This window comes from Thermobia domestica, chromosome 7, assembly GCF_964235325.1.
Source record: "Thermobia domestica chromosome 7, izTheDome1.hap1.1, whole genome shotgun sequence".
In the NCBI taxonomy this organism is placed as follows: domain Eukaryota; kingdom Metazoa; phylum Arthropoda; class Insecta; order Zygentoma; family Lepismatidae; genus Thermobia; species Thermobia domestica.
Window position 1 is genome coordinate 298,722,282 of NC_137460.1, and position 72,089 is coordinate 298,794,370.

Below are 72,089 nucleotides of genomic sequence, written 5' to 3' on the forward strand. Positions count from 1 at the left end.
CTTAAACGAATGAAACAGGCATTTCCTTGTTGGTTAGTAGTATGTACAGGAATGATGCCATGTTTACCGTATATCTTCCGAACGAAAGCAGTAATCTTTTATTTTAGAAATAACTATATGAACTGATACTACGATGGTGAACGGTCGTCTTTCTCCCATATTGATATGCATTTGGAAATATGCTTAATTATTATATTTTCTTTTGATTTCTGATTAACTTTCATTTCGTCTTCTTTAAACCACTAAACGACCGTAGGGTAACTTCTTCGAGTAGGATATTTCATGGGGATAAATATATTTTTTACAGGGAGGTAATATTTCCTGGAATTGCAGTTCTTTGAACGTGGCTAATCCATTGGATATTCCGTAGCTAACTGTATTTTTACCATCAATCGCAAAATATAGTTTTTCTTTTCTTTTCTTCCTTTATAGTGACCCGAAGCTAAGCATGTGTATTCTTAGGTTAAGTTTTTTCAGTATATTTTATTGTCTAGTAATACGTCAGTGAATTTTTTAGTGTTTATGAACCGCAATTATCTTATGTGTATGGTAGTATGTTGTAATGTTTTTCATAGTAATTTTGAGAGAGCTATCTTTTCTGTCACAGTATGTCCCAAACTTATTTGAAATTTATTAGCTAAATTACTATCTTTGGCTATGGAGATTTTTAGAAATCAACATGGCCAAAAGTCCCTTAATACGAATCTTTAGGTTTCAGCCATAGCAAATGGTTTGCAGGATTTCCTTGAGAAATCAATATGGCCAAAGATTTTGAATATAAACGTTTATGTTTCAGCCATACTACCAGTGACGGATGCCTTTTTTTAAAAAAAAATATATCGACATGGCCCATCAATTATTTATGAGGTTTCAGTTTTCTCAGAAATATCGATAAACATCAAGAAAAATAACCTTTTTTTCTTTCATTCCAACAACATGAAGCATTAACGATTTATGAAAATTACTTTATGTAAATTATTTCATATGATCGATGACTGAATTTTAATGTGTTAATAAGACCATTTTAAATATTTTGTAGAGAAGATGTAATTTAAGTTTAATTGTCCTGGAATGACATAACTTTTTTGTAGGGAATTTAATTTTGATGATTCAGGCCGACCAGAAAGTTGTAATGTCGTTGACTATATTTTTGTTTTTGTATCCCATGTTTTTCTTTAAATAGGTTTCATGTATTTTGTCTTAGAGAGACGTATCTTTACGATGCTACGAGAGCATTTGTATTTTGTGTGTTTACACATGTTTTTCTAGGTGGAAGACGTACATTATATTCGAGGGAACATACATATATTTTACTGAATATTAGTGTTTATATTTCAGTTATGTATAGAAACATTTTGTAAGTACCTATGGTTGCATCCCTTTTACGTTTCTAGTTTTGTATCGTAGAAAACGATGGCATATTTTGTAAGTGCGTGTAGTATTACACATTTTTCCTACCTATGGTTTTGGTATACTTTTCAACGCTTTATTAATAATTTTGCAGACAATTTCCACATGCTCTGGTAACCCTAAAATAATTACGTCTTTGGAAATGAATGACGATTATTATTCTAGGCCAAAGCCAATAATAACTTTGTTCCAGAATGAGTCATTTGTTATATTGTGCATTATTGAATTAGTCTCGATTTTCACATGGCGAGCAGATGTCACTTAGATTTTATGGCGTACCGAATTTTCTTCATACATGTCGACGAAATCACAATCTTTTCCTTGATATACAGAATCATGCTTGTTTGTTGAAATCACTATGAACGTCAGTTTTGACACTTAAGTTTATTTTTTTATTCTTGGAATAACGATTTTTCGTTCTTTTCTTTAAACAACACAACGCTCTCTCAAAAAAGGAAATACAGGTGTTTACATTTTTATTTATTTTATTTTTTTAACGATCTTCATATTTTTTCGAATATATTTCAGTAATATTCAAATTTTGATAATCATGTTCATATTTCAACATGTTTCAGATTTTTACGATTTGTCTATTCACATTTTAATGTTTTTAATTCAGATATCAGTATATTTTACAAGAAGACATTTACTAATTTTTATTGAGGTGTTTGATAATCCTTTAAGTCAATATTTTCATGAATAGTTATTGAGTATGCATATTTACTCATATAAGTGATCGAAACGGAACACTTAAAACATTTTACGAAAAGTATTTATGATTTTTTTTTAAAAAAAGTAAGAATTTAAATATCCCTATAAACGCTTACTGCGCATTTTCAGTGAAGTTATCGTACAGGTGTTTTAACCATACCTCGTTTCACACACCAGTGTATTAAAATAGAAATAAAAGAGAAAAAATCATCCCTCCGCTCCTTATCAACTCAACGTTGGAAAGCAACGTGGGATGTTCTCCACGGGAAGATAGAATGGACTTCTATTTACGAAAAGACAGGACATAAGGAAACTCAACTACAGCACACATGTAAGAGGATCTTATTACTTCATGGAACATTTCGACTGGACACTGCTCATGCAGGAACCTCATCATGTTGTAGTGACTGAACAAGTCACTTAACTATTTTAAATCGTCCTGATTCAGGTGAAAAACTATTGAACGTTTATGCACGTAAATCTCACACCGTATTACAATGTTTTCAACTAAATACAAATTTTTGGTAAAAAACTATAATTTTATTCAAATCTCATTTATCTGCCAGGAGTTCTCAAACTACGCAGACACTTGACGGGTCGTTCATCACGCGAGACACCAAGGTTATAGAAGTAGTTTTTGTGGACGCTCTGTATATTTCGTAAAGACAGTTTTTATTTTTTCGATTTATACTTTATTCTGCGACGCAAATAAGTTCTTTCTTCGGTGGGAATTGCTTCTCTTCCACGCAATTGAACAATAATTCTTTTATTGTTTTTTTCTTATATATTTTTTAAACATTCCTTTGTAGTGAGAACATTTCAGTAAGCGACGAACCTTCTCAGTATTTCTCCCTGACTTATTACTATGCACCGTATATATTCTACAGTTATTTGGAACTGAATTAAGTGCTTTCTTTAATTGTTTATGGACAAATTGCAGTAGGTTAGAGCATATCAGAATAGACCAGATGTTCGCACAAAAGTGTGACGCGAGCCACATCGCTTTACCAGTTCGTTATCTGTACTTTCACACGCCCGAGTTATCGCAATGTCTCGTGCGTCGTGGCCAGTGGTCTAATATTAACGTCAACTCTTTTTTATGTTTTATTTGTATGTACATACAGGTGATTTAACCTGACTGCTTTTAAGAATGAACTGCCAACATTGATTATGCACCAATGCAGTTCGTATCACGAACCTCTTGGTTCCGGGAGTGTTACTCCGTGTTTCGAGGCAGCCACCACGCACGTCGCGTCAATCATCAAGTATGATATTGTGCTAAGGGACATATGCTATTAGCCGGTGAAGGATGTTTCATTACGGCTAGCCCAAATCAATAAGTCCCAGGTTCATAGATCTAGTGCGATGAAATTATAAACGCGCAGTCCAGCATTAGCATTCCACTTTGGAAACTATGTAATTTCGCTGAAGACTCGTGTCAACTTTTCAGGACTGTTAGGAGTATCAACTACATTACTACGAGGGATTATCCCGGCAACACTTCTCCCAGTGCTAATCCCCCAAGTGCGTTAATGGTGTGAGAAAAGCATTTATATTGACATCACATTTATAATATTCTATATATAAATCAAAGTGATAAAGGGCTAAAGTATAGTGAAAAGTAAAGTGTGATTTTGATAATGGAAATGATTATACATAGTCAGTGTTAAGTATTGTGATTGTTTCTCTTCGTTATTTTCTTTTGAATAGTATTCTATAAATAAGTATAGTGTCATTTAACCCATTGTGTTTCCATTGTCTCTCTGAGTGAAGTTTGTATGCGTTATGGACTGACCGTCAGTTTGTATGACCGTCTGATCTCTGTGGGGTTTTCGACACGAGACATCCGAACCTCTCGGTACTTAATGCTCATTTCATCATTGTGACCGACGAGTAATTTGGGAACAATTTTGTAATCTCTTTTTGGAGAGGTCCTTCATCGTCCTACCCAGGTAAGTTCAGGTCTTAGGGGAATACTCATTGTCAGAACCACGGAGGACAGACCACGCCAAGGCGATTACAAATAAATGGTACACGAACAGTAACCCAATACACTTGACGGTTACACTAATACGAAGACTGCATACGTGCTGTTACCTTACCCATGACAGGAGGAGGTAATTTCAGAACGATATCTTGCAACTGAACAAAGCTAATTTCTTTTTGTACAGGACAAACAAACTTAAAACATTCGACACTTTTACGCATAAAATTCACTTCGCATTCATTGCTCTAGACTTTTTGGACAATTCCTACATAATACACAACACACTTTTTGTTGTAAAATTTAAGAAGTATAATATCATCGTATAATATTATCAACAGTAACATCAGTGTTTTTTCGTTCATGGATAGACCAACATCACTAGTATAACTACTAAAAGATACATCAATACACAGTCCTGGACAGAAAGTACTATGTCTTCGATTGAGGACTCTCGGTTTGTATGAACCTTTCCATTACTTGTTGGAAATGAATTTCTGTACCGACATTTCTTTCACTTTGCAAAGATTCCTTCTTTTGGTTTCATCTTTTCCGGAGTAGCGGTTAATATTCTTGTTCGACCACTCTTTTGCGACCACTGCGAGCATTTTCTTCAAGTTGGGTGGGATTCTTGTGAAACACAGATGTAAGAAAGTACTAAATAAACACAGCGTTAGCGAAGCAGGTACACGGGGATTATAAGAAAGCTACCTATTATTTTTACACTTTTGATTAAGGAGGAGTGGGGCAGTGTCCTATTCTTCTCCATTTCATGTCCTAATGCTCCCTGTATACCAATTTTTTACTACTGATATTATATAAAGCCGCGAATTTTGGTATTAGAGTGATACAAAAATGCTATAAATATATCTTCAATACCTAATTCTCTACTCTGATATTAAACCATCTACTATCTCACATAATAGTTACCTACGATGAAGGAAAATGTGTTTCTGCTTTTATAACTTTGTGCACGTTCACAATCTGGCAGACAAATCCCTATGTGATTGAACTGTTGCCAGCACATCTGCTAGAGCCACTATGGCACAACACAAATCATCAGGAAAATATTATCACTGTGCTACTTCTCCAACTGTCTCACAACTCACTCTTTTCCCCTATATTTGTGTTGACTCCCTGATACGAAATTTTATAAATATTTCATTATCTGAAAGTGACAACGGGGTACATATTTGGGCTAAAATTTACTTTGGGTCGCACAGCGACTTCAGCCTTGTGACAAAGTTACAAAACAACGACCTCTACGGGTCTTCAACACATAAATTACCTACAAACGCTCCCTTTGAAAATAACATTATAAATGAAATTATAACGTAACGGAATAGCGCAAGTTTGTTTTAGGTAGCCGGGGCTAGCCACCCATTCGAGGGTTACGCTCTCCATGGGGGAAAGATAAGTAAAGGGTAGTGTGAAAACAATTGAGAGATTGTCTAGGGGATTTTCAACATTTTTTAAATAACTTTATGTCATAAAATAACGTAAGCAAATATTACATTGCGATCGTAATCATAATCAGGGTCGACAAAGGAAAGTGTGAAATGAATCAGAGACATCATGGTGAAAGCATTTGGATTTATATTTCATTATATTGCGGAAATGAGTGAAATATCGGTGAGATGCGAATTTGGACGAGGCAAACTACAAGATATTGTAAAATGATGGATGTAGGTTAATCTCCGTTGAGGCTGCTCCAAGAATTAATCAGACAAAATGGGAAGGTCTTTAAGTGACAGAGGAATTATTGCGTATAATATGTGGGTATGATATTGGGCGGAGAATGATAGAGAAGAAACTTTCTGGTGAGCGAAAGATCTGGATGATTCAATGGTAAGGAATAATGATACATTGTAAAGAGAAGGAAGAGGTAGAATGACTGATGGGGTGAACGATATGAAAACAGAATTGGGCGTTGATGGAATCGGCGAGATGCAGATAATCGGCGAGATGCAGGGAGCGTTCCGGAAGTATTTGACGCGAAGTTTTTCTATATGTAACCAAATGTAGGGAAACGTCATGCAAAAATAGAGCCCTGGAGCAGAGCTCGGGAGTTTGATGCGGTATAGAATCCTGAGTGTGTTACGTTGGAGAGCCTTAAGTTTTTGATGAAATGAGAGGGCTACCGAGACCTAACAGTAATGCCGTAACCAAGCACAGGTCGAAGAAAGACTATATAAGTGTTAAAGTAGGTCTTGCTATCACTTGATGAAGGAGGTCGTGTGAATTAGCCTTGCACTTCTGATTTACGTTAACCACAAAGTAAAACTCTCCCAATCATCTCCTTCGTGAGGATGCATAAACATGCTTTGCCAACCTCCATCCAACCTTGTTAAGACTTGAATGATAAGATTGGTCACAACGTGGTCGGTTACGTATGAACTATCCTGATTTAAGAAACAAAAGAAAAAAACAATGAATATTAACTCTACCTCCTTTCTTTATCTGCAATTGTATACCGCGAGGGATAGTTCACTACTTCCATATCAAAGCGAAGTACATACCGTAACCTAAACTCTCGCGTAGAAATTAGGTTTTACATTTAAAGCCTAATTAAATAACAACTCGAACACCGAGAATTCGTTTAAAATACTAATATTTGCCCATAAAATATTCCCTATTACACGTAAGAATTGACATAATGAATTTGGTCTCTCGATATTAACTAAACGTGTACAAACATTAAACATATACACAATGAAATAACACTTACGCTATTGTTATTAAATATACGGTCATGAGAAAAAAGAGATTACATGTATAAGATTGTAAGTTATTCTTTTCGTAATAGCTTCCCTATCTAGCTAATTATATTATTTTATTTTTGGATAATAACCTTTCGTTCAAGTTATAAGTGGTTGCTTTCGCTGCCTCTGTTTTTCTGTATAACTAACCACGCACGAGCAACCGCGTGTAACGAATTGCGTGTTCACTTTTTCTTTCTACTTCTGAGGTGATGGTAAAACTTGCGCATTGATCAAACAATTCACTTTATCTTGTCACTACGATTTTCTTCTATTAATAATGTCCTCTGGACGATCCTAATGCTAGCTTCTTGTATCTGTATCATGTATACGCTTTCAAAATTACTTACGAATCTCTCTCCTGGGTCAGGATCTTCCCTTCTGTGCTGTCCTATAGTTGCTGCATACGAACGAAAAAGGGTTGTCTTTACAACTGGTCTAGCGTCACTAATAAAAATAATTTCTGACAAACATGAGTTTGGATTCACTTCGGGCTTAACATAAAGTGGAAAATTCTTCCAATGTTCACTTAAACTGCAACCTATGGACAGACAATAATGTACATTGAAATATCTGGTCACACGCGTGATGCGTGATCCCTTCTCTGATGGTCCAAGCCCGATTCCTTGGCGCACTTTTTGACACCCCAAAAGCAAATGGCCAGCAGGTAAGAACTGGACATAACACTGTTTCCTATTCGTTCCAGGTCAATAATTGTCCAATCAGAATTTAGCTTGTAAGTAATTTTGAAAAATGAGAAACGACGCAAAAAGAGTTTTCCAGTACTTTCGAAACAAAGTTGTTGTTGTTCGATGCACACACACATACACAGAAGAAGTTAGTTTTGGCGTCTTGAACACGAGTTGGACGATAAAAGCACTTGCATAGTTGCCAATTAATGATTTTATTACCAAAGATTAGTTATAAAAATTAATAAAAATATGCACATTAATTTTCTTGCTTCGACGAGCATCTAATAGTCAATAGCAGTCTGCAGAAATACCCCAGGTTGTGAGAGTAAGTCGTTTTAATAAATTGTGTCGATTATATGCCTTATTGATGAGTCCTGGACATAAGTCTTCCATCTGAGTTGTCTCTCTGAGGCGAGTCCTCAGCATTAAAGGTTCCGGAAATTGTAAAACGGGTGTCGTTAACAGTAATGGAAGTGTGAATTACGGTGAAATATGGAGCGTTTCTTAGAAGGCAGAAATAGTGTAGTTTGTGTTTTAGCAGCATTGGACTTTAGTCGCCGTCTATTGTACCACAGAACAAAAGTGTGTTTTGTCGGTCGTAAGACGTTATTGACTTAGTGCATAGCTGGGCAAAACAGCAAGATAAGCTGTATCATCAGCGTATTGAAACAAGTGAATATTTTCGGGAGAAGAAGCATGTCCACAGCATAAAGTAGATGTAATAAGGGTGATAGTAAAGAGCCTTAGATATACCTGATTGCATAAATATGGAACGAAATGACTATGATTAATGTATTTGTAAGGTAGCGAAACAAGAAATTGTAAATAAAACGGATGTATGATAGAAAGGCGAAAATTTAGCAGTTTTGAAAGGAAACTCTAATGCCACACGTCATCAAATGCCTTCTCTAAATCAAAGAGTACCAGACAGTATGGCTTGGTGGTATTATACTGCTTATGAAAGTAGTTGGGGAGATGATCAGCTTTATGTCGTCGTAAAGGGTGGTACTGTGAAAAATGAACTTGAAGTTGTTTGAATATATTTTATCTAGGGTCTTGGTCAAGATTATGTTGAGCTGTATCGGACGGTAGGATGTAAACTTGTCAGTAGGTTTATTGAGTTTAAGGAACAAGAAATTTGAATTATTTCTAATGAGATGATTCATAGTCGGTATAGGGAATAAATGAGCAAATGTGACAGAGAAGATTAAGCAATATTGGTGGACTTTCTCTTACATGTCGATAGATGTTGTCGATTCCAGGGTAGTTATAACGTTTATGATTAATAACATTAGTGATTTCTGTGATAGAAGGTTTCGGCTTGAATTCTTCTCGAGCAAGCCGAGATTTACACTGGCAGCTGTACGTAGCATGCGGGCGTTGATGCCAAGCGTTGTAGCTAGAAGCTTGTTGCAGATTCGAACAACTTTTCATAGTATGAAAACAAGTGCCGTAGCCACATTTGATTTGATTAATTACCTGTAAGTAGGATGTGAGTTTTATTATTGACAGCGCCCACCACGGAAAGGAAGTGATCGTAATGAGTGGGATGGTTCAACTCGGTGTCTCTTCTTCAATGTGAAGATTCGTTTATGCAAAAGGTCATTAACAGTATTCTATGATGTTCTCAGATTTGGAACTATGTAGGTAGGTCCCTGTTTGTTCCGAACCCGGGTGCATTTTTTAAAGGTGTAGCCTACTTCAGTTAGGTCAGCTTATATTTTGTCATCTGTTATAGACGGAGGAATTCCTCGTAGCACTGCGGACATAGTAGGTGGATGAGGTTACTTGTTGAATTGACTTGATTTTGAGTTTGATGTCTTTCTCAGCAGCGAGGCTATAAGAGACGTGACCTACTGATTTGCGTGGAATCCGAACTTGAGCTCCCGCCGGGAATCGGAAAGGGTCTCTCACTCCAAACTTGCGTACGCTAACCGCTTAGCCACGGTGCTCGCTAAGGTTGCTTGTGTTGAGAGAAGTTGTTGTTGAGAGAAGTTGAAGTTGCAGTTTTCCCGACGGTTTCAAAATTGTGTTTGTGACGGATTGTTTTTGCGAAGTTAGCAAATTGTGATTTGATGATGTGTCGATTTCTTGTTTCTACCACTTGCGAAATAACTTAGTGTGGGCGATCCTGGAGAAATTGGAGAAGTAAAAGCTTATAATTCATGTACGCTGGTTGGAGTCAGAGCAAGAGGTTGAGATATGTGCGTCTGTATGCATCTTAAATAGGGATGGCCAAAATATCCGGATAACGGATATCCGGATAAGAAATTATCCGGTATCCGTTTTTGAGGAAACGGATAATCCGGATAACGGATAATATCCGGATGACGGATAATATCCGGATAACGGATAATATCCAAATGACGGATAACGGATAATATCCGGATGACGGATAACGGATAATATCCGGATGACGGATATCGGATAATATCCGGATGACGGATAACGGATAATATCCGGATGACGGATAATATCCGGATAACGGATAATATCCGGATGACGGATAACGGATAATATCCGGATGACGGATAATATCCGGATAACGGATAATATCCGGATGACGGATAACGGATAATATCCGGATGACGGATAATATCCGGATGACGGATATCCGGATAACGGATAATATCCGGATGACGGATAATATTCGGATAACGGATAATATCCGAATGAAGGATAACGGATAATATCCGGATAACGGATAATATTCGAATTACGGATAATATTCGGATAATGGATAAAAAATAATATCCGGATAAAGGATAATGTCCAGATGATATATAATATTCGGATAACGGATAATATTCGGATGTCAAATAACGAATTATGTCCCGATAATGAATTATATCTAACTTACGGATAACGGAGAATATTTGCGTGAAGAATATCAAGACAATTATTGAGTATCTGGAAATTAATTATTGCTGACTATAAAATAATTGTGAGATTGCCTTGTTCGGGTTTTTTACAATTGGTTTTAAATAAAATACAATTTGTTTATTACAAAAAAAATATAGGATAATAAGTTTCAGAATATTATATATATATTGTGCGTGTTTGCATTTTAAACGCTTAAAATAGGGATGGGCACGAGTCGAGCCAAAGGTAATTTTCTCGAGTCGAGTTCCGAACCGAGTCGCTGTTTTGAGATCGAGTTTCGAGTCGAGTTGAGTTTGATAAATGGCCCGCTGGTTCAGCTCGTTTTAGCTCGTTTAGAAATCATTACCTCATTAGACTAGGAAGCAAAGCCATGAGATTTGTAAGCAGTAATGTGGAATATTTTTAGTGCTGCTCGCGAGATGGGACACTGCTCGTATCGTCTCGATAACGAGACGACTATAGATATTTATAACGAGACAGCTTCAAATATGGTAAGCATCAATATAAGTATATACTGTACTTCTCACCATCAAGGCTCAGACCTGCACGGTCTAAGTTTTAAGGCCAAGAAGAAGCCCACTCCGGGAAGTGATGTTAACCGGCTCAACTCGGTTCAACTGAGTGAACAGCTCGAGCCGGCTCGTTGGGATAAGACATCGGCTCGGCTCAACTTAACGGACGGCTTGAGCTGGTTCGTTGCGATGAGCCATCGACTTGACTCAAGTAAGCAGGTAGCTGAAGCCGGCTCGGTTGAGATAAGCCATTGACTCTGCTCAGGTGAGCCTTCGGTTCGTTGGGCTCGGTTGAAATGAGTCCATCGGCTCAGCTCGACTCAGTTCAACTAAGCCAATGGCTCCAGTGGGCTCGGTTAGGGTAAGCCATCAACTTGGTTCGGTTCCGCTCTGGTGAGCCACCGGCTCAAGCCGACTCGATTGGGAGGAGCCATCGGCTCGAGCCGGCTTAATTCGGATGAGCTGTTGTCTCGGCTCAGTTGTCGGTAGGGATGCGCACGAGACGAGTCGAGATTTAAAACTGTTTCGACTCGTCTCGAGAAAACGCTGTTCAAGGTTATATATATATATATATATATATATATATATATATATATATATATATATATATATATATATATATTTAAAACATTTACATGCCGTACATATAAGCGTTTTTTTTAAAGAATTTACATATTACGTAGCAAATTGCGATACAAATTTCAATTTTTACGCAAATTTGTAAATTTTGTAGGGCATTTTATGCACTATAATGAGTAATTATATATTCATAAAGGAAGTCCAATAAATACGAAAGTACTTGACAATTGCATTCATTATGAAGGAAATTGTGAATTACTTTCGTATTTATTGGATTTCTTCTATGAATTTATTATTATTATTATTATTATTATTATTATTATTATTATTATTATTATTATTATTATTGTTATTATTTTCTCGACTACGAAGATACAAAGAAGAATAATTCAGTCACTAGTAACCTAGAAGCGAAAATGACTTCTAATTGGAAATAATAATCTAGATCTATGCATTTAATTTCGGGCTGATGCTACAGGGTACTTTAGAATTTACTGCTTTTATTATATTTATATTTTATTATATTATTGGTCAAGTTTAGCGAAATAAGAGTTTTACCACAGAGACAAATTGAACAATTAGGGTCAGAAAAACAACGCATAGACTGTTATTTCTTCAAACATACACACAAAGAGAGAGTCCATTTGGTCAGGATGTTTTTTCAGTTAGCTTTGTGGCGTCTCGCAAGGAGAAATCTTGCAAGTATAGTATTCATGTACAAAGGTAATATGACGCTGTGTCACAAAGATAATAAAATAAATTAATAAATAGCACTATATATATATATATATATATATATATATATATATAGAACTGAGGAATTATTCCCTGGAGAATTCCTTTCTCACAAAACCTGCCTTATTAGCAGCCTAAATTAGCAATTGATTTTTTTAAAAAAATATCCTGTTTAGTATTCACAGAGAATATTTTTTTCAAAATTTAAATTTGATGGGTGCAACAGTAGACTTTTAATACATTCACAATATATTCCACTGAATTGCGAAATAGTCTACCTCCAGACGCACTTAATTTCTTAACCATCCCCAGGTTAATCGAAGAGTTTGATACATTTGAATGTGACTTAAATTTATATTCGTAACTATTCTTATTAACAGTGGCGTAACTAAAGGCTTGGAAGCCTCCCAGCAAACAGCGTGGAGTGGGGCCCCTTCTCTACGTCCCACTTCATGATTTCGGGTCCCTGATGGCTTGAGCCCCCCGGCAATGTGGGGTCTGCGGGGCCCTTATTTACGCCCCTGCTTAGGAGATTATGAAGGAACGGATGTACTGTACAAAATAGAATAAAAGTATCTAATTCGGATTTAAATAATCCCACAATCCAACCCAAGAGTGAACCACAAGAGATTGACTTTCTGATTTTAAACAAGATAATGTGCCTAGCTGAGACTTTACATTGTGAAGATTATATTAGAGAAAATTATGCAAATGCAATTTTACAATTTAATAGATATTACTAAATATTGAGCCTCCCCGTGGCTATGTGGTTAGCGTACGCTTCTTCGGCGTGGGAGCCCGCGGTTTGATTCACGGTAGGGGCTCATATGGTTCAAATTCCACGTTAAGCTGTAGGTTCACGTCTCATACAACTTTGCTCCTAAAAGGGACACTAAACTATAATCTAATTTAATATTACTATTTTTTTAATGACTTACCAAGATGACATGAATTTGACTGCCATCAAATCCGTTTTATATTTTCACCTAATCCAGTGGATATTAATATAACAATTATAACACACGAATGTATATAAATATTCAGAAACAAGTGTATACACACACACGCACGCATACCAAATATCAACACTTCAAGACTATTTTACAAGTGGTAGACTGCGCTGCATCAAGCAGTGTTATCTTCAAACAAAACTTCTTCGTTTTTCCATTAACGTCACATATAGTCTCGCTGCTGAACGGGACGTTAAACTCAAAATCAACTCAACTTATCTTCCCATTTGCTGAGCTGAGCTGATTTTGAGTTTAACATCCTGTTCAGCAGCGAGATTATATGAGACATGGACCTACTTATTAACTTGAAATCCGAACCATATGATCTCCCGCCGGGAATCGAATCCGGGTCTCTTACACCAAAGGCGGGTACGCTAACCGCTTAACCACGAAGGAGCTCAATCATCTTCCCATTTGTCTGCATTATTTGATTCACCCACAGATTTGTCATATATATTTGCACTTGTCATTGGTTTTAGCATTTTCGTGGAGGGTTCAAACTTGTCACAATCTGTAAGCTAAACACACTCAGAAACTAAAAGAATTACGTTCATTGTGTACGATAAAGAACTTCGTGCTTGAAACGATTGTTTCATTTTTCTCTGAACATCTTTCTTCACCAAAAGAGTCGGTTCTCTGTATTGGAAAGAGGGAAGGGCGAATTTATATTTTATGAATGGATAGCATTTTAAGAAGTATATACAAAACATGTTGCTTCCGAGCTTCCGACATAGCCCTGAAGCATTTCTTTAACTGGCTGTCCCCTGACGTTCATACCCCCTACCTTCTCAAGTTGTAAATTGAAAAGGGACAGAAACATTCCAGATAACCACATACTCAGATTTCAGTTGACAGTAATAAAACTATGGGTAGGTAGTAAACAGTCTTTTGTAGAATCACGTTTTGCTTATTTTTGAACATTTCTGTGAATTCGACAATACAACAGCGTAAATACTGACTGGTTTTATTACTCCTACTATCGATTCAACTAAAAAGGATAATTCCCGACGGTCGTTGAACTATTTAATTTTTTTTTCTGTTCTCCAGAAGTGAGAATCAAGATGCTAGATGCTAAATGCGTGTAAATTATGCAGGGTGGAAAAAATCATTTTGTTAATTTTTTTTATTTAAACCAAATCTTTCTCCTCTTATACTACAAATCGCGAACTGAAGAAAAAAACATTAGGAATTAGTATTAAATATTAATTATACAATTTAAGTGAAAGTACCGGAGTTGAATTTTCAATTAATCCCCAATCGTTAACCTATTTCAATCTCAAACAAAGTTTCTTAAGCATTACGGAAAAAGTACAACAACGTTTATCAACATTGCATTTTTTCCCAAACGTTATTGATATTTGGTAGGGCATATTTTAAAAAAATCAGAACTAGCTTGCGGCACGAAATACATATGAAATCTATAAATTTCCCCTAAAGTTATAAAATCTTAAAATAAATAAATAAAATAAAATAAAATCTGGGAACAAACAGACATGCACATAAAAGAATTTTCTTCTTAAATTCGAATGGTGATTTCCTCGTTGGAATAGTTTATGATTTACAAACCCTATGTTACGAAGAGAAGAAAGCAGGATTGCCTTGTTACCCGTTCAAAATGGGATTTTCCCTATTCATTCTCTGCATAACACTCATTTTCATACTGTGCTGTACATACATTTGAGTCTCATCGTATTATGATTATTATCCTCCATAACTGAAATAACAGAACAGAAAAGGGATTTTACTTATTTTCAATTCAAATTAATTTATTTCGGAATTTGATTTTAATAATCACTTGATTGTTTAAAAAATCAAATGATTTAAATCTTGATTTAAATCATAATGATTTATCAGAATTAATCCAATGCTCCAGATATAGCATTTGACTAAATAACTGAACAGAAAAGGGATTTTACTTATTTTCAATTCAAATTAATTTATTTCGGAATTTGATTTTAATAATCACTTGATTGTTTAAAAAATCAAATGATTTAAATCTTGATTTAAATAATAATGATTTATCAGAATTAATCCAATGCTCCAGATATAGCATTTGACTAAATTTTTACTAAATCCAATAAATTATTATAGACTGCCAATTGCTCACTTAGACAATTTACGAAGTTCACTTCAGCGCAACAGTTTTATACACATTAGATATCTGGATAGTTACTTAAGTGTTGTTAGCATATTTAAAGTCTATCAGATATCATGACATAATTATTAGTTTTAATTAACTGAAATGAGAAGAAAATTAAAGCCCGCTGGCGAAAGGTTAACTATTAACTTTAAAAATACCTGTACCTTTTCGAAGTAATAAATGCTGGTATGGTATTGGTTTCAAAGAAAATACCTGTTTCTGTGTGATTAGTTACTTCGAAATAATTTTAAAAATAAGCAAAGATTTTCGAGACATTCGAGTCGAATCAAGAATTTTACGAGTAGTCTCGACTCGACTCGTGTCTCGACTGAGAAATTCGAGTCGAGAAAGAAGTTTGTCTCGACTCGAAATTCGAGAAATGTCTCGACTCGTGCGCATCCCTACTTCTCGGTTCAGCTCCATAGCGAATGAGCTATGAGCCTAGCCGTTCGAGCCGTTGACAAACCCGGGCCGAGTAGTTTTGAACATGTTTGGCCGGCGCCCTATAACTTTTAACAAATTTTGGCTCGAGCCCGAATACTTGCTAACCCGGGATTCAAATTCCAACCTCATGAACAACGTTCTTGCCTCCTAGACTTCACGACTACCTAAGTTGCAGTCAACTAGTTCTTCGTATTCAGATACAAACTGCCTATCTTTCATGTTTATACACGGTGTTCTAATAATAATAATAATAATAATAATAATAATAATAATAATAATAATAATAATAATAATAATAATTGTAGTAGAAGTAGTAACATTGATAATAATTATATTGTCTATATGGAATAATTCAAGAGAGTACTTGAAACTACATACAGGATTTGGCTCGACTCGACTCGAAACTCGAGCAAAATTCGAGTCGAGTTGAAGGAAATTTTTCGAGCCGAGTTCTCGAGTCGAGGTAAAAGATGTCTGTTTCGAGTCGAGTCGAGTTTCAAAGAAAACTCGCTCGTGCCCATCCCTAGCTTAAAAGTTGTAGGAAAAAAGGAAACAAAACATGTATTTAATCAATTGTAAGTGAAAAATGAAATATATCTGTTTACAACTCACTGTTATGCCGTGTAGCCTGTACAGTAAAACATTATTAATGAAAGTGAATGATTATGAAGTGACTTAGTAGAATAGATTTTCAAATTTGAGACGAGTCGTAAATTTTCTGTAGTTTCGTGGGCTATAATAGTTCGTCCAAGTTTTAGGTCTCAAACAATGTTCATTGTTACATGATTCGTAATATAGAAACTATAAGTTTATGAGGTGATTATACGAACAAAATGAAGAGCATTAATAAATGTTTGAAGATATGCAAGTCAGTATACAATATACTGTAATAATAAACATATTTAAATGTTGTTACATTTTACTCTTGAGGAGTTCTTGCGCAGCGAAAGGCTATTGATCAATTCTTTATTAAATTAAGAAACCAACAGAGCATACATTTTCTACATAAATTACAAAACGAGACAAGAAAAATCGAGACCAGACGAGAAAAAAATCCGAAAATCGAGACTAGACAACAGTTCTATAATGGGTCTCGAGACGAGAAAATATTTTCTGTCTCGTCTCATTTATGAGCACCATCAATTAACAAACATATTGTCTATTCGTAAATATGTCATCTAATAATACAAATAGCGTTGATACCAAACGCACGTGACCTCAACCTCACGAACTGATCGTGAGTTTATTGAGCGTGATGTCTAGATTATGATGTAAGTATAAAGTCGTGTGAGTAATGTCGAAAGGATGTTCTAAGTGTGAGGTCGAATGTGATAGATGTTAATGTTGTGAGTACTAATTTAAGTGATCGTGTGGTCGAAAAGATGTTGTAAGCGTTATGTCGATTGTCGAATTGATGTGAGTGTAAGCATGAGTAAATGTAAAGTCGCTCGAAAGGGTGTTGTGAGTGTGATTTTCTAGTTATATTGTAATCATGACGCGAGGTAAGCGTAATGTCGAAATGATATTATGACAATGCGTGTAAGATCGAGTAAGTGTAATGGCGGATTAATTAGGTAAGTATAAAATTAGTAGTATTGGCACGATTTTCTCGTCTTGTCTGGTGAAAGTGTCGTATTGTCTCGACTCTCAAACTTTTTTTCTCATCTAGTCTCGATGCTAGATAAACTTTTCTCGTTCTCGTAAACTCATACATAAACTTTATCAAGCTCATTCGTGACTAACGGTTAGCGTACGCACCTTTCGCGTGGGAAATCAGGGTTAGATTCCCGGCGGGAGTTCATGTGGTTCGGATTCCATGTTAATAAGTAGGTTCCATCTCATATACCCTCGCTGGTGAAAGCGACGTTAAACTCAAACTCAACTAAATTCTATGGCCTGATTTTGTTTCTTAATTTCATCTAGAAGTTATCAGAATCTTTCCATGTCAGAGAGGTTCACGTTCAGGAAGAGTACATGTATGTACGTAACAACATTTAAGCCATATTTATTATTAAAGTATATTATATAAGACTTATGAATGTTTATGTACAGCAAATTATGAATACGTTAAAATATTAAATAATACTTTTTGCTAAAGTGGATACTTTCAAATATCTAGGATCAATATTAACAGACAAAAATGATATTCACGAAGAAATTAAATGTCCACTAAAAGCATCAGGGATTTCGTGTTACTATTCAGTTCAAAATCTCTTGTCGTCGCGAATTCTGTCGAGGAATTTGAAGGTTAAAATATATAAAACGATAATCGTGCCCGCTGTTCTGTATGGTTGCGAAACATGGTCGCTTACTCTGAGGGAAGAACATAGACTGAAAGTATTTGAGAACAAGATCCTGAGTCGAATATTCGGACCCAAGAGGAACGGGAATGGGGAATGGCGAAAACTTCATAACGAGGAACTACATAATTTATACGGTTTACCCAGCATTGTTAGGGTCATCAAGTCTAGGAGGCTTAGGTGGGCAGGTTATGTAGCTAGAATGGAAGAAAGTAGAAACGCTTTCAAAGTCTTGTCTCAAAGACCAATCGGAAAACGACCATTAGGAAGACCTAGGCGCAGATGGGAGGACAATATTAAGATGGATTTCGCAGAGACAGGAATACAAAGTAGAAATCGGATCCAATTGGCTAAGGATAAAAGTCAGTGGAGAGCTTTTGTGAATGCGGTTTTGAACCTCCGGGTTCCATAGGCCATAGAGTTAGTTAGTTAATCGTCGAAACAAGCTAGGTTATCACTACTGTTCTATGGCCTACATCTGGCCCACCCAGAGAAACAGTGGAGCGCTGTCCCTGATTGCAGACATGTGTCCCACTTAATCCAACTTGAAATAATCTCAATACTCTCCTGTTCTTATAGTTAGTTAGTTATATAAGACTTGTGCATATTTAAACATTGATAAATGATCTTCATGGTGTTCGTGCAATCACTTTACCAATTTTTAGTTTTATGCTATGAATCATGTAACAATAAAGTAGTGTTTGAGATGTAGGACGTGGGTGAATTCGAGTTCCCCTCGAGATTAATTTTGTTTCTCATCTCGTCTCGAACTTAAAAAATAGGTATCAATCTTCTCGAGACGAGAATCGAAACAAAACATTTCTCGCACTTTGTTGTAAATTGTGAGCGTGATGTTAGCATTGAACGTGATGGCAAATATTTAATATCCATCTGAACAGAACAGCCTGTAGAGTTTGACTTTTATGTGTCTGTATTTAGGCTATAGAGGGTGTTTTATCCTATTGGGTTGGATATTCAGAGCAAATTTTTAAACACATTTTTAAGTAAATATAGATATTTCCTGTCTGAGTATGTTGCTCCAGTGGCGGATCTATCCCGGGGCCGGGAGCCTAGCCCCAGTTTTTGAAAAAATAATCAAGCAAAAATTATCAAGCTATTGTTTATTGTTTATATATTTTTGAAAGTTTATAATAAGCTCATGATATACATGTCATAAGCTGGGTTCTCGCTGCCTCCCCTCCCCAGTTTTTGCCTTTTAGATCCGCCTCTAAGTTGCTCTGAGGTGGGCTCTCTTAAAGTCGTTTGGTGGAGTCACTATCACCGTAGATGAGAGATTGTTGCTAGTTGAACTTTAGCGTGTCTTTTCAGTACCGTGTACAGAGATTATACAGTATTACATTTGGACCTAAAATTTCAGATACGATATGAACCACCGTAATTTGCATTCCAGTTATTTTTTCACAGGAAGTTTTATTCTTCATATGAGGCACACTTTCTAACGACTAGGAAAGAGGGAAGGGCCACAGAGCGTTGATATAGTGGTCAGTTCTTTTCCCACATGTATCTAAAAACTAAAACTAAAAGCAAAAAAACACGTGAAGTACAAATATTCACTTCGAGTTTAACGTTCCACCTTCATGCTCCTATGCAAAGAAAAGGCAGATGGGAATGATAACAAAAGAAATACTGGAATGCAGGAAGTAGGAGCAAACATAATTCATAGACAGTCCACGCACATAGTGCCTGTCGAACACAAAGCTCACTTGATGAGATCTGGGATCGAGTCAGAGACCCCACGCAACACAGGTGAGCTCTCTACCATTGAGCCAACGCGGCCTCCAATAGGTGTTGGATAGATTGGAAATTAGAATTAGGAATACAGGTATATAGTAAAACCAAATTATTATTATTATTATTATTATTATTATTATTATTATTATTATTATTATTACTAGTAGTAGTAGTAGTAGTAGTAGTAGTAGTAGTAGTAGTAGTAGTAGTAGTAGTAGTAGTAGTAGTAGTATTAGATCCTATTAGTTTATTACGTGCATTCCGAATTACATGAGTCCCTACCGGGAATTGAACTGAGCTCTGTTGCGACGAACCGTTTTCGTTCTCCATACATCCGCTGTTGCTACATCCGAAGAAACATTTGAAACCTGTTTGACCTTATGAATCATTTCCAGCTCTATGAGGGGTTGTAAAACTACAAATGCAGAACAAGAGTTTATGTGACTGATCATACCGCCCGGTCCCTTCAACCACTATAGCGAGAGCGAGGGGAGAGCGAGTAATTCCAGCGGGTGGTGGATTTGTGTCATCTTATCGCCAAACAAAATCTTCGCAAATGAAAGAAATGTTATGGGTGGTGCTTAGTTCACAGCTTTTGTATTGAATTGGGACACTTTGATGTCATCTGAGAGTTGGATGGAAGTCGTAGATTTTATCTGGAGTAAATTCCTTTCGTTCGTAAACTTTCTTTTCATAAGTGAGCATATTTATGACTATGGAACACTTTTGTGGAGAAAATGGGACCCCGAGTTGCTAGTCTAGTGCGTGATGGTTCACATAGTCTTGGGTTCGATTCCAGATGGGAAAGCATATGTAAAATTTTAACTGTCTTCGACATTCGTGTATTCGTGTCCCTGTCGCGTGAAATTAGGTACAATAGAGGTAATTACAGAAATAAAGTTACTGAGGAATGTTCGATTAATCAGTTAACTTTTAGAAAGTGATAAAATCCTAATCTTTGGTGCAGTGGTCCGAGGTTCGATTCCAGTGGGGACACTCGATCGAAAAGACGTAACAACTTTTCCCGGCCAGCCATCCTGAGTGGGATTTTCCTCATTCACACCAGGCAAATGCCGGGATGACACCTAACGTACAGGTCCCAGGTCGCTTCCCTCCTTTCCCTGATACATACTATGCTCGCTGAAAGATGTGATCTCTAATATGTTACGGGTTTATAGCCATAGATACCAGTAATGCCCAGAAATATGTATAGATAGAATAAAATAAAATCTTTGGTGCATGAGGACTCTGGTTTGATCCCATCTCGCGCCAAATAGGCTTTATGGTCGACAAACATCGTGTTCTTGAGTGTTCCCTGGGTTGTCCCGTTCCCTCCCACTTTCTTCATTCCACCATTGTATTCATTCTCATCATCATCATATATATTATACACGGTATATGAATGGGACGTAAAACTGAAAAGATTTATTTCAGTTTCTTGAGGTAGAAATGACCTAATTAAAGTCGGAACAAAGTTATTTAGTTTTGTATCCGCCTTTAACAAAAAATCCTAACCTAATCCTAACTATAAACAAAACTACATGAACTGACATAAAATAGAGGGGTACTTCCAGTTGACGTGGAAAGTTGAAATTTTTCATGATTGTAGCTTTTCGGGACTAACTCACAGGAAAATTGCCAAAAACGAATATTTTTAAATTTTAGGGGGTCTAAAAGGGAATGAAGAAATCCCCCATGTTATGTAAATGAGCCCTTTTTGGGATCTATAATCTCATGTTTTAGATACTTGGAATAGATACTTGAAAATCGATATGCTTGTACATTTTCCTTAGCGTTAACTAAGTAAAGCGTCAAAAATACAAATTTCCAACTGTAGAGTTGTTTTATGGGGAACTAAAAAATATTCTCAATGTTATTTCTATGGGACATCTTCTACACCCCAAAATATTTAGACACTTCCAGCAGGATTACAATGATGAAATTTGGCATGATTGTAGCCTTCCAAGACTAACCCACAGGAAAATGCCAAAATTAAATATTTTTAGTTTTTAAGGGGTCTAAATAGGGGCGAAGAAATCCCCATATTATTGAAATGGACTTTTCTTCGGATACAAAATCTTATCTTTTAGATAGTTAAAATATGAAAAGAAATTTGAATTTGATAGAATTGTGGGTTTAACAGGTGCGAGGCTGTAGGCCGAGTCAGTGGGCGAAATCCTCAGGTGGATCAAATTCAGGAAATGTAATTAAAGAGCAAATACACGAAATTCAATCTTGATGCAAAGGCTGATACACAAGAAATTCGGGGCCGTAGGCCGAGCAAACGTGGAGTCTGGGCTCTGGGGGCGGAGCCGCCAGCTAACCAAAGGCTAGTATGAAACTAAAGCTACAGACACCAGAATCCATCTAGACTTTTGTTCTCGGTTTACTCATACAGCTAAAGTTCAGTGAGAACGAATGGTATGTGCTGTATAATGATTCCAGTGAGTCACGTTCTCAGGGTTTGATCATTTCCTTTCAGGTCAAGCGAGATTTTTGTTCATTTATCTCACCTCTGGTGCTAGGGGTCCCGGGTTCGATCCCAGCCCCTGCCAAGTGAACTTCGTGGTGGACAAACACCGTGTGTGGGGGTTTTCTCGGGGTCCTCCCGTTTCCTCCCTCTTTCTTCATTCCACCATTCCATTCATTACTCATCATCACCGTCTCCTTGTGCCTAACCGGCATAACTGTGGGACGTAAAACTCAAAGATTTCGTTTCATTTTTTTCGAATTAGAGTAGTGAGTCATAAAACTATTTACAACTTATTATATCTAGAAGTTATATGATTATCTACATTTTATTGCAAATGTCTGATCATATTAGATTTAATACCAGACGATTTACGTCTGTACCAGATTATTAAATGTAGCACCGTTTTGCTTATTAAAAAAATATGCAATAATTGTAGCAAAGGCTCTCCTTATTTAAACCTTACTGATCCGTCTCTACCTTTTAGGTGCATATTGTTCAAGAAACTCAATTAAAAATCCTTTACCTACAATCATTTTCTCCTTCAGCACAAATCCTCATGCATTGTAGTCCGATGATGAGACTCCAAGTCGTTTTCAGAGTGGTGTTGTTCTGCTGTAAGATCTCTCAGTGGTAGCCGAGCCGTTGATATAGGTACAGTTAATATTTTCACACATACGCTTTCAAATACATCGTAACCTAGAGCTGAACTTCTTAATAGATTACTGTTTCTATACAACATGCATTTGTAGGTTTAGAAACAAATTAGTTTTCTCGGCTTTATCGGAAACTACGGGGTGAGGATTTACACTCACCCATATCATTTTGTTCCGTTTAATGAGATCTGTCGATTAGTAGACTTCTCATCTTTCGACATTTTTTTTTTCGTTAAACGCTAATAATGTAAATTCCTGCATTACATCTTACTCAAGAGGAATTAAACCTCGAACCTTCCTTGCGTGCGCCATTGATTTCAGCTAAATCTTTATTATGGGATCCGATTCAAAGTACTCGATAGATCGGAATTTGGATCTTGTTCTAATGAGAGTCTAATCTCAGACTATATTGCAAAAATAAATGTTGTAGCTATTAGTCCATAGAAATCGTAAACTTGCGAGAAGCCTGTGTTATAAAGTTTTAATTAAATTAGTATTCTTTCTCTCAATCTTTTCGACGTTTCTCTTAACTTTTCTTTATAAAGTCTGTCCCGGAATCCTCCCACCAGAAGTAATTCTTAATCATGTCCATTCATTTCATTCTTAGTGTCTCTTTACCTCTCTTTCTATCCACTTCCATTGCCATCGCTCCTCTAACTACATAGTCGTTTGTTCTTTTCATTAGTTAGCCATTCTAATGCAATCTATTTTCTGGATCTTCTTAGATATGTAATATATAAATTTGGTTGTTCCTCTTACTCTATTATTCATCAGTCTGTCTCTTCTTATTCCATCACATGTTCACCACAACATTTTTATTTCGGTAACATTCTATTTGTTTTCCTGTGGCTTCTTTCTTAATCAAGTTTTTGCTCCGTATATCATTGCTGGCATAACCACTGTTTTATAAACCATTACTTTGTTCCTTAATGTGATTCTGCAGTCACACGAAACGACTTATACTTTCCTCCTATTTCGACATCCCTTTGCATTCTGTGCGTTATTGCCAAGTCTCAATCAAAATTCTTGGAAACAGTTGAACCTAATTAAAAAAAAACTTCATTAAATTGTTCTTCTGGTAACCTTTACTTCCAAATTTCCTTTTCCGTTTAACGAGAATTGTTTTCTTTCTACTAATTTTTAGCCTTCTATCTTAAAAAAGACTTCTTCCTATTCACTTCCCTTTCAACAGTAAGACTTGCTAATCTAAAATTGAGACAAGTTAGTTTATTAGGTTGGTTGGATTTGAGTTTAAAGCTCGTTTCAGCATCAAGGCTATATGAAATGAAATGAAATCTTTGTTTTACGTCCCACGCTTATGCCGGTGAGGCTAAACGAGACGGCGATGATGAAAATGAAGTAAATATTGGAATGAAGAATGTGGGAGGAAACAGGAGAACCCCGAGAAAACCCACGCATACGGTGTTTGTCCACCACAAAGATCACTTGGCGCGAGCGGGAATCGAACCAAGGACTCCATGCACCAAAGGTGAATACCACTGAGCCACCGCGGACTTGGGCTATATGAGACATGGACTTACATTTTAAGGTTGAATCCGAACCGTCATAATGCTTACAATTTCAACACTTTCCACCTGATATTGAACCCCAGATTCCGTGTATCAAAAGTGCGCTATGTCAAACTCACATGCCGTGAAACCACGAAGATTTCTAGCAGGTGTGAACATCCTATCAGCATATTATATTCCTAATGAGGAGATCTTCTCAAAAATTAAATGTAATGGTGTTTTCTAACCAAAATCGGTAGTATGCAGGAAAATTAGCATAATGTATGCAAAACAGATTAAAGTGGCGAGAACAAAATCTTATAGTTATAAAAATCGTCATAATGATAATTGGTTATTTCTACAGTTCCATAATAGACACATAGGTATGCCCTCAGCAAAGAGGATCAAAGGTACAGTCCCTCCCCCAGGAATTTCGAAGGGTGTTAGTTCTTGTAAATACATGTCAAATAATACTAATCTTTTCTCGCATATTATATAATATTTAATATATTTTATATTTAATACTACTGTATTATAGTTTGTTTACTGTAGTTAATGAGGATAATGCTTAATAAATGTTATGTTATATGATGTATTATGTGATGTATGATGTGTTATGTGTGTGTATTATGTGTGTTATATGATGTATGTGTGAGCATTCGTGACTGTGCTTGGGGATCAGTCTTTGCCCCTTCCCTTGGAATCGATCCTTTGCCACCTTTTGGAAAAAACCCTGTAGGCGTTCCTGCGTATAAAAGTAGAAATTTTAAGATTTAGAAATTAAAATTGAGAATGAAAGTGTGAAACAAATAAGTTCTGTAAAGGATGGCATACACAAGATGTGTAGTTGAACATTCAAGGGAATTTCAACCTTATGCATTAAATTTAAAATACTTTCAGTACACCAGTGAAAACGAAAAATAAGTCTATCTACACAGCTAAATAAGCATTTTTTTTAAATAACGGTAAGACTTTATAAACTTTTTCCACCACATAGACCTTCATATTACCAACCACCGGAGCAAGAAGCAGAAAATGGACAAAAAGTGGCTTATTATATTCTGCCATCTTCATATCTTATCTCTATATACAAAGCTGAATATTTGTTTGTTTATTTATATATTTTTCCGCTATAGAAATTCATATCACTGGCTGAGGATAATCCTAGGCAGTGCTTTTATTGACGCAATGAAAGGTGCCGGTAATCATCATAAAAATGTAGTTCTCATTCTGATTGATTGCGACGATAAAATTTAAACAAGTGGGAGGAATTATGGATATTGTCATTTACTGATCGTATTACGTATTTGAATGTTTATAATATATTCTTGTTTCCATCTTCAAATCAATTCAATTTTTTTGAAAAAAATATATAGGTTAGGTAAATACAAAATAAAGAAGGTACTGACGCTCCGCATTGTACAAGCGAGCGGATTTTTGACATTTTCATTGTCTTACCTTTCATCAATTGCGTATTGCATTATTTAGCTTCAATATCTCATCCAGTGTCCAGTCATGACATATAAATGATAAGATTTTAGGGTAAATAGGGATCCCTCTTTTCCCTAATCCTTTTTACACTTAAAACGGCGGACAATAAATGCACGCGGAAATGCGAAAGCACAGAAAAAGAAATCCCTGGTATATAAAGAAAATATAATTTTTATATTATTGATATTGGTATCACATTGTCCTCCCTAGTGAATATATTTTACTTTGATTATTTTAATTTTATGGAAAATTTAACCTTTATCACGTATATTAAAAAAAGTGATGAACCAGATAGGATTTTTTAAAAATGTTAGCTGGTTTGTTGATTGAGGTTACCATCCTACTTTTGCACCGATTCTCTATGAGACGAAAATGCAAGATCTACCAGCTGCGAATCCAACAAACACCAGTAATTCTTTACCTTCCAAATAATAATAATAATAATAATAATAATAATAATAATAATAATAATAATAATAATAATAATTATTATTATTATTATTATTATTATTATTATTATTATTATTATTATTATTATTATTATTTGTAGTAGTATTGATGTGAATTACTATGAATTTATTGTTGGAGTGACTTTGTACCCTTTCCCTTGAGTGATATCAACCATGAGCAGTAAATCTCATTGAGAAGCGTAAAGGAAATAATATGTGATATTTCCTGAAAACCGGGTATTTCTTAAGAAACGTTGTCGTTAAAATGCTTTCATAAAACTGGATGAATTGATTCTCTTCTCTGGGCTGCGGGATTCAGTATTAGAGCTTTGTTCTGTAATGCATAGTGTCCAGTTCAAGAAAAAAAAAAGTTAACGAAGCCTAAAGGGCATAATTGTGGAACGCTAAACTGAAATATTTCATTCCATTTTTTCTTTTTATATTACTTAAATAAAGAAAAACGAAATTGGGGAAATTAACTCTCTCTCTACTCGTTAATCCTTCTCTTATTTCAATCGCAACCCAATAATTATGTGAGTACTAGGTTAAGTATAAGTATCCTTGAAATGAAGTCAGCGTGATGTCGGATTTTTATGAGGTGAAGTTGAGCAAGTGTAATGTCGGACTGAGATATCAATTGTCGACTTAAAGGCGAGTGAGCATTATGTGAATTTTCGAAGTGATACTGTGAATGTGAGGTCCAGTAAGCATTAGAACAGATTGGCATGTAAACGTGAGGTTGAGTGAGGGTGATGCCGAAAGGAAGATGTGAGTGTGAGGTTGAATCAGTGTGAATCCGATTGATGGCATGAGTTTAAGGATGAGTGAAGTTAAGTCAAAGTGGGAACATTTGACCATAGCTACTGAATTTAAAGAGGCTTGGGTGTTGGGTGAACTTCAGAGCCGCATTTTGATGAGGTTAGACTAAATCCTTTTATAATGGACCATTCGTGTTAATAAGCATTAAATCATTAAGCTGCCTCTTTCCAGTTATGACCTCAAACTGTTCTTTGTTATTACCCCGTAAAAAATTTTAAAAAAACTACTGGCAGGTAAAATTAGAAATAGAAATGTTAAATAGAAGATTTCCACTATACTCGCATTTCTACTTAGCCTGCTGTTCGGGAAGTTTCGAACCCTGAATAGAGAAGTTACCAACTTCTACTATTTTATATAAAAATACATAGGTATAGATCGCGGTAAGAAGAAGTACTCTATTATTCTTCACTGATTTTTACAAAAACATTCATTCATTATGAATTTAAAGCCCCAGAAACATAATCCATAGTCCATCAAAATCAAATATTTTACGAAAGTTCTCGTGGAACATGTTTAAGTATAAGATATCCTGTTATTCGTTATTAACTTTATCTTCATGCAATGGAAATCATTAAACAACCTTTGAGACCCTGCGTATTGCATACAATACGTTTTTCGAACACCTGTCATGACTACGAATATTTAAGAACATGCCCGAATCTCGGTTATTGTATTCGGGAAATGTCGAAATTACTGCAGAAAAGGTAGCTGGTTTTTGTTTTTACCTACAGGTGGCTCTATTGTCTGCTGAAGGCAAAAAGAAGACAATTGGGATTATGGACGCATCTGATCCAGATGCATTGATTGAATAATTTCTCAGAAAATAAAACATGGTGAAATAAATTTCAAGTTTAATGATTTACATATTTTATGCTTATATTACGAAGGGAAATATAAAATTTTCCTTGTGTATTGTAAGCAATACATAGCAATTTGAGATCCAAAGTACTGCATACAATTCGACCCATTACCGATCAATAGGAAAGCAGTATGATAAAATTGTTTTTAAAGATGTACTATTGGGTCTATTGATACCTAATACACAAAATTTCATCAAAAGTTCTTGACAAATAAATGGTCAGGTTTCAGGAGGTTAAAAGAAATAGTAGCGCCTATATGTTCCATATTTCTTCAAAGTGGAATTGTATTCTTTTTTAAATGAAAATTATCGTGAAACATATTTTAATTTTAATTTGGGAGTTTACTCTTATATTTTTGAGAGACTTTAACCTCAAATAGTGGGATGACTGATAAGCATTAAAGAAAATATGCGGCATGCTGCATCAGAACAGAATCCTTTATCATTTGTCATAATTAGAAGAATTTGGTGAGAATTATTAGAAATTTTTATCATATTATTTAAATGAGGAAGCTTCCAAATTTGAGGGGATATTACCTACTTTGGACCCTTTTTGTCTTTGCAATAAACTGATGGGAATTATGTTGACGCCCTAAAATACGTGATACAATGTTTTATCAAAAATCAAAATCGAATAATTTTTACATATTTTATTCTGGAGTGGAATTGGCTTTACTGATATTAAAATTCTTGACTGGGAAATGTAGACCCAAAAATGGGGTTGTTACGGAAAGTTGAAGAAAGATTCGAAATTTCGTAACACTTGGATAAGGTTTCCGGGGTTAAACGGCCACACACAAATGTTGATTGAGTTGGAAGTTTTAAAAGTTTACTTAAAATAAAACTATATATAGTCTACTCGTGCGGAACATACCAGGTGCAGGATACTTTCCCATCTTCTTTGTCAAAATCTCAGAACAACATAAGAAAAAATAAATAAAATCTTTGAGTTTAACGTCGCACAATTATGCTCGTTAGGCTAAGGGAGATGATTAGAGCAAGTGAATGATAATAGAAGAACTCGTGGAATGAAAAGTGGGACAAAACGGGAGTACCCTGAGAAAACCCACGGACACGATCTTATCCACCACAAACTTACTTGGCCGGGGATCGAAACAATGAGGACCCCACGCACCAGAGGAAGCGCTCTGCCACTGAGCCACCGTGCCACAACAACAACAACATAAGAAAACTAGAAGTTACTAGGAAACATTTTAAGAAGCAATGCCTTTCAAAGGTAAAACTCACTGCCCGAAGGTTTTAATACCTCCATGAGCAGAATAGACTGATATGTCCCTCTCCCATATCATCTTTTTAAAACCATATACGTTATCCGGATATTATACTTTATCCTTCATCCGTATATTATCCGCTATCCGAATGTTCTACTACCCGGATATTATCCGTTATTTGAATTTTATCCATCATCCGGATAAATCCATTATCCGGATATTATCCGCCATCCGGATATATCGATATCCGGATATTATCCGTCATCCGGATATATCGATATCCGGATATTATCCGTCATCCGGATATATCCGTTATTCGGATATTATCCGTCATCCGGATATATCCGTTATCCGGATATTATCCGTCATCCGTTATCCGGATATTATCCGTCATCCGTTATCCGGATGTTATCCGTCATCCGTTATCCGGATATTATCCGTCATCCGTTATCCGGATATTATCCGTTATCCGGATATTATCCGTTATCCGGTATCCGCTATCCGGATATTATCCGTTATCCGGATATTATCCGTCATCCGGATATTATCCGTTATTCGGATATTATCCGGTATCCGCTATCCGGATATTATCCGTTATCCGTTTTGTTATCCGTCATCCGGATATTGCAAATCCGGATAAGTTTCTATCCGATATCCGGATATGGCCATCCCTAATCTTAAATGGTGGTGAACTTGCTGAGGGTGCTTGGTGGTTGCCACTAATTGAAGAATTAGAACGCTGAATACTTGATTCAGTGTATGCTCTCTCTTGTCGATTTCTCCACTTCTCGATTATTTTCAAAGGATGTGTAAAATATAATCCATGGTCAATGATTATATACGATAAGATAAGCAAACTAAAGCACTATCCGCAACTATGGGATGAGAAGATGAGGATAAAAATGAAAATGATGATAACAGATTGTACTACTTGTGTCCTTCAGTCAGCTTCCACTCGTGAAAACTCTCAATCTCTTGCAACCTGTCGCCTGTTAATGTGTTCGAATTAGCGTGCGCCCACGGGTATGCAATAAACAACATAGACTTGGCAACTATGCCTCACCACAAGGGCCGCAATGCGGCATGCATTATTTTTGGGGTCTGCCAAAATTGCATGCAACCTATGAGAAGGTTACGCCCTCAGTAAGGTGAGAGATGAAAAGGAATTTATCGTGCAAAATATAAATAGTGGTCTGTGCTATATTTAATTTTTATAACAAATAACAAAGAAATCAGAAAGAAAAACAAAATTGACGTAAGGAGCTTTAATAATTAGGATCATGAAGGTAGTAAACATATATAATACACAACTTAATATAGGCAGAATGATTCAATAAATAAATGTAAGACAAAAAGGGAAAATGGAAAAGTGATAGCGACGACGGAGAATCAGGCCAGCACAGGATAACACATGGGTTTTCTAAATCAGACAAATGAACCTGTGTTCTGCGTAGGGTCAGCTCTATGTGATGTTGAGAACAGGGGAAGCCAAATTGGGTAGGTGATTACTGTACAGGATATGATGGATGTAAGAGTGGAACATGCTAATGAACAATATAATCAGATATAATTAAAAACAACGAATCTCACGGGGGTAAAATGTACTGATAGAGCGTAAACAGTAGAGACAAGGGATATGGTAATAGCGATGTGGTGTGGGATGTAAAGCGAGGCATTGGACACTGCATGAAGTAGTAAGTGCTGGATTTGGAATCGTTTGCTGATATAGGTGAGAAGTAGTATTTCGATATACTCTGTAATGTGGAGAAAGTTATGCGTTGGTATAGGTTTTGGGTGGGACTAGGTAAACGGAGAAGGAAAACTATGTAGAAACTTATCGTTCAAGAATTAAAAGCTTTGGACAGAATTTGAAATCATTAAGTTTTACGTCCCACGTTATGCCGGTTAAGCTTAAGGAGACGGTGATTATGAGAAATGAATGAAACGATGGAATGAAGAAAGTGGGAGGAAACGGGAGAACCCCGAGGAAACCCACGCAAACGGTGTTTGTCCACCACAAAGTTCACGTGGCGGGAGCAGGGTTTGAACCCAGGACTCCATGCACCAGAGGTGAACGCTCTACGACTGAGCCACCGCGGCCCCCTGGACAGAATTTGGTTGATGTGGGTATCCACACCATAAATACTTATTTTAAGTTTGACAGTAAGAAAACTTTGTACGTATTTAGGATTGTCTGTGCATTAAGCTAAAACAGATGGCATCAAAACGTAGGAAAGGTGCAGTTCGTGCTCCTGTTTCAGGAAGAATATTTGTGCTTTATCTGTGTTTTATCATTTCCATTATGAGCCCAGTAGTACGGTTATGGCAAGAGTCTGTGTTCGACAACGCAACGCACAATTTTTCGAGCTCGAAATGCAGCGAAAAGCCGTTATTTTTGTTTCTTACTTAATAAAATTTAGAATGCTCAACACAGATGGCAAGAAACCAATGAGACTGACTTTGACAACGTGATTTCACACTTGGAAAAGTGTAACAAATCATATTCTGTATTTAGTGTTGCTGTGTGGCGATGTACAGACGAATGCTTGTCCAAAGTGCAATGAAGAGAAAACCACGTTTGAAGTATACTGCTAAAATATACAAAGGATTAAAATCAAACTTGCGGACTATGGTATTAATATTTATTTGCTTGAATGTGGCTGTTTAGTGGAGAGTGAATCATGGCTGAAAGAATCATTAACCCGAAAACGGTCGACAGGTGAGAGCGGCGCTCAATTACAATAAAATCGTTTCTATAGCTGTTTATGACCTTATACGTATTTATTTTCAACACATATCTAAATGTTGATATTTTGTGATTTATTATTATTACTATTATTAAAATAAAATCGCAAATAAAATTATGATGTGTTTATATAAAACCCCACTAGGGCGGCTTTGAAACGAAAACATTAATCAGAGTGAGCAGTGCGCTCACCTGTCGACCGTTCCCGGGTTAAGGAACAGTGCAACGCCGTTTCTCAAACAATTCTCTTTATACAGAAACAACCGCAAGACCAGGGGTGAAGTGTTAGTATGTATTAAAATAAATGGGGCAGCAGAGCACAAAACGATCTCGTACGTGAGTGTGAAATTACCTGGGCCGTGGTCTCTTCAAAAACACAAACTTTGTCATGTGTTTTTGGAGACCACATAGAACCAGTTCTCGAAGTTTAGCTGAAATATGCCACGAACCACTTCCAGAAGCCGTCACAAGATGAAAATGTTGATTTTGGTGAGTATAACTTGGGCTTAGAATGGATCGCCAGTAAACATGTGATAGCATCAGACATAAATTGAACACCTTTGTCGAATGTTCTATTGAAGGACTCCTTTTGGGTTAGCACAATATGCATAACGCGCATAAAAATAACTTAGGTTTTGCCATTTCTATTTTTTTTTTTTTTTTACAGATTGTGTCCTCTCACATAAAGTTGCTTCTCTCAGACCACGAGTTTCTAGAAGTGACCTTCCGCGTTCCCTATCATGCTCTCATCCTCATGCCAGCAACCCAACTCAAAACGAAAGCTTCTACCTGACTGAAGAAAGGGCCCTCTGGGTGAAATTTTGAAAGTAATATTCGTGTTACCGTGGACACTTTCACTAGAAGGAAGAATAGCTAGGCGCTGGATTCCTTCGCCGATGTTCTTTATGCAACAGACAGAAGATTTTATACCGTCCAAAAGAGCAAAATCAATGGAATTTCCAACATGCACGGCGAAGAGACTCGCCACACATTCCGAAATAAGGAAAAGGCTTGGGAACAATGGCGCGCCTTTCCAAATACTCATGCTCAAAAATTAAGGATAATTACAGATTGTGGTACTACACAACGTGGCACTGCACAAAACTGGCGCTAATAGCATAGGCACATTTTGAACACAATATACGAAGAAACGAAACATATCGGTACCACAGTATTAGTGATATCCACGGAATTGGTGTTAAATTGAGAAACACATGTGCTACACAACGCCACTGTTTTCTGCGCATGTATAGCGGCATCAATATGGGATATGATCAGTATGCACACGTACACAGGGCGCACAACGGGTTGGCATACTCTGGATCAGCTAGTCGAGAAGCTGCTGGGGTATAGCCTCCCATTCTTGCACCAGTGCCTGCCAAAGTTCCTGAAGTGTCTTAGGTGTTTGAAGACGTGCAGTGATACGTCGGCCGAGAGCATCCCAGACATGCTTGATGGGGTTTAGGTCTGGAGAACAAGCAGGCCACTCCATTCGCCTATCTTCTGTTTCACGATACTCCTCCACGATGGCAGCTCGGTAGGGCCGGGCGTTATCATCCATCAGGAGGAATGTGGGACCCACTGCACCCCTGAAAAGGCCAACATACTGATGCAAAATGACTTCCCGGTACACCTGACCTGTCACAGTTCCTCTGTCGAACACATACATGGGTGTATTTGAACCAATCGTAATCCCACTCCACATCATCAAACCACTACCTCAATACAGGTCCCTTTCAAGGACATTATGGGGTTGACATTTGGTTCCTGGTTCACTCCAGAAGATAACCCGGCGAGAATCACTGTTCAGATTATACCTGGACTCGTCCGTGAACAGAACCTGGAACCACTGTTCCATTGACCATGTACTGTGTTCTTGACACCAGGCTTTACGGGATCTCCTGTGAACAGGGGTTAGTGGAATGCGCCTTGCAGGTCTCCGGGCGAATAAACCATATCTGTTCAGTCATCTGTAGACTGTGTGTCGGGAGACAACCGTTCCCGTGGCTGTGGCAAGATCCCGAGCAAGGCTGTCTCCTGTATTCCGTGGCCGTCTGCGGGTACTCATTGTGATATCGGTCTTTTTGTGGTGTTGTACACTGTGGACGTCCCGTACTGTAGCGCCCGTACACGTTTCCTGTTTGCTAGAATCGTTGCCATAATCTTGAGATCACACTTCGATGTACACGGAGGGCCCGTGCTACGACCTGCTGTGTATGACCAGCCTCCAGTCAACCTATTACTCTATACCTCATAACGTCATCAATATGTGTTCTTTGAGCCATTTTCAACACACAATCACCATTAGCACGTCTGACAACATCTGCACACTTACACGCTGCATCGTACTGACATGCATCAACACACATCTGCGTATTTGGACTGCTGCCAGGGCCACCGTGCGATGACCGTACCGCATGCACCGCACCGAATGTTGAAATTCACCGCATGGTCATACTCCGATTTGATTTCCAACCGAAAACAGCCCACCAGAGCGTTGTTTCACCATGTATCCGCATTATTCTTAATTTATGAAAACAAGTATATATATATATATATATATATATATATATATATATATATATATATATATATATATATATATAATTTTCTGATATAAGACATTACACAAAAAAGCTATTCAGATGCAAATATCTACAATATATTTCAAAAAATTCAGATACTAGCATCTACAACCCTAAATGACTTTGGTCTTTTATCAGATCTACGTGTAAAATTTCTACCATATTATAATGTACAATGATGTTTCAAGGTCAGAAGGTGAGGAAGGAACAGAAAATTTAAATGAATACTTTGCAACAAATTCTCAAATGGATAAACATACCTCCCTGTTCAATCCGTTTACTCATCTACGTTATTTCGCTTATCTATCACTCGTCCAGATGATGAGTTTCTCTTATTTTCTGTCCGTCCTCACAAAGCCTCTGGCCCGGAAAATATAAGCTAGACCTTTTTGCGTTCGAAAACATATATTATTTCTTTTCCACTTACGCTCATTTTTAATAGATGCTTCAGGGAAAGCTGTTTTCCCTGTTCTTGAAAAAAAAAAACTCGTCTCTACCATTTATAAATCTTGAATGAACGATCGTGTCATCCTAAAGCAATATCTCGCTCAGTTCAAATATATCAATCGTCTGCGATAAAATTACCAAAGGCAAACTTTTCAAATTCACCTCTCCCTACATTAACACAGCTCAACATGGTTTCGTGTCTCTCTTGCGTCACTAACCTCATTAACATGCTTAATTACGCTTGCATAGTGTTTTCAACAATGCACAACTTGGCGCCACCTATTTTGATTTATCTTGTGCCTTCGATTCCATTAACCATACTTATATAACTTACAAAATCTTCAATAGATTCTGTGTTCATGAGCCACACTTATCTTTGTTGAATAGCTTCTTACAAGGTCGCACCCATAGATTCGTTTTTGTGGGATCGATTTTTAACCCCCTACTTGTAACACCTACAGTAGCACAGGGAAGCGTATTTGGAGCATTCTTATTCATATTGTACATTAATGATTCGACAAGTTGGGTCAACTCAAATATCAGCTTAATACTCTTATTAACAGGAAACTGCAGAATCTTCAGATGAGTGTACAGATTAGAAGTCTCCGAAATACTTCAAAAGGAAATTGATAATATTTTCTCCTGTTGTAACACATGGCCCCTAAAAGTTTAGCCAATAACAGTAAATCCATAACATTCTACATAAAGAAAAATATTATACATACTTCATACCATATAAATAATTTGCCTATTATGAGAATCAATAGTGTCAAAGATTTCGGAGTTTCTTTGCACACAAAACTTTCACAGAACATACAATTTCACCAAGCATTCAATGCGTCTTATAAGACATCTGCACAGATTTTAAAAAATAAGGAATATTTAATCCTTAGCTACTTCCTACAAGACAATAATTTCAAATAAAAAAACTGGAATATTGTTTGTCTATCTCGACAAGGATAGTTCCCACAAACCTATCCCCGATTAACTCAATTCCTCATTTATTCCTCGCAATACTACGCTTTAGAGTTTCGCACACGTACACGACAAAACGCGAATTATTGCGAAAAATAAATACACAATTTTGTAAAATTCGTCATAAAATCATTGACCTCAAATATCTGTATAAACTCAAACATGGCCAACTCTGGTCCGAAACGCTAGTTCGCAATTTTGTTTCCGAATTCTCTCCAGGCAAACATGTAACATATTTTTCCTTCATATAGTACGACCTAGGCATTCAACAGTTCAACGTTCTCTTCGTCACACTTCCTAAAGTATAGAACGAAATGTCGTAGACACTCTTAAAATAACTTCATTTTCGAGCAGGATATAACTCTGCAGTACGACGTAAGTTTAGTTGATAAACTGTTGTTCGTACTTGTTAAGACTTCTTGTTATCACTTACGATATTTTAGTATTATTCTGATTGTTATTATTACTATTACCGTATTATGTTACAATCTCTTAGATTTCTGAACTTCGCGAAAATATTTTACCACACACTGGCAAGTAGAAACTTTGTCCGCTTTAACATTTGTCTTAACTAGCGTAATATCGAGCGAATTTTATAGCACAATTTTACAAATATGATGATTCTAATTTATTGAGGATATAATCAGGTTACACGTGTGACAAATATGATGTTTCGAAGGATATAGTCAGGTTACACACGTGAAATCTGTTATCACGTTTGTACCCTCACCATATCCTTTCATGTACAAACATTATTTTTCAGTAAATCTTTTCACTTGTGTTACAAAGTCTTACCACTAACAAAATATGTAATTTCATTAAACATTTTTCACAATTTTTACACCCATCTTTTTCCGGTATAAAAGATGTTTTCCAGGAATTGAACTATTTGTCATACGTTTCCACACTCTTCGCAGGTAAGAGATTTTTCGACTGAGTGAAATAATTTGTGTTTAGCAAATGTGGACGATCTCTAAATCCCTACTACACGCCTGGTATATATCAGATTTTTCGACTGTGCGGAACCAAAATTTGATAACAATTAAATCCATTTAAGCACTCCTGCCATGTGTAAATTTTTGTCCTATGTGCATTAATATGCGTGTAGCAAAACTTGAACGTACACTGAATCCCTTTAAACATAATTGGCATGTGGAAGGATTTTCGCGTGTGTGCGTCAAAATCTTTTTAAAAAATTTCAGCGTATAGTAAACTTTTCCTCATTCTTCGCAATGGGAAGGATTCTTATGCTTGTGGATGAACGTCTGTCAAAACTTGTAGTTTATGTTAATCTTTTTTCACATTCTTTGAATGTGTAAATGTTTTCTCATTTGCAGGCTTATATGTTTACGCAAATGTCAACGTTCTCTATCCAGTACACAATATTGGCGTATATGAGGTTTTTCGGCTGTGTGGATTAAAATCTAGGTAATCAAATTTGGACGATTATTAAATCCCTCTTCACACTCTCCTCATGTTTGAGATCCCCTCGTTCGTGTATTAACAAATGTTTCGCTAAATTTGAACGAACACTGAATCCTTAACCACATTCTTGGCAAGTATTAGGCTTGTCCGCTCTGTGGATGAACATGTGTCTATACAAATTGGAACGTTCTGTAAACCTCTTACTACACACAAGGCATGTGTAAGGTTTCTCTCCTGTGTGGATTAATATGTGTATTTTCAATTTTGAACGTTCACGAAATCTCTTTCCACACTCTTGGCAAGTATGAGGTTTTTCCCCTTTGTGGATTAAAATGTGTCTATTCAAAGTTGAACGGTCTCTAAACCTCTTACTACACACTATGCATGTGTAAGGTTTCTCTCCTGTGTGGACTAAAAAGTGTTTTATCATACTTGAACGAGCACTGAATCCTTTTTCACACTCTTGGCAAGTGTAAGGTTTTTCCCCTTTGTGGATTAAAATGTGTCTTTTCAAAGATGAACGGTCTCTAAACCTCTTAATACACACTAGGCATGTGTGAGGTTTCTCTCCTGTGTGGATTAAAATGTGTTTTCTCATACTTGAACGATCAATGAAACTTTTTCCACACTCTTGGCAAGTGTGAAGTTTTTCCCCTTTGTGGATTAAAATGTGTCTATTCAAACTTGAACGTGCAGTGAATCCCTTTCCGCACTCTACGCATCTATGGGATTTTGTAGCTTTATCTATTAAATTATGACTTGACAAGGTTAAAGTTTGACTATAGCGTTTATCACTATTTTGGTACGTATGTCGCTTTTTACCTTTGCGTGCAAGCAAATGCCTTAACAAGCTTGACTGATTACATTCTCTGCGAAACTGCTTCGTAGTATCAGATTTCTCGTTTGAATAAGAAACTGTTTCCTTTAGAGCAACGAAGGTATTCGCTTCTCTGTGTAGAGCAAATACGTTATTTCTTCTGCAACAAATTCAATAAACAACAAAATGTGAATTGAGGTAATTAATAAGTATCAGCGAACATATAAAATCATTCATTATATTTAATGATTGAATTACGTTTATATTTGATCTATTACATGGAATCATGTACAAATATGGAACCGTGAACCATCGACGATATTCCATATCTCTCCATTCTCAAAATATCCTTTACTATATCAAATTTTGCATTCCTTTAAAAATACGATATTACATTTAACTCAAGTACATACAAACAAAAAAATATTTTGTACTATGTCGAATAAACATTTCATTATTGACAGCGAAAAGAGAAATTCGTTGTGAAAAAAATATTTATATATCTCTAATTGTTGTATCAGACAATTTAAAAATCAGAACAACTTGTTGCAATTGCAGCTCCAAAAAAAATATTATTATGAATGAAACAAAGGAAGGGCATAATAAGTTTTAAAATTTTGCATGAAGTACGTCATTTCAATCAGTATATCAAACTTTAGGTGTGTTTTTAATATAATCTGGTATTTTGATATAGTAAATTTTAATAGGTAGTACAATTTTTGCGGTTGTTGACATATAGCTACATGGTTACATTTGATACATATTTAAGACCTATTATGAAAATAAAATATTTGAGATGTGTTGAGCTTTCAATTTCTCGTAATATTTATTTATTTATTTGATATATATGATATTATGATTCCAGAAATCAACGATAAGGTAATATGGACAAGCCCTAGCAATTTCGTCAGACCTACATTATTACTAATGTTTGTACGTTTGTGCTCAGAACATATAATTTAAATTTCCAATAACATAGTGTGATGTTATTCGGAGAAATCAAAATGCTACATTGGGTTTCAAATCCTCCTCTTACAGCCTTTTTGCAAACGATGCTCTCGAGTGTTATTAATATCCTGAAACACTTTAAAAATTATTGTTTTTTTACGTTTAAATAAAAGAAGCGTGAGGAGATAAATGCTACAATATGACACCGAAAAATGGAAGAAATATCTAATGCGTTAGATTATAAAAGACAGGAAGCTGAACTCCTTGATATGAATTATCTTTTATATGTCGATTGTGTACATTTAAGTGGCATTTTATTATGGTACGTTCATTGAAATGGGTTTCATAAGGTAATGAATAGGTCAAAAATTATAATCTGACGGGTCTCTCTCGTTAGAGAGTGGAGGGTTGCACACTAGCTTCTTTTACTTTCAAAAATCTGTCGCGTGCACCAATGTTTCGGGAAATACAACATTCCAGAGGAAGATCATGAACAAAATGCATATTGTATCTCAGTGCACAAACTTGACAACCAGCTAATCAAGCATTAGCTAAGAAAATAGATGAATTAGATAAGGAAATAAGTGAATTGATTGAAACTAAATTTTACAATGCAGTTAGCCAGACCTGTAGGTGAAGCATAAAATTTTTTCTTTCTTTTTTTCTTTTTTTTTTTTACTGTCACTAGATTGAAAATCCTACAAGTAAGCGATTTAAAATTTACGCGAAAAGCAGACTATCTGACGAGTGGATTAGGTTAGGGAAGTCACATTTTTCATACAAAATCTTTACTCAGAAAAGTTAGCAAGCAATCTACACCTTAAGATTGGAAACGGGCAATTTCCGTATATTTCTTAACATATAAATTTACCATATGATATAAAATTAATATTTAGTGTATAGAATTCTATTACGCATTGTCTGATGAAGTTAAGTGATCACAATTTTGCAAGCATACAAGAAACTTTAAGAAAACTACTTTTCAAACGGATGTTGTTAAATTAGGCTGTAAACCCATAAATTTACACACCTCTTTAGATGCTTTAACACGTGCCACATTAAAAACAGCAAAAAACCTTGTAGTACACGACTTAAAAATTATTTGCAGGGAAACAAAGTATTTTTATCATTTCCCTTTTAAATAACGCCTTTATCCTTTCCGGACGTGCTTCTTTACCTATATGCAGCATTCTACTTTTTCGAAAAAAAAAACGGCTCACCGTCATGGAATCATGGAATCACCGCCTCATTCTCAGTAATTCACATTAATATTACCTCTTTCATTCCCGCGATACAAAATTAAGTATTTCTACGTTGCTTTGATGGCGTTATACGTAATATACATTTTTTAAACCTGATGGATTAAAAATTACATAATACTATGTGCTTAACGTTGTCACGAACACTGGAAATTTATAAACCCTTACAACGTAAACACTACAAAAAAATAATTCACATATAAAACAGAGTCTTATGAAAACACTTGCCGACTTTACCAACGCGTTAAGAAGAAAGTTTACATTTCATTTATATCATCTCATTCAAAATCCATTTTCTTTGCAAAAATGCATCCTCAAACTGGTCAACATCTCATTAATGTAAGAATTAAGATCGAGATCCTACACAAGTCAAGAACAAGGGATAATAAGCATAAGCTTGTTCCGGGTGTATATACTGAATGATCTGTAAAATTTCAAAGTTGGAGTTAAGCATTGGTTTTCTGTACATCTTGCAGACGTCGCATCCTGGCGATCAGGTTTGTGTTTCGCTGGTTACAAGGCTGTAAAATATACTGAGCACACTGTGACAATCGCCTAGAAGCAATTATTCTTACAAATGTAAATTATGTACAATGAACTCGATATTAAAATTTGAGTTAGCCAGAACACCATTTCTTTTTTCTATAAACTGAACATCTTTACTTCGCGATTCAACCAGCTTCGATCGCAGGTAACGGAAGGCCAACTTTTCTGGACAATAGATCCCGTTTCTTTCTGTCCTCGTGGCCCACACACAGGCTGAACAATTAACAGTTAAAATTCTCCGAGAAACTGCTAAAACATCCTTTTGACATTGGAAACATTCAAAAACCCTTTTGGCTTTGGAAGCATGTCATAAACTCAACCTAAAACGTTACAACGAACTTTTTTTTTTAAAGAGAACAACGAAAACCGCCACCACAACAAACCAAGTTGCGAATTTTAAATTTTTTTTGAAAGAAAAGAAAGATCTTTTTGTTTATAGATAGGTACGCGCCCTAACACCGAAAGAAGCTACGGCAGTTGCAATACATTCATCGAACATTACACACGGCCGCTCTACACACACACACACTCTAACAAATATCGACGAACTTATATTTTTCAAGTGATTCTTAATTAAGAAGTATGTGCTAGTACATCGTCGTCGTGGTGTTTTGTGAGGGGCCTACCAGCTAACATTTCTTATTGATTAATATCGTTCAAACACTGTAGACTACATTGATAAATATTATTCGAATTATTTTACTTTAAGAAAAAGGTGTTATCAAAAGCAGAAGTGGTTTGTTGATAGTGGCGGTGATCGAACTTGTTGATAGTGGCGGTGATCAAACTTGTTGATAGTGGCGGTGATCGAACTTGTTGATACTGGCGGTGATCGAACTTGTTGATAGTGGCAGTGATCGAACTAGTTGATAGTGTCAGCCAACTCCATAGTAGAACAGAGTCAAACATTTGCATCCCATGGAAGCCCCAGCATATGCTCTGTGAAGAGGCAAATGAGCGACCAGCCGAGTATCCAGTCCAGGAGATACACACGTCGGGACCCGAAGTAAAGACTTCAACCAAAGAACTGACTGAAGCATGGCCCACATGGAAAGGAGCAGGAGAAGCTAAGTGCAAGCGAACACTTTAACAAGTTTAACGTAAAGAAGAAAGTACGTGCCTGGTAAGAAGCAGTCATAAAAAGAAATGGCGACCAGTTGCGGTGAGAAGGTAGGAAATATAGTTAATTTATTTCTTCCCCATTATGACTCAAGGCCGGACTATTTTGGCAGATGTCATCCGTCGATTTCTTTACTTCGTTCCCCAATCGGGTCGAGACTGTTGGTGTTGTTTGATTCTCCGTTCCCATACGGAATGAACAATTAACGTGCCTTAACTTTCATCCAATTACCACAAATCCAGTTGCATGTCAGTGATCCATTTTATTTTATCGATTTATTTTATTTTATTGAAGAAATATTACATCTTATTGCATAACCTTTTGAGTTCTTAACTTCTCATCATAAACTAAGACTTTCTGTCATATAATTGATGAAGAAAGGTCAGAATAAAAAGCATATTTGTAGCCTATCGAGTGCTAATATTTAGAATAATATTCATCTCTGTGGAAATGCAAATTTGAGAGTTGCACTTTGAATAATATATAAATTAAATGTTATTAGTTGTTCGATGAAAATGGTTTGGATAGGCACTTTGTAAACGGACATGTATTGTAGTTGCACATCTATAAAGGTTTTTGTAAAGGCAACAGTTTCGGCCTGTCGGTAAATTAAATAATATATACAAAAGTTAGGATTATTCCTCGATAAGTATTTAATTAAGCGACACGTTACGCAGACGGACTCTGATCACTGAAGACCAAAAAGTCCACTAATTCAAAGTAATGTCCAATTGATATCCCAAGTAATTTGTATCAATCTTATATGTGTATTTTATGGCTTGTTTATATAGTAATTAACATTGATTTTTCTTTGGTAATTTGTTTAGATAAAATTGAATAATGATTTGAATGTTTATATGTATGAATATTTAGTTATATGATATATGTATATATATGAATATTAAGATCCACAAGTGCACTTCTATCCTATTGTATCTTTTCTATAATTTCACGTTTCCATTCGCATTCGCTAGCAAGTCATGACTTTTAAAGTAAATCAAAATTATCCAATCATAACTTCTCTACAGTCTTTTCATTTTTTTCTATTCTATTTTTTTTAATTCTTCTTTAATAATAATATCTGGAAGTGATAAATAAACTTCAATTTAAGTAATAACATTCTGTTTGCCACTGTTTAGTTATAAGCAGAGAAATAAAAATCTCATCTACTGTTAGAAATTATGCAAAAACATATATGATAGCAATTCAGATTAATTGTATTTTTTTGAGCCTTAACTGGAAATTAATAAAAAAGGAACTGTTAATCAGAAGTATGAAATGATTCAGGAAATCATATAATTGTATGCTGAGATAAGAAACTAAATTCTCTATTTAACGTTCTCAGGTGGAATCCTTCTGATTCCATAAAAATAATGCAGATATTGTCATTAACATTTTCAAAAAGCAAACAATGGTATTAATTCCTGTTGAAAAGATTGATTTTTCTTCTGTTATTTAACTTTTTTTTATTGTTGACTACTATAAATTGTTATTCCTTCACTAGTAACTACCTTTATTTTTAATTAATTAAATTTTTATTGATGTTACCAAATTTCTGTGTAACTTTTGTTATTTAAGCAGAGTAGATTTAAATTCCTCACCCCTGCTAGACATGGTGAAAGTATCCTTTATGTTTGTCTTGACATTACCAGTAATTTGGGAGATGCTTGAACTGACCACCACAATCATAATTAATTTGAGTTATTTTGAATTATTTCGATTTGATTTATTTCTATTACATCATTTCAATAAATCTAAAATTTATTGCAGCATTCAGCACTTGAATTTTTATTCAAAAATTCACTTGCTTCTCCAAGTGGTAGTCAGTACAGTCTGTCTCATAAAAAACTGCATTAGCGAGAACATTTTCTTTCAGCTTTGCAGCGTGTGACCGTTCTGTGGAGGTTGCGTAAAACAGATGTTTATTTTGTTTTATTTAAATTCTAATTAGCTGCGCAACTACTTTTTCCTAGCGCCCTGGTAATACCGTTTTGGGGGAAAAGTAGGACTTCGAAATCTGTATATCATTAGAAGTATTACCTTTTAAATTTCTCTACGTTTCGTGAATCGCTAATTGAACATTAGACTTGGAGACCTGAGGTTCAAGCCCCGCGGCGTTAACTTCAGCTTTCCATGATTTAGTTTACTATCGCACCGGTGCACTTTTCGGAAACAAACCATCTAAAGCCCAGCCTTGGTAGGCAAATATAAATTTACATATTAATTTATTCAGATCTGGCGAACCCGAGCATAATGCATGTCATTATGATAATTATCACATGTTCATATTCAGGAATCGAGGTCAAATTTACATATCTAATAAATTTGACCAAAACCAACCTTTACAAAACTTGGTGCCCGAACAGGGACCCGAAAATACTATACATAGGCTCCGAACAACATGAAACGAAATCGACCAAACTCGAAGCGTCGTTAATTAGAATCGAATTATTATCACATTACCCAATAGAGAACGATCAACGTTCGTTTCCCCTCCACCTTACGTTCTTTTACAGGAGAAAGTAGAATGGAAATTCTGAGTGGAACAGCAGCAACTTGAAAATAATATCAAAGTTTCATTGACTTATAAAAAAAAAACGTTATCAGCATAAGGAAGAGAAAGAATCAAAAGAGGAAATCATGTATATATATGTAGGTTTATTTGTTCTGTTTACCTAAAAAAAAAAGTGATAATCATTCTGTTTTGTGTGGATTGAAGTAAAGAAAAAGAAGAAGAAAATTAATGAAATCAAAATAGGTAAGAACAGGTAGGCAACAGGATGTATGAGAAACATAACTCAAATTTATTGATTCACTTACACTTTCGTTCATATATATGTATATATGTATTCTATTATAGTGTTTTATTTACCTTATTTTGCATTTTTATTTATTTTATCAGTAATGTCGTATGTTAGTAGAAGTAAAAATAAAAACGTATATTCATTTATTTCAATATTAACGATTTATATATTTCATTTATGTTTATATTATGGTAATTAATATTAAGCATTGAACGATGTGGATCAATAGGTTGTGTTGGCGCTAAGAGGGAAGCTCCGAGCAAAGCGCCACGTATTTCATGAATTGATAAATATACAAGTGTGTGTGTGTATCGAACTGCAACTAGAACGTTTTCTAGAAGTATTTGTTTTTATTAAGTGAATAATTTAATTTCTCCTATATTACATGTGTGAAAGCATAGTTACTTCTTATAAAAGCGAAGATAACTTAACCAATATATTAGGCTTATAAGTATATTTTCAGATGCCCCAGTTGCGTCCATCCACCTTGCGACAGAGACCTAGAAGCATGATGTCGTCCGACGAAGAAAGTTCGACTCGTCTTGCAGATAGACACGAGCAAGAGATGGATCCCACGGGCAATATTAATAATACAGGAACGCTTGAAGACGCACCAGCATGGGCACAAGTCCTAATAAGGCTGATTCAAAAGAATACAGAAGAACAACGGAAGCTGAGAAAGCAGCTAGAGGGAATACAGGAGCAAACTAAGAAGCTAGAGGAAGATCTGACAAAAAAGATAGAACAAACGAAAGAGACTATAGAAAGCTTGCAGCGGGGGAAAGAAATTATCGAAATCGATTCCCCAACCACACAGACAGTGCCAGAAGCGAGCTGTGAGCCACAGCAGCTGCAAACATTAGATCACCAAACCTGTCAGGATTCGAGTCAGGAGATTGAGGAGTCCCATTTTCCAATGGACAACCCTGCAACTAGTTCAAGTAACTTGAAGACTCACAAGGTTAAGCATAAACTGCGCGGAAGGACAATTCCAGGGAAAATAAGAGTCAAACCAAGACTCGAGAAGTGCGTCAAGGTGCAGAACTCCTATGAAGGACGTCAAGAACGAGAACGCAATTATTTATACAGAAGAGGAAATTACCAGTACAGACTTCACAAGGAAGCGTCCTTATACCGAGAGCAAGACATTTCCAGTGCTGATGCTAAGGGAAGATTCGAACACACGAAGGAACGGTCAATCCAGCATCAAAGTTATCACTGGGATCCAGGTAACTCAAACAATTACTACGGTCGTCAGGTAAAGTCCGTATTCAGCCAGGAAGAAAGTGATGAAAACTGGCAAGACGACTTTAGTCTAACCTGGTTAAACCCACATGATAAAGGCAAGAATATCAAAGACTATGCATATCTGAAAGGTCAAAATAGACCGTATGGTATAAGGATGGGTACGGTCAAAAGAGCTAAATGTCAAGAAATGTCCGATGACAACTGGCCAGAAGTAACAAGTTTGCCATGCTCACTAGAGAAACCTAAAAGGACTGAAGACAACCTGAATGGTATCAGGTTCGCTACCATTCAGTTCACCATGATGTTCGCATATTAGAACTTAGTGGCCCAGGGTTCGAGGTGATGGTCAGAGAGAGAGAGCATGCTAGAAAGCAACCTATCTTGAATGATGACGGCATGGAATAAATTTAAACGAAGTACCACCATGACTGCACATCGGAAGAACTTGAATTCGAAGCAATAAAAAAAATAAAATAAAAAAATCCAATAACTGTATAGAGAACGTACTGCAGGAACAGCAGACGAGAAACTTAGAATGGCACGCCCCATTGGAATAAATCTGGCACCTTAATAGAAGATTAAGTATAGACACCATAATACAAAAGAAAAATTGTTATTAACCAGTGTATTCCTGAATCCGATGACTATATTGCGAAGTGAGATAAATATGAATGAAGAGGACAGATGGACAAAGATATCCGCCTAAGTGCGACATTCTATATTGAAACCGGCCTAAGAGACACAATTTTGAAATACATGTGAAAGTGCCTAGAGATACATACGTATATATGTATAAAAAGCGAGCCATCGGTTGAGAGAAGTTCCCGATTTGAGCTCAGAAGGGAGTTTTGCGTTTGGAGCAAGAGACTCAACGCACCCCTTCACCTTGGTGATGATATCTGCGATGAACGCGCCGAGCTGAAAGTGGATAAGCTCTGAGCTGCGAGCAGCCACAGAGAACTTAGCAAGTCTCAGTACGTTGATATGAAACTTTGCCCTCAGAATATGGTGCACTTAATATTAAGATGTTACATAGAAGAGGTGAAAGTACAGCCGGATAATGAAATCTCAAATGCGAGTCATGGCCTTGCCCTCGCATAAGGAGGAGCTCTGCCTCCAGAAAATCCTCTGAACTCTGATGTCATCCTTCCCTGTAGTCCAGGACGCTGAGGAGTGTATTAAAAGATATTGTTGTGTCACCTAGGCAAGCCAGTACTTTGGGAAAATGAATTCTTGCAGCCGATGGTCAAATTAGATATCACGATATTATTGTAAACCATGCCTCACGTGCTAAATAAGAAAGCTCAAAATGACCACATACTTGAAACCAGGGACCACACGGTTCACTAGAACATTATACAGAAAATGATCACCACATGAATAATTAGAGCTAGGATTTTTTAAGAAAATAATATTTCAAAACGGAAACACTTTAAAGCCTACATTTGAGCCAGGATTTTTATGTACTTCTTAAAATCAAAACAATTTTATTTTAGGGTTCGGATTTTTAGGAACTTATTTTTGGACTTTTAAATTTTGTGCATTTAATGTAACATATCACCCATGTTCTCTTGGGATGAAGCCGTACTTCAACGAAGTTGCAGCACTTGCTTCATCTTAGGAGGGGGGTAGTTGTGACAATCGCCTAGAAGCAATTATTATTACAAATGTATATTATGTACAATGAACTCGATATTAAAATTTGAGTTAGCCAGAACACCATTTCTTTTTTTTTCAAAAACTGAACATCTTTACTTCGCGATTCAACCAGCTTCGATCGCAGGTAACGGAAGGCCAACTTTTCTGGACAATAGATCCCGTTTCTTTCTGTCCTCGTGGCCCACACACAGGCTGAACAATTAACAGTTAAAATTCTCCGAGAAACTGCTAAAACATCCTTTTGACATTGGAAACATTCAAAAACCCTTTTGGCTTTGGAAGCATGTCATAAACTCAACCTAAAACGTTACAACGAACTTTTTTTTTTTAAAGAGAACAACGAAAACCGCCACCACAACAAACCAAGTTGCGAATTTTAAATTTTTTTTGAAAGAAAAGAAAGATCTTTTTGTTTATAGATAGGTACGCGCCCTAACACCGAAAGAAGCTACGGCAGTTGCAATACATTCATCGAACATTACACACGGCCGCTCTACACACACACACACTCTCTAACAAATATCGACGAACTTATATTTTTCAAGTGATTCTTAATTAAAAAGTATGTGCTAGTACATCGTCGTCGTGGTGTTTTGTGAGGGGCCTACCAGCTAACATTTCTTATTGATTAATATCGTACAAACACTGTAGACTACATTGATAAATATTATTCGAATTATTTTACTTTAAGAAAAAGGTATTATCAAAAGCAGAAGTGGTTTGTTGATAGTGGCGGTGATCGAACTTGTTGATAGTGGCGGTGATCGAACTTGTTGATAGTGGCAGTGATCGAACTAGTTGATAGTGTCAGCCAACTCCATAGTAGAACAGAGTCAAACATTTACATCCCATGGAAGCCCCAGCATATGCTCTGTGAAGAGGCAAATGAGCGACCAGCCGAGTATCCAGTCCAGGAGATACACACGTCGGGATCCGAAGTAAGGACTTCAACCAAAGAACTGACGGAAGCATGGCCCACATGGAAAGGAGCAGGAGAAGCTAAGTGCAAGCGAACACTTTAACAAGTTTAACGTAAAGAAGAAAGTACGTGCCTGGTAAGAAGCAGTCATAAAAAGAAATGGCGACCAGTTGCGGTGAGAAGGTAGGAAATATAGTTAATTTATTTCTTCCCCATTATGACTCAAGGCCGGACTATTTTGGCAGATGTCATCCGTCGATTTCTTTACTTCGTTCCCCAATCGGGTCGAGACTGTTGGTGTTGTTTGATTCTCCGTTCCCATACGGAATGAACAATTAACGTGCCTTAACTTTCATCCAATTACCACAAATCCAGTTGCATGTCAGTGATCCATTTTATTTTATCGATTTATTTTATTTTATTGAAGAAATATTACATCTTATTGCATAACCTTTTGAGTTCTTAACTTCTCATCATAAACTAAGACTTTCTGTCATATAATTGATGAAGAAAGGTCAGAATAAAAAGCATATTTGTAGCCTATCGAGTGCTAATATTTAGAATAATATTCATCTCTGTGGAAATGCAAATTTGAGAGTTGCACTTTGAATAATATATAAATTAAATGTTATTAGTTGTTCGATGAAAATGGTTTGGATAGGCACTTTGTAAACGGACATGTATTGTAGTTGCACATCTATAAAGGTTTTTGTAAAGGCAACAGTTTCGGCCTGTCGGTAAATTAAATAATATATACAAAAGTTAGGATTATTCCTCGATAAGTATTTAATTAAGCGACACGTTACGCAGACGGACTCTGATCACTGAAGACCAAAAAGTCCACTAATTCAAAGTAATGTCCAATTGATATCCCAAGTAATTTGTATCAATCTTATATGTGTATTTTATGGCTTGTTTATATAGTAATTAACATTGATTTTTCTTTGGTAATTTGTTTAGATAAAATTGAATAATGATTTGAATGTTTATATGTATGAATATTTAGTTATATGATATATGTATATATATGAATATTAAGATCCACAAGTGCACTTCTATCCTATTGTATCTTTTCTATAATTTCACGTTTCCATTCGCATTCGCTAGCAAGTCATGACTTTTAAAGTAAATCAAAATTATCCAATCATAACTTCTCTACAGTCTTTTCATTTTTTTCTATTCTATTTTTTTTAATTCTTCTTTAATAATAATATCTGGAAGTGATAAATAAACTTCAATTTAAGTAATAACATTCTGTTTGCCACTGTTTAGTTATAAGCAGAGAAATAAAAATCTCATCTACTGTTACAAATTATTCAAAAACATATATGATAGCAATTCAGATTAATTGTATTTTTTTGAGCCTTAACTGGAAATTAATAAAAAAGGAACTGTTAATCAGAAGTATGAAATGATTAAGGAAATCATATAATTGTATGCTGAGATAAGAAACTAAATTCTCTATTTAACGTTCTCAGGTGGAATCCTTCTGATTCCATAAAAATAATGCAGATATTGTCATTAACATTTTCAAAAAGCAAACAATGGTATTAATTCCTGTTGAAAAGATTGATTTTTCTTCTGTTATTTAACTTTTTTTTATTGTTGACTACTATAAATTGTTATTCCTTCACTAGTAACTACCTTTATTTTTAATTAATTAAATTTTTATTGCTGTTACCAAATTTCTGTGTAACTTTTGTTATTTAAGCAGAGTAGATTTAAATTCCTCACCCCTGCTAGACATGGTGAAAGTATCCTTTATGTTTGTCTTGACATTACCAGTAATTTGGGAGATGCCTGAACTGACCACCACAATCATAATTAATTTGAGTTATTTTGAATTATTTCGATTTGATTTATTTCTATTATATCTTTTCAATAAATTTAAAATTTATTGCAGCATTCAGCACTTGAATTTTTATTCAAAAATTCACTTGCATCTCCAAGTGGTAGTCAGTACAGTCTGTCCCATAAAAAACTGCATTAGCGAGAACATTTTCTTTCAGCTTTGCAGCGTGTGCCCGTTCTGTGGAGGTTGCGTAAAACAGATGTTTATTTTGTTTTATTTAAATTCTAATTAGCTGCGCAACTACTTTTTCCTAGCGCCCTGGTAATACCGTTTTGGGGGAAAAGTAGGACTTCGAAATCTGTATATCATTAGAAGTATTACCTTTTAAATTTCCCTACGTTTCGTGAATCGCTAATTGAACATTAGACTTGGAGACCTGAGGTTCAAGCCCCGCGGCGTTAACTTCAGCTTTCCACGATTTAGTTTACTATCGCACCGGTGCACTTTTCGGAAACAAACCATCTAAAGCCCAGCCTTGGTAGGCAAATATAAATTTACATATTAATTTATTCAGATCTGGCGAACCCCAGCATAATGCATGTCATTATGTTAATTATCACATGTTCATATTCAGGAATCGAGGTCAAATTTACATATCTAATAAATTTGACCAAAACCAACCTTTACAACACGTTCGCAAAATTATTAATGAAGGCCGAAAGATATAATTACTGGCTACAGACGTGACCTTGAAGATTTCAAAGTAATTTTAACTGTGTACTTTGAGCAGCAAATACTAAACGCTCAAGAAAATAAAATATATACTTCACATTAAACTGTAGTGCACATTCAGTAATATACGAAACTCATTCACCCAGTGATTAACCAAACCTGAAATCGCACAGGTCACAAATTTAACTTCTCAACTGGATATCATTCTGCACTAAACCATTCCAACTTGGATTATCACTCATTCTTAGAGTGTCCTATTGTATAATATTACCTTATCGTTCTTGATATACCAAACTTTCACAAGAATGTTACAGTTCCCATGCGTATTACTGACGCACCTGACGTGATCCGCGTATCATAGATATATCGATTTTATTATTTGTGTAAAAATATGTGATGTTTTACTATTGTAAATGTTAATTATACATATAGCGACGTAAGCTTTCTTTTCATTCATCTCGCGCTAAGTAAGTTATTCCAAATATGCGTGCTAATTTTTCGTGCGTGCTAATTACCACATTTAACTCTTTCACATCTGACATACACATTTCTACAGGTAGATGGAATCACCAATATATGTAGTATTGGCCGAACATGCAGAATTGGGCAAGTTAATTTTTCCGAAAGCTATTAGCTTAAAGGAAAAACAAAATCATATTTATGAGGGTAAGTAAATCATACCAGATTAGGAAAAAAAATCTTTTTTTTAAATTTCTCTTTTTTGAAATTAAAAAAATTGTCCGGGTGGAAAGGTATATAATTGGATACCCTGGACTTTTGACAATAAAGTTTAAGTGAAAATGAGATAGAAGAGAAAATCATAATTTTCTCAATTTGGTATTTCTTAAGAATTGGTTACAGTTATATTACATTTTGTAAATCAAATCAACACATATGTTCTCCTTCCTGATCCACTGCAAGTAAAACTGTAGCTGCGTGTTAGGCCTACTCTAACAACGAAATTAATTCCTTAGACTACAGCACCAACAAACAATTATATAGAATATTATACTTTTAAAGCAAATTTCTCCTACAACGCAATACCACCTTAGAATTTTAAAAAACTTGTAAACTTTGGGGACACACATATCCATTAAAGTGTAAAAACGGGCGAAACTTTATTGACATAATTATTCGTGCACTAAGATATATATCATTATATACCAAAGCGGGGAAAATATTCCATGCAAATGAAAATAAAGAAGTGTTTAAAAATCTCAGAGAAACATTTTTTTACACTAAGACAACCATCATGATCAAGCTCAAAACGTTACAAAATTTGTACAATATTTGCATTTACGAATAAGTGATACGGTATTAGGGGAATGTATGAAAAACAAACGTAAATTTGTGCTGTGTGTTGTTATATGTTTACTCCAAACCCTGAATCGGTTGTAAAAGCACTTTGTTACTGTCTGTTACCGTTTCCTCCCCATGATAAAAAATATTAACAACAGAAATGGTTTATATCGATCGCTCAGCTTTGAATAGGGGTAAGTAGAAAATGTGGAACTTTATCTTAGAACGCTCAGCTGATTGTAGAAACGTAGCTCAATAATTCTTACCGCGATATTCATATAGAAATAAGTATCGAAAACTTAATATTATATTTGCGCCACTTCCACTTTTGGTAGAGCGTTGCCAAGAGTCATGTTATCTTTGAAACTCAATTGTTTGTTGAAAGAAGTCTTCTTACTATGTTTCCGCTCTCTGGCAAGGAAGTTCAAACCGGAAGTGGCTAGTATTGACCAGGTTTGGTTTGAATAATATTTCAACGCAGAGGATGGAACATATACTTGAGATGTTCATCCAATGCAAACAGCCTCTTCCAGATAGTTTTACAGTGTTCATTTTACGGAAATAATTCTTGAAACCAAAAATACTAGTAATATCCAAGAAAGTAGCGGTATGTTGAATTGAGATGCTGAATTCTTTGCAGCAAAACGTTTTTCCTTCCCTGTTACCGTTTTCATTCTACGGCAATAAACGTTGGAAGCGATATTAGTAATAGAGAATTTGATAAAATGAACGTTTTAGCAAAGCGTTGAAGACAGTCATTATGTGTTGTGTATAGACACAGGATCATTTGCAAACAATCACTTCTCCTTATCGGATACCGTTTCGTTTTATGGTTTCGTTCGTTAAGTCTGAAACTAATGGCTAGTCTGAAGATATTTCTGTTTGAGAAGAGGGTTAACGGGCGAAATTGAATCTATTCGAGAAACGTTGAAATATATATAAGAAACAGCACCGTGACAGCATTTACGGTATATTCTATATGGAAATGACTTTTGAAACTGGACGGGATACTAAATTTTAACTATCTTCGTTTTCAATAAAGCACATTGGATAGTCGTGAAGGTTGTGTTACGACGCTGAAATGTTTGGAAACAAATACTTCTCGCTATATTACAATATTCGTTCTATACAGATAAATGCTGAAATTGGAAATAGTTAATTTGAGTCAATTCAAGTTTGAAAAGAGAGTAAAATAAGATGACGGGACCTATTCTTCGGAGGTAGAACCAATTGCAAGAAAACGTTTGTCAATATTTTTTTTAACCATTTTTCTCTGATATCTGTTCACAGACGGACGCATGAGCAAATCCGTTCTAGAAGACTGCCGTCACTTACACGCGACATAGTTTTAGTCCAAAAGCCTGCATTTGTATTCATCTACGTTATGAGAAAGAGCATACCATTGAGACCTATGTATATAGTTTAAAAAAATAGTCCTGATATTAGGCCAGATACGAAACGAGTTTTGGAATGCCTGTTCTAAAATGTAGTGTAAAAATTTCCGCGTGATCAAATAAAGCAAACACAATTATAATACTATTTTTTAACATGCTTTCTATTTTTTTTTTTTTTTTTTTTTTTTTTTTTTATCAGGATAATAATCCATAGGACATTTTTGAAACAGGTGCTAATACATAATAAGTGACCAAATATGTGATTGAACAGAGCGTGTGCGTCCAGAAAACTGATACCACCGGCACCAACAGTGAGTAAAATGTTTTGCTGCATAACACATATTCGAAGTAATTTTCTGAATAAAGGAAAATTAAAGCATTACTGTGTAAACAAATAGTGTTATGGCATTGTTCTATATTTTCTGCAAACATAGCCTTACCTAATCATCGCTAACCCATGACCACCAACATTCAAATAAATAAATAATTATTAATAAATTCGAGCATATAGAAATTCATTTTGAACAAAGGATACGAAAGAGTAAACATATATAACAAAACCTAATTTCATCTACCATTATCGATGAACAAATTATCTCAGATAACATACGAGAAATGCAAGAAAACAAATATTAATAATATATGTGAAGGTACAGAAACATATTTAAAAATAAAAATATTTCACCTGACGACTTGAACCTGCGACTATTCATTCCAGATGTCAAAGAGTTAACCATGCAAGTATTGGTATGTCCATTGTATTTACTGTGCAAAAACGCAAAACTAAATCAAGATGTCGTAAATTAGTACGTAAAAATCTACGTAATATACATGGTAGAACCCATTAAAGACCGCATTACGGCCACAGGAATAATCCACGCAGTCAACGAAAGAAACACAAGTGTGAAGATATTTGAACAAACCTAGCTTCCACTAACTACTGGTCAAAAATTTTTAGATAATCTACGAGAAATGAAAAAAAAAAAGAAAGATAGAACAATTATTAATAACAAAATATTTTGTTTTGAGAGTAAAAAGTGACTTGTAGCAGCCGATATTTGAACGATGGTTATTTCAATATGCTGAAGTAAAGAACTTATGAGAATAAATAACAAGAGCAACATTCTTGCGATTTCCATGTCTATTGCTGGTACAATTGCCATTTCTAATCATAATTATAATAATAACTATTATTATAAAAATTGAGCAAAATAAATAGCAATGAGCAGCACTAACTGCGCCTGACGACTGTAGATTCGAATTCTGATGCCGGCCCTATTTGATTATTTTCCCATCTCTACTTTTCCTAATATTTTGGGGTCTTTAACATCTATAGCACTCTTCTTCATACCGTTAAACTTACGTGTACGTTAACTTGCAGACGAACCGAGCATCATCCTTCAAACGTGATGAGAGAGAGAGAGAGAGTAAATTTTTAACATCTTCTTTAACACTTCCTTTTCCCCACTTCAGGTAAACCAAATAATGATATATAGCCGACCATTTCTTCAAAATTATGATGTCATGCATAAAATTACTTTGAAGTATAGAAAATATACGATGTCAATTTGTATGCAAGATCAACCAATAGGCAAACATTAACTACTCGAGATTTACTGTAAAAGTTACAGAACAAATTCGTAATAGCATTTTAAATAATACCGTAGTGTGCATGTTATGTACGGATTCCCACACAAAGTAGCTAAGAGCTACTGTAAGCGAAATCAACTATCAAAATTCAAAGTGCTCAATGATGACACGGAACTGGAAAGATATTTGGGAGTAAAGAAATTTACGTTCCTATTTTATTACCTTAGAACACAAATATGCAAGCAATGACAGCATTTCAGGATGTTACCAATAATAGATTTAGGAACATGCTTATACATATTCAACACGTGTGATATGTAAGTTTATGCTATATACGGTGTCTCCCGCTATCCTCGTTTACCTACAAAGTTATCTTCTTTGACCCATCTTATCCTAACCGACCCATCCCTTTGCATCTAGACGGACCAACATCCTGCGCTCTGCCCTAAGTTACATAGCAATCTTGTTCTTTTACCGGGTATCTAGCACATGTTGGCTAGTGTTGATTGTACAATAATTCTTATATCGTGTACGTGCAATAAGCCCCTAAAGTGAACCTGTAGGGAGAAATGGAAGTTCCATACCTTAAAAATGATTGCTGAAAATATAAAAATTCGACTTCCTTAAAAAGAAATGGGTACCGGTATGAAATGTACAGTTATGGGCCTCTACATTATGAAATGAGTAGCGGTGTGGACCTCTACAATTAATGAACATCCACTGTTCGTCGGAATTCCCTTTCATCTTGTATTTTGCTAATGTCCCTCCGAAAAAGTGAGGCTAAACTCATTCTAGCTAAATCCTGAGTAAAAGTACAAGCGAACATAATTGTTGTTCAAGTATAACACCTTTCACGTTTAAATTTGTGAAAACTTTGGGGTAAATTTCATTCTCGCGATCTCTTATTTTATAAAATCCTCTATAAATTAAACACTATCGTCGAGCACCCATATTATAAACATATACAAGAATTGATAAGAAATGTGTAATCAATAATAAAGTAATCATTATTTCATTAAGATAAGAATGATATAAGATTTATATAGGTGGTATCGATCTTATTATTATTACTATTAATTGGTATAGCCTACAGCTGGTCTACATGGGCCATGCTATTTCCAAATTGTAGGTTATTAATTTACGTTTGAGGTATCTCCCATACCTAAATATTTCTCATGAAGTATTGTTTTTAACCTATAAACTTTCTGAACCCATGTGACCGTATTACCAACCTGAGCCAATTACTATATTAAAAATTCAAAATTACCTTTCTGGCCGAACTGAATTTAAACTTCTTGTTAATTGCTGGGAGTCGTTAGAGTACGACGCGCAAATCTTTTGAACCACTATTTCATTTAGCGTATCTATATTACTTTTAAATGCAGAATCTTCTTCTACTGCAAATTTTGATTTCACCCTATCAACGTTTGTTTCCACATCCAAAGAATACTTAGCACTATCCTTGTCCATTGTTTGCTCTTCTTCCGTTGTAGATAATATTAGTTCTTTGTTGTCAGTCATTAGTTCGTATGTCCACCCTTTCCCTTCGAGTGGATCTTTCTCAGGTAAGTCATAATCAATTTCTTCTTTGCATATCAACTCCAACTTAACAGACGCCTCACCAGCCATTATTATTTCAAATTTAATAAGAATTTGACACTATTCTTATACTTCCCTTATAGTTTATGCAGCCAGTGTTAATGAAATGATTTTCAAGAACGTTCACAGAAGCAACTTCCAATCAAACCTAGGATCAGCTTTTAATAAAATTCAGAATAATTGATTTATGAAACAATTGGTTCTTCTTCTTCGCCAGTTTAATGCACCTGGTAGCTCATTGGACATTTATTGAGTGTATTAAGCGTATAATAAATTAACAAAAGCGTATTAGTAACAAAGGATTTAAAGTATAGAGTAGATAAGTACAGTATGAGATCAGTGTTGCCAGATGCCTAGAGTTAGATTTCCCACATCAATTATGACAATTTCCCACATCTGCCTGATTTTTCCCACTATACTTCTTTTATCAATTTTATAACTTTCAATTACCAAGTTAACATGGGTTTCTACAAAACCCTCTTCACTAACAGAAAGAAAAGTTTACAGACTAAATATTAGCAATTAATATTAGGATGGTTTGCATTAACTAATTAAACCAATGTTCTGCGCAAATCGAAGTTTAAAGCTATCATGTGCTGATAAACCTGGATTTGCAACAAACAGCGGCTTCATTGATTGATGCAAAACATCATGGGCCTTATGCAGAGTCGTTTTGATGCGCGATTAGTGCCACACTAAAGAGTACGACTAGCATAAGTCTCCTGCAGTAGTCAGTATTTTAGTATGACGCTAATCATACTTCGAAACGACTCTGCATAAGGCGGCATATCTCTGTCCAGTATATGAGCCATTAGATTAATGAAATCATAAACAACAACAAATCAAAGTTTCACATACTGAAGAAATCTGACAAAAATTAACAATAATATTAACTCACCACAGGGGCATCAGAACAGGGGGTGCAGAAGGGCCTTCAGCATCATTAGTCGTACAAATCATCGGAGTTGTGGAGAGAAAGATGAGCGCTGCTGACCTTGAAGGAAGTGCAATCTATGTTCTTCGCCTGAAATGCTGATCTCACTACACCCACTGCATTAAGAGCATCATCTCCAATTATGTTCCTCTTTTTTGTTTTCACATCGTTCACACTGGAGAAAATTCTTTCCGATTCAGCATTTGAGTGGGGCAATGTGAGTACAAGTCTTTCAAGCTTGCCTAATTTGGGGGACTTAAGTTCATCATTAAAATCTTTCGTTTTTGAAATGAAATCCCACATGATATCCATTTCCATAGCCATTAAATTACTTTTTTCGTTGGCATTAAAGAAGTGTGGCAGAACCCTCCATTCAATAAACAAATCGTTTTCGTCAATACGCTTACTGAAATGTTTGGCTAAATGTGTAAGCTCTTTTAGCTCATTTCTAGAATTTACTTCCAAGACTACAGAGGGAGACTGAAACCTTAGTTCACGAAGGAGAGGTTGATTCACTGGCAAGCATCGTTGAATTTCAGTCACCACTGTAACATAAAATTCCAAACATCTATTTCGCACTTCTTCTGCCCCGGAAGTTCGTAACTCACTTAACAAATTCTCAGCGTCCGGGCCAAGGTACATTTCGGACAAGGGAAAAAAGTTTCTGGGACATGAAGCATTCACTGTCTTTATATCTTGTAAAGCACTTGACACTAAAAAGTTCTGCCCTATCTCCTTCAGAAGACGCACAGAAGATTCGGTTAAATAACGAATAAGTATTTTCCGACCTTGAAAAAGTACATTAAAAATATTAGGGTACCTTAACACATATTTGAGGAAAAACATGTATGTCTTTGTGAATATATTGTTAAGTTCTGTCAATATCATTTCTGCACTTTTCAATCTATCTTCGACGACTGCTAATTGAAAAAAAAAACTTTTGAGCGCCTCCCGATTTTCAAGAATACGACACACGCACGCATGCATTGCTAACCATCTCGTAAGGGCAGGCTTGAGAACTTTTTTCCTTTCCGTGTTCAAAAATTCTTGAAATTCGTGAAATTGTGCATTTCGTTTTGAACTGCATGGCAAATAGGAAGAAATATTCCTTACAAGTTCTTCCGGTGCCCGCGGGAATTTCTCACAAGCTTTGCTAGCGATTAAAGCTGCAGAGAGACAGATGCAGCCCATGGAAATTAGGACACTCAAATTCTTTTTAAGGCGCGAAACAAAAGAGTCTCTGGTCCCCGCCATAACACTGGCTCCATCACAAGCAACTCCGACTATATTATTTAAGGGAATATCCTTGGAAATAAGGCACTCTTTAAAGGCGGTATATATATAGTGTTGTAAAAAAACGGTTTTTTTCTGTGAAGTTTTTTTTTCAATAAAAAACATCGTTCTTTTTCATGTTTTTTTTCAAAAGTCTGTTTTTTTCTGGCAACTATTATTTATTGATTTATGTTGCAGATTATTGAAATAATCAACAGAACTTGAGTCGAAGCCCTCGTAACTTACAAATCATTTGTTTCTTTGTACCTATACGAGCAAAATTGTGCGATTATTCCTTTCGGACCCAGGCGTTTTCCTACATTCTCAGTTAGTGACTTATTGCTCAAAAACTATTCATTTGATTGATATGGTTAAGGTCTTGTTTTCTAGAAAATAGAAGTGAGTATTTTTTGGTGTAAGTTGCATTGCATTGTTGCCAACGGGTGGGAAATTATTGAGGGAAATGTAGGGGTGAAAATTTACAAAAAATTCCCTAAACGAATTTCAAATTTTTTTGTATCTAGCACCACTGCTGCTATATGAGTTCAAGTCACCTAAACAAATCTTTGGTGTGTTGACAAGGTACAGTGAAATCCTGAAGTCGCTGGCTTCCATTCAAAGAGGGGGGGAAATTCTGTCATACACATGAAATTTTGACACTTTTTAGGCCTCAGAAGCAAAAATCAAATATGCCGAGGCTACAGCTTCTCTAATTATCCTATTGAAACTTTTTATGGTGCTTTCTGTAGGGAAAAGAGGAAGCTTTCAGGTAGTGATACGTTTGTTTCAATGTAGCCAGTAAGAGGGTAATAATAGAGGGGAAAAGGGAATTTTTCGAATTTTTCACCTAATAGTGGGAATTAATTGTTTTGGCTGGAAACGCTGCCATCAGACAGACGAAAACTATCTGGAAATAAACTGTAGTACTCCAAGAATATATCCTACAAGTATCATGGCGATATATAACAAAGTAAGCATGAAATTTAAAAAAAATCTCATTCTACCTCACAAATTCACCATTTTCTTACCATTTCCAGAAAATGGTTTATTATAAACCTCAGCTGTACTTCCCCTAATTATTCTAGTGAATCTTTTTGTGGTTCGCTGTGTAGGCTAAGGATGAGGCTATTATACACTTGTACGTTTGTTCGAATGTAGCCAACAACAAGGAAATAATAGAAATAAAAAGGGAATTTTTTCCAAAATTTGCCCCTAAAATCTGGAATTAAAATTTTCTGTAGTTGGCAACACTACCATCAGCCACACACAAACTATCTTAAAATAAGCTTTGGTATTCCTCTAATATATCCAACAAGTATTGTGACAATATCTAATAAAGTAAGCATGTCAATAAAAAATATCTCATTCTATCTTTAAAAAAATCAGTTATCTTTCCAATTAAAGAACAAGGTCTACTGTAAACCTCAACTGTACTTCCCCTAATTATCCTATTGAAACTTTCTATAGTGCGTTGTGTAGAGCAAAGACGAGACTTCCAGATACTGGTACGTTTGTTCCGATATAGCCAACAAGAGGTAAATAATAGAGACAAAACATATATTTTTTCCAAAATTTCCCCCTAAAATCTGGAATTAAAATTTTCTGTAGCTGGCAACACTGCTACCAGACAGACGCAAATTATCTTAAATTAAACACTGGTTCACCACTAATATATCCTACATGTATGATGGCGATATTTGAGGAATAAAGTTTCTAATTACCAAAAATATATTACGGAAAACAGAAAAGTAGGCAAAAACTAGAAAAATCAAGGGTTAGAACCTAAATACGAATTTTACGTACGCCCCCTAATTGCCCCATTGTAACGATCTGTACTTGCGTTTGTTAAGTAAGGACAAATTTTCGATTGTTGTAAGTTGACTTGCACTCGGACGTATAAATACCGATTTATAAACAAAAATTTCTAATTTTTTGCCCAAATATAGGAGAATTTTAATTTCCCTAATTGGCAACACTGCGCGCAGGCCCGTCCAATTGATGTCAACAGTTAGGTATCCATCCGAGGTATCTCCCTGGCAAGTCTTAAGGATGTCTTTCTACAACTAAGGAAGCTACAGGGAAAAAAGAAGTAAAGGAAATTCGAAATTAGAAAATTCTCGAATTTTTGACTGGGGTGAAATTTGAAAAGGAAATTCGATACCAGAAGAAAAAGAAATTAATATGATAAACTATAGTCCAGCCATATTTTGCCAGAATAATATCCCGATATCTTAATTAGTGTCCACACAGGAGCGGATTAAACAAGTGACACACCCGTGTGTGCCACTTTGGCCACCTGGGCCACCGAGTATACATTTGATTACATTTTTTGACTACTAACCCATGTTGTTTTGTAGTTATAGTCTCGACTAATAATAATATCGTTGTAAATAATAACTTTAAGGAAAATTTTCTCTCCTTTTTACATCTTAGTTCCAAAACTGTTGGTGAGAAATGTAGGGTGTTTCAAAATAAATTTTGGGGCTTTAAGTCTTCGTAGTACTTATTACATTTTATGTACAATTATAAGCAATGCATCAAGTAAAAGAGCACCTCAAAAGTCTTTGCTACAAGTGTTCGATGTGAGATTCATTCGTCACACGGCACACATCTAGTCGATAGGCGAGAAAAGCCCATAAAGTTTCTGCCATATGGCACAAAACACATTCAATTTAGGGGAGTCTCGTTTCAACTGTACTATCTCCTGAGGATTTGCGGACGGCCAGATGCAAACATTATGAGTTGAGTTGATTTTAGTTTAGCGTCCCGTTCGGCAGCGAGGCTATATGAGACGTGGACCTACTGATTAACGTGGAATCCGAACCACATGAGCTCCCGCCGGGAATCGAACCCGGGTCTCCCACGCCGAAGGCGCGTACGCTAACCGCTTAGCCACGAGGGAGCTCGCAAACATTATGAGTGTTCACATTAGCTCTTAGGTGAAAGGTCGATTTATCACTGAAGACGACACGATCCAGAAAATCTTCATTGTTATGCAGGAATATTTCACTTGCGAAATTGCCACGTAAACCGTAGTCTTTAGACCTGTAGCAACTGCAAACGATAAGGACGTAGTTGCAAGCGGCTCCTTAATATTCTTCACACAAACGGTTGCACTGTAACTACAGATTCAGTCTTTATTAAAACACAAAAAGCTTTCTGCTCTCTAGTCTCCAGCTTTGCTACTTGCTCTTTCTAACGGCAGACAGAAGAAACAATGCATGTACATGCGTGAGTACAAAACTGTTTGAGTTGCTCTTTCATTTGATATAATATTTATAATTGTAAGTTAATTGTAATAGATACTACAAAGTTTCAAAACCCTAATATTAATTTTGAAACACCCTGCATTACTTCAAATTGGGTCATCTTATATTCATGTCTTTTATATACATATCATCAGGGCCGGTCCTAGTAAATTTGTCGCCTCGTGCAATGCCATAATTTGCCGCTTCCCCCTTTCTCCAGGAAGAACAAATCTTAAAAGTTTTGATTTTAAGTATGCTACTCCAGCATGAACAACAAAGGTGAGGGTAAGTGCAGTCGCACTCAGAAAGGCTTAAATACTTACTAAAAATGCAATCCCGTCGTGTCTGTTTATTTTTTTAATATTAATCTATTATGTTAGTGAAAGATAAAGCAAACACACCTGCAGAGGAAAGATGGTAATCCTTTTTATAGAATTCACTATCAAGCTTCAATCTCAATGTATAAGTTTGCAATTCCAGTGCAACTAGCCCTTTTATCTTTATTTCTTGATTTTTCTTCTATATCTTCTAACAATTAAAAAAAACTTGTTTATATCTTCAATGATAAGGAACTTGTTTCTGACAAAAACAAGACTAGTTTCATATCAAAACTGTGATAACGTACTACATGGAACAGATATTCACTACTATTCGAGAATTGAATTCTTGCATTTGAAACAATCAAGCAATTTGTGCTCGGATTTATTCGGCCATTTGCTTTAGCATTGTCCATGTAGCCTTAAACTAATGCAACCTAAACTTAATTTATGAATGTAGTATTCAAATAGAAGGTTAGCTTAGTAAATGTAACTACAATCCTCATAAAGTCTGTTTCCAACAAGAAATATTTATTTTAAATAATATTGTAAAACTTTGTCTCATATAGGATCTTTGGGTAGAGGAGTTAATAAAAAGAGCGTCCGGAATCGACTCTCCACTACCAGTTTTTATTATAAAAAGTTTCCTCTATAAAAGTATTTTCACAAAATACTATACAAATTGATCTCTATAGAATCAAGGTGAGTTAATAGGTGGTCTTTGACCGTAAGGTCGCAGACAGGATCTCCAACAGAGCCCCGTAGCAGGCTAAGAGGAGTGGATTTAAGGAACCAATGCTCCGTAGCAAGCAGAGGCGGGTTAAGTGGCCAACAGAGCCCCGTAGCAGGCTCAGCCAGGAGATGGGATAGGCGTAGTCCCATAGCAGACTAGAGGCCTGGGGTTAGGTTACTCCAAGAGTCCCGTAGCAGACTAAAGGAGGGTCTCCAGAAAACTGGTATCGAGTTGCCTTCGTCCATCCAATTTATAGGGTCCTTTGGGTGGCGGTGGCGCTGCTGCTCCGATGTCGTCTTCTGCTCCGTGGGAGGGGCCAGAACCCGCCGTCTGCATGTGATTATAGGTCCCTCTGGTGGGAGATCCTCTTGCCGAACTATGTGGAGCTGTTTGTAAACATTGATGTGGAATTGCTTGTTTACCACATCACATAGGATATTACAATATACTTATGACAGATTTTGCCGGACCATCCAAGCTTGCCGCTCCACGCAAATGCACGTGTTGCATATATGGTAGAGTCGGCTCTGCATATCATATATATCTAGTCGACAAATTATTTATATATGACATTTAGAAAAATACTATTAGGCAAATTAGTATTAGTTTTTGCCTTTAGACAAGTTATTGGATACTGTTCGTGACATTATTTTTGTACTTATTAAAGGCCTGCTTTCACGAAAAAACAAAATTTCATTTCAACTTTTATTTCTTAGTTGATAGTGATGAAAACTGCTGAAACCTGAATAGTTAATAGGTATGATATTCATGTAAATTGTAAAATATTTGTAGCGTATCAGTATCTAGCGTATAATTTATGTTGCACTTTACGGTAATTACACCTACATAAAAATATTTCATACTTAAATTGACGTAAGATGCATTACAAATGACTATTTGAAAAAAAAACGAAATTTAGAAAAAAACGAGAGGCAATGTTTTTTTTTTCTAAAAAAAATGTAAATTTCTGAAAAAATACGAACCGTTTTTTTTCTATTTACAACACTAGGTATATATGTTTTCTGCCGAACAGTCTCGTGAATCTAGATTTATCAGCTCTAAGAGCTGAGTTTTCACTCTCCCTGTTATCTGTGTAATATAGCGCACAAGAACACAAAGAAACTTTTTAAATCCAATATCTGTACTTTCGTCAACTAAAATGAAAAGAGCGGTATCTTTGATATCGTTTACAACTTCATCTGTTTCAACCTGAGCAACAACATTCTTGATCAAACTCGTACATTTCGTTCGTTTTAATTTTAGTTCCTGAGCAATTGTAGAATCTTTGAAAATATCTTGAACAACGGGAACTAGGTGCTCAACTATTTGGAACGCTACGTTGTGCTCAGCGAAGAAAGCGGCTAGTTTTATCTCAGCTTCTTTCACTTTCGTTGAGGATGTAGGAGTATCTTTAATGTCTGTCTTATTTTTCTGCACATATCCACTGATTGATGGTGTTGATGAAAATGATTTCACTGCGTTTTTGTGTTTTAGACCTTTGCTATGTCTTTGAAGATCACTTTTCCCACATTGTAGTTCAACATTGCATACAACACATCTATACTTACAGTCATTACTCGGCACTCGTTTTAACCAACCTTTAAAATCTGGATCATTTAGCCAGTCCACTTGAAAATTTTTCTTTCTGCTTTGTTCCCCTTTTTCTTCAGATGAAAGTTCTCCGCGAATCTTCCTTTTCTTTTTTGGCGTTCCTAGTATTTTACTCATTTTACTGAACACATCGCTAGACCACCACACACTGCATACAATCGAAAATGTTCGTAATCCAGACAAAGCACTACCAGAATCTTATTACGTCTTAAGCCTCGTGCCTAATGAAATCCAAATGACGATACACACAAATATTTTAATACGTGTGGACGGAATGCCACATCCTACCCTAACCGCAATAATACAAATAATCTAACGAAGCAAAATATTATGTGCAGCACGTTACTTAACATTTACACAAAACAATAATCATACAAACGGTAATTGAATTGGAAAGCAGTAGGTGAATATAGTAAAGTATAAATTCCGCCTACCCTACTCCAGTTTTGGCTTCCTCCTACATAATGCTTTCGATATAGGGACTGGAGGTCTACTCCTTAAATTAGATGTCTGTGAGTTGAATTCTCGAGTGTTGACAGATTTGTTTATATATATTGTGGAAGAAGAAAAAGACAATGCGTGAATTGTATAACTCTTGAGTGTTGACATGCTTTTTTTTTATTTATCTTACTCTTATTGTAGTTGTTGTGAAATCGAAACGGTTGGTGCGGTACTTTCTTTGATTGACGTTTACGTATCAGAACCCAACAATGTGCTATAAATATTCTGAGATGAATATAGTACTGTAATAGGGTTATATTGGCTTAAATTTTTGCTCAAAAGGAGACATTTTCAACATATTGTACAGAGGGGAATAAAACTATTTCTCCTTAACTCGTGAGGAGTGTGATTCTTTAAAATATTATTGCTAGAAATCCCATTATATTTCCTGCTCTCTGAATATAAGAAATTTTTATTCGCTTGACTTGACCACTAAAAAAACTATTTAAGACGAATGTTGAAATTTCCCACGTTTTCGTTCTATTTTCGAATATTTTCCCCTTTTCCCACACTTCGAAAATTATCTCAATTTTTCCCACCTCCGTGGAAAATTTCCCTCAATCTGACATCACTGGATGAGATGTGTTACCAACCCCCACACCGTGACACGAAACAGAATACGTCGGTGTTGCCAACATGATCAGAATATATTATCGTACGTAGCTATTAAAATTATCGTTTTTGTCGTTAAATTATGGTATCTTTTGTTTCTAGTCTCAATATCAAGCTTTATTATTATACTTAAAAAAGCTAATAAATATACTCCATGGTTCTGGATAATCACAATAACATTTTAGAACGCATTTTTCTGACCAGGTAAGGGAAGCAGTAATAAGAGAATTGAAAGAATGGGAAAGGAGTTTTGAAGGAAAAGTAAAGATGAGATTAGAAAACAAAAGAAGATTGTTAGGTTGGAGAGAAGAAAAGAATAATAGAAACAGAGTGGTAGTTATAGGTAACATAATATTATCAGAAGAAGAGAAGAAGTGCTTAAGTCTAGGGCATAAATTTAAGGTTAAAGAAGAAGAAGTGGACAAAAAGGAATTAGTGTACACAGTAGAACAAGCAATAGCAGATATAAAGGACAACGAGGAGAAGGAGAATATAAGGAAAAAAGCATTATCGATCGTTAGACAGAATATGAACAAGAAAGAAAGTAACTTAAGGAAAGAGGAGAAGGAAGGACTGGAAAGTCTAAGAAAAAGAAAAGACATTGTAGTGGAACAGCGGATAAAGGAGGTGCATCGGTAATTATGGAGAAAAGGTGGTACCAAGAAAAACTAAGAGAGCTATGTGATCAAACATATGAGGAAGTAGGTAACAAAGACATGAAAGAAGAAGTGATGAAGAAGATAGTACAAGAAGGGAAAAAAGAAGGGATTAAAAAGTTGATAAATGAAAAAGGAAGGATTCCTATAATGAAAGGTTTTCCTAAAATTCATAAGAAAGAAATTAAGCTAAAACCAGTAATTGACTGCAGAGGTAACTATTTTGAACCACTAGAAGAAAAATTAAGAGAGATAATTGATGAAATCAGAGAAGAGCAAGAGACATACAGGATTAAGAACACGGAAGAATTGAAGAAGCTAGATCAGATTAAGTGGAATCAAGAGAACGTGTTAATGTTTAGTGTAGATGTTATAGCCATGTTCACAAGTATAAAAGGAGATTATGTTTTAAGGGCGATAGAAGAAGAAATGGAAGGGAAAGTTAGAGGTCAATGGAAAAAAGAAAAAGTTATAAGAGCGCTTAAGACGTTATGGAAAATAGCTACTGTATAATTGGAAAAAGACTAGTAAGAATAAAAGAAGGTCTAAGCATTGGATCCAAGCTGAGTCCAGTTTTAGCGGAAATAGTGATGAATAAGTGGGAGAAAAAAGCGACAAAAGAAGCAAAGAGAAATTTAATCTTCTTCAGCAGGTATGTAGATGATTATTTAGGGATATGGACAGGGAATAAAGAACAACTGGAGAAATGTGTTGAACTCATAGAAGACGAAGAAAAAGGTATAAGGTTAGAATTAGAAGTAGAAGAAAATAAATCCATCAATTTTATGGATATGAAGATAGAGAAGCAAGGTGAGAAAGTAATTACCAGTTGGTATCAAAAAACGTGTTGGGCAGGTATTTATTGTCGCTGGAGAAGTGATGTAGACAAAGCAACTAAAAAGAACTTCATTAGAAACATGGAAAGGAGGATATAGAACATCAATATAAAGAAGAGAGAAAGCAGAAAGATTTGGAAAATTTCTATAAACAACTTAAAAATAATGGATATAGGATAGAACAGATAAAAGGAAAGAAAAAAGAAGAAAATATAAAAAAGAAAGAAGAGGAAGAATATAAGAAGTGGTATGGAATTCAGAGCATAGGAGAAAAGACGGAAGTCCTAAAGAGGTTATTAAGAGAAGGAGGTTTTAAGACATATAGAAAAGGAGGAGAAACGTTGTTGAGGTGAACAAGGAAGAAAAAGAAAAGGAGGGAAAGCAATATAGTGGAGGAAAAAGAAGGAGTTATCTATGAAGTGAAATGTAGTGAGTGTGACATGAAATACATAGGGGAGACGGGAAAAAGGCTCATGGACATATTGAAACAACATAAAGATGATGTTCGAATGAAAAGAGAAAATAATGGTATTTACAAACATGTGAAAGAAACTGGACATAGGATAGATTGGGAAGGGGCTAAAGGTTTAGAAAGTGAAAAAAGAAAGATTATTAGGAAGTGGAAGGAAGCGAGAAGAATAAAAAAAGAACAAGAGGAGAACTTAATGAACTGGACAAGTGGTATGAATGTACATGAGCAATGGGAGAAATTATTAGAAGTGATAGAAAAGAAAAATGCATAAGACTATTAGTGCAATTTAAATATTTCCAAATTTCTGTTATTTTATTTTATTTTATTTTATTTTATATAAAGATCAATAGAATTGTAAATTGCATTGACAGTTAACATACACCGTAAATTTTATATATATAAAAACAATTAAAATTATACAAATGAAAATGCTAACTAACGGCTGAGGAAGATATAAGATTTGCTGTCATCTGTCTTTTCCCAATATCTGATGAAGAGGACGTTAGGTCCTTGAAACTGTAACAAAAATCGTATAATTATTAAATAATTCATTTTGTTCTGCTCAGAAAAATGTGTTTTAAAATGTTAAAAAAGCAAACATGAACATTTACAGCTAAAGCTATATTTAATAATGTGCATAAAAAACAAGATAGAAGCTTAATTCTTTAACAGTTTATCGAGAAAAGAAAACTAGTTTTCCTTCAACACTTTATGTATTTACCAGTGAAAACTTATCTACTTTAAGTAGCTATTAATTACTCCTTGGTTGGTTTCCTGTGTGCATTGTATTAGTTCTTGGTTTGATTATAGATGGGATCACCTGTGTCTGCAGTATACTAGCAATGATTTCGATCAATTTTACAATACGTTCAATCTCATACAGTCTAACTAGCTAACAGTGTAATATAAGAATACTTATATTATTACCCGATTAACTTTAATTTGCCTGCACTAAAGTCCTTCTCGAGACGTTGGTCATCTTTGTAATGCTTTGAGAAATTTTGTCACATCTCGTATGTTGCAAAATTCGTATTATTTTCATGCAATGAAAGAAAGTTTTTCGAATTTCCATCCTCCGTAATTAATTTTAATTCTTACCGGACTTGTTAAATTATCGTATGCTTTTATATTATCGTACAGCAGCTATCGTACTTCGTATAGGGATCAAAATTATCGTATGATTCGATAATTATCGTACATGTTGGCAACGCTACGTTTCAACAGTGCGTTTTGTTTCCTTCTGCGAGCTTGAATGTTGGTACAAAGCAGGGTTGGAAACAGATAGTTAGTGTTTAGTATTAAAAAATATTCTCTCTCTCTCTCTCTCTATATATATATATATATATATATATATATATATATATATATATATATATTGTATCTATCTTGGTGATGATGGTGATCCTCTCATCTCTCCAAATAAGGTGCTAAAATTCAGCGCAGGAAGCAAACTTCGTCTCTAAAAATTCCTGCCTATAAGTTTTCATAGCTATTTTTAACTTTGACAACACCAGACTGCGTCGTGAGCCGATCCACTGCTTAAAAACGCGAGGAGACTGGGAGAAAAACTAAGTTAGTCTGGCAATTGTTCCTGGTGTTACATGCTCGTTATCATGTAGGCTGTTCTGGACGAGTAAACACATAACGCCGCATGTATTGTTGTACTTTTCTTACATTGTTAAATACAGTGCTATAACATATTAAAAATGCGTTAATAACAACAAAACTGATACCTCAGAAAAAACATGTGAAATCTTAAAACATTTGCATATGATTGTTTGTTTTACAATAGTCTTAACGACAAAGAGCGGCAGAGCAGCGTAAAGTTTCTAGTCTATCAAAAGAAGACGAAATGAATGAAAAGGGAAAGCACCCCGCAATCTTCAGGACTACCTCCATGGAACCACCAAAAATGATTTTTCTTCAGCATCAAAGCGAGTGAAAGGTGACAGTGTGACTGTGGAAAGTAACGATGTAGTAAAATACAACCGATAACTCGCGTCTTCCGCGATGGCAATACGAATAATTGGGCCTAATGCTAAATTTCATTATCATCTTCGAACATTCAAATTAAAGTGCTAAATGTAATGTAATATGTTTTTGTGCAGTTTTAGTGTTGTTAATTAAAGTGAAAAGTGAAATCTTGCGTATCCTTTACCAAAATAATTATCATGAATTAAATTTACTTTTGCTAGTTGTAAGAAATAACCTAATTTACTTTTCTTTATAGCATAAATAACTAATGCCTATGCAACATAATAATTTTCACATTATTAAATTGCATCGGCGTTAAGAATACAATTAGAATCAACTTTTGTGTCAATCTCTCAGAACGTTCTGACCCGAAATCTGAACCGTGTTGCCCAGTGGCTATATGGTCTGCTTTGGTGAACGATCCGAACTATTACTGAAGTCTAAAGGAGACACACCGAACATAGAGATTCAAATCCCGGACTGTTATAAATGTCCAAGCCCGCCTAGGGAACTGCAGGACACGAACCACATACTGTAATCTATTATGCCCGAACAGGGACAGGAATTCCAATCAGGGAGGTACAAGGATCGAACCCGGATACCGTAACAGAATGGCGTTCCCTCTCAGGGACAAATCGATTAATAATAATTCATGTTATCATTAACTGATTTGTAACGGACGTAGCATCTGGGACAGGACCTAGGTGTTGTAATATTTGACAGATTTCATTTCTCATGATATGATATATGCGCTAAATTGAAAGTATCATTGGTATTTATTGTGTTTGTGTATTCATAACGCGTAGTCATGGCAGAAACTAAGAATTTAAGCTTGCAAATTCTGCTTGAAGCTATTAATAAAATTAATGATGCTGTCAATGACACCAAACAACAAATCAATGATGGTATTAATGAGTCGAACACTAAGACCCATCAACAAGTAGAAAAATATCACAACAAAACCAAACAACGGTTAGAAAAATGTTTTGACGGTATTATAATTGGAGTATAGATGTTACATGAATCTTCTATTAAATTGAAAAATAACTTAGAAAAAAGTGTAGAGAAAATTAATCGTGCAGGTTCAGATAGTGTTAAACGACATTTGACGCAGTTAAATAATGAGTTCGAGTCACAAAAGGAAGAAAGTAATGAAGTAAATAGTGTTGTAGTTACTAGTACTTGTACAGATAATGAATATGCGAACACTCCTAGTCAAGTTAGTGACGAAAATTCTTGTTGTCAAGTTGCTGTAGCAGACACACCTAGTCTGAAAATAGTTGATAAGCGACAGGTAAAAGAAAATTGTATGTTGTGTGAAGGGTTGAATAACATTCACGAGCTGTGTGCATACCGTTTAGCGAAAAACAGCACTAATGTCGTCGTTTATTGTAATGAAATTGGAGGCAAAGTAAAACCTCAATGCGCGTTAGTAGCCTGTTATCGCAAAAACTTGAAAGTGTCTCAAATACTGTACCGCTTAATGAGTTAGAATATATCCCCGTCCGCACTAGTTGCTTTTATTTTGTTAACGTAACGATTGTCAAACTAGGTAATGTTGAAAGTAATCTGCACTATTATGAGTTAGTAGTCAATCAAGTACAAGTTAAGCAAATCAAACAAA

The 72,089-nt window shown here is 35.6% G+C and overlaps 1 protein-coding gene across 1 annotated transcript; it reads right to left on the minus strand.

Annotated features, from left to right (window-relative positions):
* Positions 1 to 37,250: 37,250 nt before the first annotated feature.
* Positions 37,251 to 57,639, minus strand: LOC145691095 (uncharacterized). Its single transcript, XM_081766777.1, has 2 exons — positions 56,968 to 57,639; positions 37,251 to 38,550 (listed from the first exon to the last, which is right to left on the minus strand). The coding sequence occupies exons 1-2, from the start codon at positions 57,327 to 57,329 to the stop codon at positions 37,689 to 37,691; spliced, it is 1,224 nt and encodes a 407-aa protein (XP_081622903.1). The 5' UTR covers positions 57,330 to 57,639; the 3' UTR covers positions 37,251 to 37,688.
* Positions 57,640 to 72,089: the final 14,450 nt, after the last annotated feature.

Coding starts and splice junctions, on each gene's coding strand:
- LOC145691095 (XM_081766777.1), bottom strand. CDS start 57,329: ATGGCTGGTGAGGCGTCTGTTAAGTTGGAGTTGATATGCAAAGAAGAA. Junction 38,551..56,967: donor AATTCAGTTCGGCCAGAAAG/GTAATTTTGAAT, acceptor AATTTGTTGCAG/AAGAAATAACGTATTTGCTC.